Source organism: Staurois parvus, unplaced genomic scaffold (genome assembly GCF_062004578.1).
Source record: "Staurois parvus isolate SC_StPar_1 unplaced genomic scaffold, SC_StPar_1.0 ptg000118l, whole genome shotgun sequence".
Classification (NCBI taxonomy): Eukaryota; Metazoa; Chordata; class Amphibia; order Anura; family Ranidae; genus Staurois; species Staurois parvus.
In genome coordinates this window covers 1,033,665-1,105,753 of record NW_028317914.1, presented here as the reverse complement: position 1 = coordinate 1,105,753, position 72,089 = coordinate 1,033,665, and the positions used below count along the sequence as shown (strand labels likewise).

Here is a 72,089-nt window from a genome sequence, read left to right as displayed (position 1 = left end):
GAAAAAACCTAAATACACCAAATCTAATGCAGCCACTAAGGATTAGTAAACTGCAATATATAAAATTTTTGTTTTGGGGTTTAATACCACTCTAAGTAGTTCATAGAGATAGCTGGAAATAATGGTAACCAATAAGAGTGCAGATCAGGCAGGGAGCACAGGAAGTTCTAAACTCATAATGTTACTGGCAGGATTAACAGTTATTTTTTGCACTAATTGAACTGATTTAAAGGCCAAGTTCACCTTTAGGAACACGTTACATGTTACATTCATTTTAGGGTGTAATATGTAACTTGCCGCTTATTACCCGGATCCAATCCAGTATAAATACTGTATCCAATACTGTATAAAAGTAGTTCATTTTTTGGGTTTGCATACAATGTAATCAGCCTCTTGTTGTGTAGCTTAGAGTACCTAATGACCCAATTCACAGACCATTTCTACAAATGGTGCTTATTGCGTACAAAGCCGTCCACCATACTGTCCTAAACTACATCACCGACCTAATATCCAAGTACCGCCCAGCACGCACACTTCGCTCCTCACAAGACCTCCTTCTCTCTAGTTCCCTGGTCTCTTCCTCCCATGCCCGCCTCCAGGACTTCTCCAGGGTGTCACCCAGCCTCTGGAACTCCCTGCCCCAACCCAGAAGATTATCACCTACTCTCCTCTCCTTTAGGTGCACCCTGAAAACCCATCTCTTCAGGGAAGCCTACCCTACCCCCTGCTAACTTGCCGACCTCCTCCACTCTTCCTACCACTCCATCCCCCACAGCTATCTCCTCCTGTGCCACCATCCCCTCCCTCCTAGATTGTAAGCTCGAAAGAGCAGGGCCCTCAGTCCCCTCATGTTTTGCATTGTATTGTTATTGTTCTGTCACACGTTCTGTCCCCCTTTGTAATGTACAGCGATGAGCAAACTATTGGCGCTTTATAAATACTGTATAATAATAATAATAATAATAATTGCTGGAGCTTAGCTTTTATATCATTGTTAAGAAACAACATGGAATCACACACAAGTAACATATTGTAAATGTTCTGTGTCTTGTAGGTTAAAACCGAACTCCGGGCATACAGTGAAATGCGTAGATGAAATATATATATATAAGGGAACTGCCTTTTCTCTCTTGTTTCATTGGAGAGCACAGCTTCTGCTTTAGATCATAAAATACAAGGTACAGTGCCACCTGCAGGAGTAGGATACTAGGTACAAAAAAAGAAGAAATAAAAGACAGCTTGGGGGTAACCCTAGAAGTTGGACATAACTCCCTCACACTGTAGAATAGCTGTCAGGGCTCCGGGGTATGACCAGAGGTATGTGACTGACGCAGGGAAACGATATAATTTATTAACTAGTTGCTGACCGCAGATAGCCGAATGACGGCTTCACTGCGGCCGGCCAGTTCTGGGGGGACGTCATATGACGTCCCCCCAGAACGCGCTCTCCTGCGCGCCCCAGGGGGCGCGCACCCGGCGATCTCCGTGATCGCTGTGTCCTACGGACACAGCTGATCACGAGATGTGGTAAAAGGCCAATCATACCGGCCTTTTACCACGTGATCAGCGGTGTCCAATGACATGCTGATCACAGGGAAATGCAAGTGCCGGTTCTCGGCTGCACTTTCCTCACGCTGTCAGATCGTGAGGAAAGTACTGCCGAGAACCGGCAGTTGTCAGAGCGAGGATCGGCACCGATCATCAGGGCCACTGATGATCAGTGCCCTGATGATCGGTGCCCAGCAGTGCCACCCACAAGTTCCGCCCACCTGTGCCCAGCAGTGCGCCCACTAGCTCCGCCCACCTGTGCCCAGAAGTGCACCCACCTGTGCCCAGCAGAGCACCCACCTGTGCCCAGCAGTGCACCCACCTGTGCCACTCTGCAGGTGTGTGACCTGTGCCCAGAAGTGCCACCTACCTGTGCCCAGCAGTGCCACCCACCTGTGCCCACCCACCTGTGCCCACCAGTGCCACCCACCTGTGCCCACCAGTGCCACCCACCTGTGCCCACCCACCAGTGCTACCCACCAGTGCAGCCCAGCAGTGCTGCCAGTCAGTGCCACCAGTCAGTGCCCAGCGGTTGTGCCAGTCAGTGCCGCCAGTCAGTGCCCAGCAGTGATGCCAGTCAGTGCCATCTATCAGTACCCATCATCAGTGTCACCTATCAGTGCCGCCTATCAGTGCTGCATATTAGTGCCGCCTATCCGTGACACCTCATTAGTGCTGCCTATCAGTGCCGCCTATCCGTGCCACCTCATTAGTACTGCCTATCAGTGCCCTTTAGTGCTGCCTATCAGTGCCCATCAGTGCTGCCTCATCAACGCACATCAGTGAAGGAGAAAAAATACCTGTTTGAAAAATTTTATAATAGAAACAAAGAAACTTTTTTTTTTTTTTCAAATTTTTTGCACATTTTTAATTTATAGCGCAAAAAGTAAAGTGCCCAGTGGCGATTAAATACCACCAAAAGAAAGCTCTATTTGTGAGAAAAAAATGATCAAAATGTCATATGGGTACAATGTTGCATGACCACGCAATTGTCAATCAAAGTGCGGCAGCGCTGAAAGCTGAAAATTGGCCTGGTAAGGAAGGGGGTATAAGTGCCTGGTAGGCAAGTGGTTAAAGACTAACAATACAAACATAAACGCAGTGCAATACTAAAGCATAACACAGTGCAAATGAACCAAACCAAACCACCCACAGATAACAGTACATACAATGCAAGCGTCGTCAGGCAGGCCGGGTCAATAACAATCGGGCAGGTAGGTACAGGGGGTCAGGCAGAGAATGGTCGGGGTCACAAGCCAGGGATGAAACAGGAGAAGTCAGCAGAGGTCCAGATCAGGCAGGGTCAGCAACGAATCAGTCAGACAGGGACAGGAACAGGAACAGGGATGCAAGTAACAAGATACAGGGCCCAGGAAAAACACACACCAAGGCAGAGACTGCAGGTCTGGCCATCCCTTAAATACACCTGCATGATCAGCTTCAGGTGTTTGGCTGGCTGCAGGGTTGAGTCTCTGATTGCCGGGAGCACCCGCTGGCCAGCCCTGGTACTGCAGCCCACAAGGCAGGTGAGTCCCACCATTACTGGCAAGTTCATTCCTGACAATAGCTCTGATAGAGCTGATTGGAACACTTGAATCCAATGATTTGGAGGGGTGTCCCAATACTTCTGGCAATATAGTGTATGTGGATGATTGGTGGGTGGGCTTTAACACTGAGAGGCTGCATGTATGCAGGGCTGGTGTTTCCACTAGGCAAACTAGGCAGCCACCTAGAGTGCACTGCCACCTAGGGGTGCCTGGGTGCAGCTCAGGCTAGCACTCCCTCTTTGTGGGAAGCCACCACATCATGAATGGTCCTTCAGCTGAGAGGAGGGGAAGCAGAAGCTAGGAAGAAAGGACAAAAGAAGATGCCTGGTGTCTGGGGCCAGTGTAGCAGTGGAGCTGCCGTTCCTTCCAGTGTTCCTCTCAGACTCAGTCCCTTACCGCAAGCCGGCTGGCCACTGCTGATCACTGTGGCATTCCAGCCCTTCTCTTCCCATTCATCAGCAGAGGAGGAAGGTAACGTCCTAACTCTGATGCCTCGTGTCTGTGTTAGGGTGACCTGTTCACCCATCACATGTGCAATGTGTCAGTAAGTAATGACATCATCACGATCCCACAGCCTGCTCTTCTAGTGCCTGCTGGGCCTGCTGATCTGTGTCAGTGTTGGTGGTGGTGTGTTGTGTTGGATCTGTCACTGTGTGGGATCGCTCAGTTCAGCTGCCTGCTGTCACAGCGTTTTATCTCCCCCCATTGCCTGGGGAATTCCTGCCTGGGATCTGTCAGAGTGTGCATCCATCATCCTCCACTCACTGCAACTGTCACCCTGCCACTGCCACAGCCACGACCAGCCACAGACACAGTCTGTCCGCTGGTGACATCTTATGGCACTTATTCTTTCAAATTAAAAGAAATTGATTTATTATTTTCTACTGTTTTTAGAAACTTTTATTTATTTATTTATTTTGGGGGGGGAGTAACTGGTCTTGCCTAGGGCGCAATATAGTCTACGTGTATGTGTGTGAAATTTAAACATTTCTGTGCTGAGAGTCTGCACCCTGCACATTCCCAGCACAGTTACCGGCGGGCGCAAGAAAGCTCCTGATACCTACTTGCTATCGGGAGCTTTCTGGTCATGTGACCGCTGTGACTGCCAATCACATGTTCACCAGACAAATGATTGGAATGCCCACCTCCTGGCACTTAGAACCTCTTAAAGGGCGGTGGTGGGAAGGAGTTAATAAAGGGTGACACCAGCTGCGGTGAGTATTTCCTATGTGTGCCTCCTCTGAATGTAGCAACCATCCATCCCGGGGCAGCCTGCCCCTCCTCTGGCAGAGACTGTGCAAAGTACTGACACCATGTGGAGGACAGCTGATTACTGGATGGGAAGTAAAGCACAGTATGACCTATATGAGATTGATAATTCAGGTGAGCTTCTATATTGCACTGTGCAGGAGCACTGATAACCACGGAGTGAAGTCACTAATGGAAGAAGTTATTCCACTACACTCATCTTGATGGGAACTGAGTCTCTAGCCTAGGGGCGGACTGACCATTTGGGAACTCGGGCACTGCCCGAGGGCCCCGGGTCAGTAGGGGCCCCCATGAGATGCCCCTGGTACCTTTTTCATAGGCTTTTTTGAGTTTGGGCAAGGACACAGGGGCCCATGATCCCCTATTGCCCGGGGGCCCCATGAGTTGTCAGTCCGCCCCTGCTCTAGCCCTATAGCACTGGACTTTGGGTTTATTTTATATCTTATTTTGAGTGGACACGTTTTTATTATGTTGGTTTATGTTTCTATAGTCTTGCAACGCTGGTGTTTGAGAGTAGTACCCAGCAGTAGCAGCGCTACTCATTTTTATGACTTTTGTAGCACTGAACAAGGGAAACAATACCCAGTAGGGTATAGCACTGTTATCATATTTTGTATATATTGGTTTGCAGCACCGAATTCTGGGAGTAATCACCCAGTAGAGCATACCACTTTTTTCCCTGTTTTCTTTTGCAGAGCTGGGTTTCATTTACAATACCCAGTAGGAATTGTAGGGTTGTTTTATTATATATGACTTATGAATGTTCGAAAGCACTGCTTATTTGCATGAAAATCCTGCTGGTGGATGTTTTCATAGCTTTAGATATTGTGGATAGAAATATACACACACAGAGTATATTGAATCTATACTGTTTATTGAAATAAGTGCCAAACTGCCTTACATTATTATGTATTACATGTGGGGACACATAGAGTGTTGGCAGCTATTTCCCTGATAACAACTATGAATTATCTGGTAGCGCATAAGTAGATTGTTTTTTTCATCTTTTTAATTTTGTTCTTTCACTTAAAGTGTTACTAAACCCAGGGCCCTGCATTCACTATATCTGGTCTCCCACAGTACACAGAACATGGAAGTGCAATTATTTTAGTGAATATAAACTGCTAAATACCTTTTCTCATCAGCAGTTAGAGCATTGATAGTTACATAGTTAGTCTGGCTGAAAAAATACAAAAGTCCATCCAGTTCAACCATTAAAAAAAAAAAGTTATAATCCTATACACACAATTGATCCAGAGGAAGACAAAAACCCAGCAAAGCATGATCCAATTTGCTCCTGCAGGGAAAACAAATTCCTTCCTGACCCCCCGAGAGGCAATCGGATATTCCCTGGATCAACAGCAGTCTTGTGACTTCTATCAGTATTCAGCTGAGCACTGGTTAAAGCTTGTAGGAGGACTTTTCTTTCTGCTCTAGGAGGATGCAAAACCCCTGACCTCTGTCTGGACAGTGCTGATTGGCCCTGTGCTGATCACATGCACTCTCCCACAAAAAAAAAACCTCTCTAGCAATATACACTAAACTGAGCATGTGCAGAATTGCAGAATTACAGTTCAGGAGATAAGATGTGGACATTATAACAAGGGGAGGGGGTGTGATCAGATAAATCAGGATCAAATGGCCTGTTTACAAAATGCAGAGGATTAACCCCTTAGGTTCCATAGTGAGTATAACAAGCATGCTTTACTGCATATACAGACTGATTTTACTGTCGTGGGTTTAGTAACACTTTAACTTGATTGCTTTCACAGATAGCTGTGGGAAGGTCACAGGTATTCTTCATATGGACATCAGGGGTATTTTCGACCCCAAAATTTTTCCCTTGCCCTCCAAAGGAGCTAATCAGGTAGAGATCAGAATCAAAATGTTAGTTCTGAAACCCAGAAGTGACAAAATCATTGTTGCTTCCAGCTTCAATTGTAACAGAGGCTCGGTCTTTACCAATCCCGACCATTTACCACAGTCATGGGCTTCCCAGAGGAATGGGAGTGCCTGAGAAGCATTGCTGTAAAAGTGAGTAGGCAGCTGTAGAACTGATCAGAGGCTGTAAAAAATGAAAAAAAGATCATGGCTGCAACTGCAGTCCTAGTCTTAGTATAGCCACTTGCTGACAGTCAATGTATAGTATACCTATGGTGGTCGGTAAGTGGTTAAATAAAGCCTACTCTGCTGTGGGACAAGCAGGGCCGCTGTTAGATATCACGGAGCCCCGTACAGCCCCCCCCCCCCCCCCACCACCACCACCACCAGAGAAAATATCAAAATTATATTAATAGTAAAAATACACTAAAAACTTTATTAATGGACACAATCCCAACCAAATTCCTGTGAAATCTAAATGATAAAACTGTACTGAGTTCATAAATAAAGCTGTGTGTAATTGAGGTCTTGGGGCTCATTCACATGGGTGCTGTGGCCTGTAGAGTGGGGATCAGTGGTTTGTTTTTGCGGCTGTCGCTGTTTGCAGGCAACCTGTGTTACACTGGAAATACTGCAGGTCCTAACTTGACAAGCATATGGGTGCAGGTGTACAGCCCTGAACACAGACAGTGAGCATTCAGGGACACTTCCCCATGTCTGCTCACCTGTCAGATTAAAACCTGTGTTCGTACAGCTGCTGTGTCCCCATAGTGTAACAATTGGCTCCAACCACATGAACAACCCACTTAATCATGCTGTACAGGGCACAGGACCTGTGTGAATGGTGGCATTTTTGAAATATTTTTTCCCTCAGCCCATTAATTTCAATGGGCTGCCTAACATGTGGGAACATGCAAAAATACTGTAGGCATATTATTTTAAATGTGTGTTGCACCTAACCGCACAGTAGTGTGGTGCCATGCGTTTTGGTGGCTGTGAATGCGTCTGTGTCAGGGGCGGACTGACCATTTGGAGAACTCAGGCACTGCCTGAGGGTCCCGGGGTCAGTAGGGGGCCCCATGAGATGCCCCTGGTACCTTTTTCATAGACTTTTTGACTTTGGGCAAGGACACAGGGGCCCCATGATCCCTTATTGCTCAGGGGTCCCATGAGTTGTCAGTCCGCCCCTGGTCTGTGTTTACTAGATGTGTGGAGGTGCAATTAAGTTTTCATCATGGTATCTGCGCACATCTGCAGAGGACATTGCATTGCTTTTCTGTGCAGGAAAATGCATGCTCTTGCATGCATTTCTTCACCACAAATGGTGTGAACAAGTCCTAAGGGTCGGTTCACACTATAGAAACACAGTCTAGATGAGTTCTGAATGCGTTTTGCATCCATGTTTTTGATGTGTTTTTTGCGCATTCCGGTGTGTTTTGATGCGTTTTTGATGCATGCCAGTGCGTTTTTTATGCATTCCAGTTCAATTTTTCCCCTCTTTTTCTCTTCAATTTAATTAGAGACATGTGCATTCCAGTGGGGTTTTTCCCAGTACAGTTCCAGAACAGTTCTGTGCAGAAAAATGCAGCATGTCCTATTTTTTTTCTGCATCTAGATTTGCAGATGGAACAGGTGATGACAGGGGGTGTGTGTGTGCGTGGGGGGGGGGGGGGGGGGGTCAAGTTTTAAAAGGGAGAGAGGTTTGTATCAGTGAACAGAAAGAGATCAGAAGTCTGGAGGAGAGGAGAGAAACAAAGTTGCAATCAAATGTAAAGAGAAGGAAACTTGAAAGTGTCAAAGTTGTGGAGCAGAGCAGGAGCACCTCTAACATTCACAATACTGAGCTGCTGTGTGATAGAATGACAGGAGGCTAACAATGGAATTTAGCTGTTGTAGATGGGCTTGTCTGCTGCCCGGGCCCCCCTCTGCAGCTGATGGGGCTGGGCCCCCTACAGCAGGGGCCGGGGGTACCCCCTTATCAGCGGCCCTGGGGACAAGCATGCATAATGCAGTGAGTGGTCAGGAGTAGGTAACGCACAAGGTTCAGGGTCATTAGTAAGTAACACAAAATTATTTCGCAAGCAATAATGACCCATAGGTAGGGTAGCAGTTTTAACTTCCCTGTCTTGTCAATTGACATTGATGAGAGTTGTGCTACGCATAGAGAAGCCAGCCTGTGTGCATTGTCTGTACAGGCATGGCCCATCAGATACCAAACGACAATAACATCCTCCTTCATGAAATGATAGGAAGGCACAAAATGTACTATTTCCCCTGGCTGACTGCAAAAAAGTTGTACCTACGCCCTCTTAACATCAGGTGGGCCCCGGCCTCCCACTTAGGTGGTCCTGTGGTTGATCCAGCTATGGCTGACAATCCCTTTATCTTGTTAAGACAAATTTTATTTTATTTATTTCAGGTACTTATATAGCGCCGTCAATTTATGCAGCGCTTTACATTTATTGTACATTCACATCAGTCTCTAACCCTCAAGGGGCGTACAATCTAAGGTCCCTAACTTACATTCATACATACACATACTACAATGCATACTGCTGCATTTAAAACAATCGCTTTGTTGAATGTTTTTATAGACATCATCTATTACCTTGTCATGAAAACAGTGTTAAACCCCAAACCAAAAATGTAATATATGGCAGCTTACCAGTCATTAGATGTGGTGGCTGCATTCGTTTTTTTGTTCTTTTTTCCCCTCTGTTTTCACTTGATGATCTAGCCAGTAACACATGGCTTGTATTAGAGTGCCCCCACTCTAGATGAAGGAGCACAGGGGTGCCTTTGGAAAGCAGCAATGTCAGTCCTGGGCGGAGGGGAGTGTTAGATGTACTAGCAGATTTAGATACACTAACAAATTAAAACCAAACTCCAGCTAACACTTTATAAGCAGTTACAGCAACAGTTTTTGTTTTCTATGGGGATAAAAGTTGTAAGCACTGCTGTCATTGTTAAATGGTTTGTCTCAACCCTCCAACTGCTAGATCTGCAGGAGAGCTTGTTCTGTTGAAAAATAACAGACTCGACCAGATCACCAGGTGAAAATAAAGGAAAGAATAACTAAAAAAGAAAACTATTGCAGCCATCACATCTAAGAATTGGCAAGCTACTATATAATAAATGTTTGCTTTTTGGTTTAATATTTATTTTATTTATTTATTACAGAAACTTATATAGCGTCAATTTACACAGCGCTTTACATATATATTGTACATTCACATCAGTCCCTAACCCTCAAGGGGCGTACAATATAAGGTCCCAAATACACATTCATACATACACATACTAGGGCCAACTTAGACAGGATCCAATTAACCTACCAGCATGTCTTTGGAGTGAATATAAATGATATAATAAAATATTGTTTTAATATAAGATATATATATATTTTAAATAAATGTGGATAGTTGGTCCCATTGTCCAATAAAATCTGCAGCGCTGTGCTTTTTTTTTCTCTTTTTACAATTTTTTTTTTACAATTTTGTATTTTGCTATCTTTAGTTCATGAGGATATAGATTGTATTTTATAAGCAGTTGTGGAGGTAGAGACCAGCAGCATGGCCTGACATTCAAAGTTGCTTTAGCAGATGCATTCATGAAAAATTCACAGGAATATTAATGTATGAAAGGGATCCTTATACAATCTTGGTTAGTTACCTTCTATTCCAACAACTTATTGGACAATGCTGACCTAGCCCAGGAGGCAATATGATTTCCAGGGAGCTAATGCGCTCTCTGTTTCATCCACTGCACTCCCTTGTCCTCCTGGGAGAGAGCAACAAACGCTGCGCAATCCAAAATTGATGAGGTATCAGTCCACTGTGACAGCTGGTGGAGGCCCCAGCTGCACTCACTTCAGCAACTTCACAGTCATACTTACACACATTCAAAAAACATTCATCTTGCTGCTGCTGGCATTGACTCATATTGGTTCTATTTATTTGAAAGGATTAAAGGGAAGCTATAGTCGTTTTAATGTTTTAGATGTACTTATAATATTTTCAGTCTGTGTTAGAGTATGGTGCATTTTCACTGAACACATATTTTCAGTTATTATTGCAGTGGTTGTCTTAAAGTGATTCTGTCTTAACAGCTGAAGTTTAGTCAAAAACATTTTTTTATGCTATGTCTGCAGTCACATCACTTACCTGTTATGAAATCTTCTGGGTAGGGGTGCCCTGTCCTCTTCCTGGTGCTGAACCTCTGATGCTGAAGGAAGAATCAAACCTCCTGATAACCATGTGGCACACTTACCTGGCAAGCGATCTCCTACAGAGCACCGTGAGCTGATCACTGGTGCTGCCATCTTCTCCAGGTTCTGACTCTTCGGCCTCTTGGTTGACTAAGCCGCAATAACGTCAATCCCAACCATGCGCATAGGAGTCACATCATCATGGCACAGAGCGACACTGAAATGTACACTTAGCTGGGCATGCAGGGGTCAGTATACATAAATGCTGACAGGCAGGGAGTAGGGTTTATGAATGAAGAGACCAAAACTTGGAGCATTCTGCAAAATGTCAGCACTCTCAGCAATATTATTATTATTATTATTATACAGTATTTACTGTATATAGCGCCAACAGTTTGCTCAGCGCTGTACATTATAATGGGAGACAGTACACGAGACAACACAGTAACAATACAATAATACACAAGGGGTTCGAGGGCCCTGCTCCTTGGAGCTTACAATCTAGGAGGGAGGGGATAGTGGTACAGGAGGAAATAGCTGTGGGGGATGGAGTGGTAGGAATAGTGGAGGAGATCAGCAATTAGGTGAGGGCGGGGTAGGCTTCCCTGAAGAGATGGGTTTTCAGGGTGAGCCTAAAGGTGAGGAGGGTAGGTGACAGTCTGATGAATTGGGGTAGTGAGTTCCAGAGAATGGGGGAAGCCCTGGAGAAGTCCTGGAGATGGGCATGGGAGGAGGAGACCAGGGAACTAGAGAGTAGGAGGTCTTGTGAGGAGCGGAGAGTACGTTTTGGGTGGTAAATGGATACCAGATCGGTGATGTAGTTTGGAGCAGTGTTATGAACAGCTTTGTACGTCAATGTTAGTAATTTGAATTGTATGCGTTGGGCAACCGGAAGCCAGTGGAGGGATTGGCTGAGGGGGGTGGCGGATACGGAGCGGTTAGTAAGGTGGATGATTCTGGCCGCAGAATTCAGGATAGACTGAAGCAGGGATAGTCTCTGATGAGGTAGGCCGGTAGGGAGTTACAGTAGTCAAGTCGTGATATAATAAGGGAGTGAATGAGTTGCTTAGTAGTTTCTGGGGTTAGGAACGGATGTATTTTGGAGATGTTGCGGAGGTGGAGTCTACATGAATTTGTCAGCGATTGGACCTGGGGTTGGAAAGACAGATTGGAGTCTAGAATGACATCTAGTACTCTGGCTTGCAGGGTGGGGCTGATGGTGGCGTTGTTAGTTGTGATGGAGAAGTCGGAAGGGGGGCGCGGGCTGGGAGGAAAACTAGGAGCTCAGTTTTGGAAAGGTTTAATTTGAGGAAGCAGAGTGACATCGTATCTGATATGTCGTTCAGGAGGCTAGTGATTCGGGCGGAGACTGAAGGGGTGAGGCGCGGAGTGGAGAGATAGATTTGCGTGTCATCGGCATAGAGATGGTAGTTAAAGCTGTGGGAGTGTATCAGTTGGCCAAGGGAGGAGGTTTAGATGGAGAAGAGAAGGGGCCCCAGGACAGAACCTTGAGGGACCCCAACAGAGAGGGGGAGTGAGGGGGAGGTGGCAGCGTTATAGGTAACACTGAAGGAGTGCTGTGATAGATAGGAAGAGAGCCAGGAGAGAGCGGAGTCTCCAAGGCCAAGGGAGTATATTTTTTTGAGGAAGAGAGGGTGGTCGACCGTGTCGAAAGCCGCGGAGAGGTCGAGGAGTAGAAGCACTGAGTAGTGGCCATTAGCTTTGGCGGTTAGCAGGTCATTGGTGAGTTTGAATAGGGCGGTTTCGGTGGAGTGTAGGGGATGGAAGCCAGACTGTAGGGGATCAAGGAGGTTGTTGTCGGTGAGGTGGGAACTCAGGTGATTATAGACTAAGCGCTCAAGGAGTTTGGATGCAAATGGCAGCAGGGAGATGGGTCTAAGGTTGTTTAGGTCGGTGGGATCCAGGGAGGGTTTTTTAAGTATGGTAGTGATGTGTGCGTGTTTCAGAGGGGAGGGGAATGTGCCAGTAGAGAGGGAGAGATTAAAGATGTGAGTGAGGAAGCGTAGGATGGAGGATGAGGGTGATTGTAGGAGTTGTGTGGGGACAGGGTCAAGGGGGCAGGTGGTAAGGTGAGCTTCAGAGAAGACCTTGGTGACCTCTTCAGTGGTAGCAGGGTCGAAGGAGTGGAGTGTTGAGGGGGTTTTAGTGTGAGGAATGTTGGGCGGGGTGGAGGTCTGGACAGTGGTGAGGTCAAAGGAGAGGAGTGTTGAGGGGGTTTTCATGTGAGGGATGCTAGGTGGGGCGGAAGTCTGAGCAGTCCAACATTTATATGCTCTGTTGTGATGATGCTGTATCCCTGGCTGCCTCCCCAGATCACAGCATCACCATTGAGTCACTAAGCATACCCAGCGAAAATTGTATTACTGAGGTGATCACGGGCAGGAGTGGACACTTCCAGTGTAATTAAGGACAGGGCCACCCAGAAGGGGGCAGCAGTCTGGGTGGGACCACTTAAAAGGAAGTAGTGATATCTGTGGGCCATGGGCAAGGCTGACAGTGTCATGAGGAATGGAACAAAGACATTGGCAAGTATGCACTCCCTGATAGTACTGAAGCTTGCTTAACCTTTCCTTCTGCCTGCACATTCCTACTGGTTAGTGAGGCAGTTCATTTAAGTGATGGGCCACCAGGAATGGTTGGGGGGATGGAGGTTTGGTTGTGGTATAGCAGCAAGATCTGACAATGCTGGGAAGTGCTGGAGCTTTGCTTCTCAGAACAGCTGGGATTTGAATGTAACAAAAGGGTCTTGAAAGCTACTACAGACACCAGCCTGTTTTTTTTTTTTTGTCTTAGTGACCGAGTCACTTTTATGCATTTTTTAAATTTTTACATGCTTATTCTTCCAATTTTTTTTTGTAGACCAGGTTCACACCTTTCCATTTAAGTTTTGTAGCAGTAGCAGTCTCCTGGCATAGGTTGCTAGGCAATTATAGTTTTTGGCTTCTTCCGTAGTCACAGGAGCAGCGATAATTTGCTTTGGTCATCTCAGGGTTTCACAGGCTAGGAGTTTTACTGCCTCACCCCTGCCCCTGGAATAATCTTCCAAAGCATAGGGAGGGAGATTCGAATGACCAACCTGAATATTTATCATCACCTAGCTAAATATTTATCATGACCTAGCCAATCCCTGTCCAGAAGGTGGCTGGGAAGGTGATAAAAAGTCTGAAGCCCTGATGAGCTTGTTTTTTCCTCATTGGGGAGGGTTCTGAAGCCTCTGAGGCTACTGCTCCCTGAGGAAGGATGTGGACAGTGTAGCTGTTCTTTGAGGTCTTAGCTGTGGCAGAGCTGGAGACCTGAACTGATGTTTCTGAGGAGCTGGCTGTAGGACTTCATCACAAGAGATCAGGTCTGAAGAAGGACTGTCTCCCTCACCGGACCCTGTCTGGAAGGTGAGCAGCTGTCCTGGGGACTTGTGAGTACTGACCCTGAATTGTGATCCCCTTGTGACTGTGTGCTTTTGGGATTTAAGTGCCAGAGGTAACTAAGGACTGAGACAGTTCTCATATGGTCTCAGAATACTGGCCATTCCCCATCCTCTGCAGAATCCTGGAGTGTCCTCTGTTACTGTGCAGTGTTTTGGAGTAACCCATGCCCTAACTCCTATCCTGTTTAAAGTTCTGCAAGCAATACATTTCTGAAAGTCTGAGTTATTGGAATCGGAGTGCATGGACTGGTGCTTGTGGTGGACAGCCTCAGTTTGTGGTGGAACCAACTATTAGCAGTGGCTTTTACGGGAGTAGCGCTACGGTGTATATATATTTTTTAACCTGTTTTGCAATACACGCTCATGTGCAATTTGCACATGCATTGATGTGCATTTTGCACATGCATTGACACGCATTTTGTAATGTGTTTTCATGCGCCATGTGGTTTTCATGTTGGTCAATATAAAAATGTTTAGGCTTAAAAAATTTGTAAAATTTTAATGCACAAATGAACAGGTTCTATCTTTAGCATTGTCTTTGATGATACATCCATTTTAGTGTGTTCCAAAGTGCACATTATTCAAAATAGCTGTAAATTTTCATGTTGTTACGGCACATAGAAGTCAATATAAGGCACAAAAATGTATGTATGATGTGATTTGTATGCATTTTCATCTCCTGGTAACAAGCCTAAATTGTTTTGTACTGGCCAATATGAAAAACACATTACATATGAAATTGCATGAAAATGCTTTACAAATGCTCATTAACACATGTGTGGGGAGGTGCAGCCTAGTGCACAAGCAGTAAACACTCAGAGTACAGTTGCAGGAAACAGAACTTGTAATAAAAGTTCACACTGCACAACAAACCTGGCGAGAAGGCACCCAACTGGGAACACTCATAGAATGTAACAGCGATGTTTAGTAGAGCAGGTCTCAGATGTGCATCTGTCTTGAAGGGCAAATGTAGCCTGGCTGATCTGTATCCAAATGGGGAGGCTTCCAAGAAGGATGGCATGTCCCTACCCTTTCCTTACTCATATGGAGCCTCTCCCTACTGCTCTTTACTGTCCCTGACAAATGGGTGACCCTACACTATCCACATGTGAAGTGTGTGCCAAGCCTGGGAGCCAGGGTCTTAAAAAAACTCTGCCTGGCCCAAGATGGCTGCCAGAGTCACTAGTGACCTAGGAAACCATATAGGAAACATGCTCCTCTTGACTTTCTCTCCCTCTACAATGCTGCAGTAGTTAAGTACCACATGCAGTTGAGAAAGCAGACTGCACCTGTCTACATACAAAAAGGGTGTGAACCATAGACCAGTGTTTCTCAACCTTTTTTCTGACAAGGTACCCTTAACAATTATGGACAATCCCGAGGCACCCTTTAAAATTATGGACAGTTTTGAGGCACCCCATTCCAAAATGGGGTGCCTCAAGACTGTCCATAATTTTAAAAGGGCATGCCATTTTAAATGTGAAAAGTTTTATATAACGCAGCAACATTCACACATGTAGCACACCCAAAATTAGAGGGGATTTATTCTTTCAAGGCAAATACACTTTTGCACACTGGTACTGAGTAGTATTCCAGTGTTTCTCTTATCCCTCAGTTTTTCTCCATCACTGAGCTAATGTGACCCCAGCACTGATGGAGAGGGGCAGGGAAGGGTCAAACTAGGATTCTGGGCAGGCAGCTGACATCCTTCTTATCAACTGATGATGTCATTGGTAGTTAGGATGCTGGCAGCTAGAAGGTTGTAATGATGCACAATGAAAACCTGTGGCTTTGTGTAACTTAAAGGTAGGCTTGTATACACGTTTTTGGTGCAACTTTTAGACATTTTGCCAAGGCACCCCTGAAGAAACCTCAAGGCACCCCAGCGGGCACCCTGGTTGAGAAAGGCTGCTATAGACACTTGTGGAAGTGAACAATCAGTTTGCAATCATGATGCTGTTTTTAAGGGGATCTTTCTAAAACAAAATTGTTAGGGACTTAGAATATCTCATTCACCGTCTGGTTCCTTGAAGTTGTTATTAGTGTACACTTCCTTTTTGTTTTTTTTAGAGTTTTTTTTTTTAAGAAATATTTATTGGGTTTTCATCAATACAAAAAAAGAATAACTGCATAAAAATGCGGACAGCATATACAGACTGCGTTGATCACAGAAAACAGAGAAAATACAACAGAGACAAAATGTCTTGCTCTGAATAAGAGAGCATGTGCCTGGGTATGGCTAGTATACAGCTAGGTTTAAACATCAAATGACCCTTGGCATTGTACGGGGGATAAACCCAGAATGTACACAATTATTCAAGAACATAATGCTAAATAAACTAGAGGAACGTTCATCTAGCCAAAGTAATAAAATAAAGTATAACATGGGGGGTAAAGGGGGGGGGGGTAGGGGGGATGGAAGGGGGGGGGAGTATGGAGAAGTCAGCAGATGATAGATTGACGAAGAGGGGGGGTTAGAGAGGAGGGAAGTTAGGGAGAGAACAGGAAGTAAGGAAGAAAGAAAGATAGAGAAAGAAAGAAAGAAAGAAAGAAAGAAGGAAAGAAAGAAAGGAAGGAAGAAAGAAAGAAAGAAAGAAAGAAAGATAGAGAAAGAAAGAAAGAAAGAAAGAAAGAAAGAAAGAAAGAAAGAAAGAAAGAAAGAAAGAAAGAAAGAAAGAAAGAAAGAAAGAAAATGAGAAAGCTAGTACCTAGGAATACCTGGAAAGATCACCAACACTGAACAAGGAGGGGAGACCAAGTCATATACAGTAGAGCCACAAAAGACCCTGAAGTTGCATGCCGTGTGAGCGGCCAGACGTATGCAAGGGAGAGGGCCATGAGGCAGCTTAATGCCAACTGATAATACAACAGTCATACAATGAGGCTAAGGCTAAGATTTTGGAGAGGTAAATTAATACCATGTCAAGAGCTCAGATTGTTTGGATAGAGGGAAAGCTCTGGTGATATATGTTTTCCATTTACGAATATAGGGTTCCATAGAGCGAGAACTAGAAAGGTGTAATCTAGTTTCGCTCTGTGAAGAAGACTGTCTAACATCCGATGTAGTTGGTGGGATCGATGAAATCCATTTCTTTAGAAAGGCTCTCCTAGCCGTCATGAGGCAGCTTATCAGCCACGGTTTATTCTTTTGGGCGAGTATAGAGTGCAGACTGAATGGCTTAGCAGTGACATGTTCCAGATTTCCAAAGATGAGCTGAAGAGGATTTTTAGATGGCTGAAGGCCAGTAATCGATTCTATAAAGCTTTCCACATGGTCCCAGAAGATAGAAATAGTTGGGCACGACAGAGCCTGTGAAGTAGGGATGGTTGCAGTTTGGACAGCCTTGGCCACCCGTGGGCAATTTTGAGAAGCTATAGGGCATATAGGCACTATGCACTATTTTGAGTTGTTGTTCACGCCAGAACTCATTTGACATAAAAGTACAGGTGGTGTTGAAACCTGTAAGTATTTAATCCACTGTAATCGTGTTTTGAAAATCTTTAACCCAAGAGGCTGTCAACGTGGATTCCAGTACACTGCCTTCAGTGTAAAGCATATGTGCATTTTACAGCACACTTACTTCTTATTGTGCCCCTCCGCCAAAGGTGAAAAATTAGGGCTCCAGCTGTGACTGTGCCCATCCCCATCTCTTTCACATTTCTTTGTGGTCCAACAACCCCCCTGTTTGGCCACTGATGATGTAACTCCTGTAAATGTATTTTGCAGTGTATTTTGGAAAGGAAAAATTACAAGGTGCATGGGCAAAGCTTTTTTTTTGGCAATTGAGACTTTGCATGTCTAAATTCTAGTTCCTTGTAATGTTTTACAGCAGGACGTTAGTTCTGCTTTAGGTATTTATAGGCATTAGATTATAATTCAGCAGGATAGCCAGAAATCGTGAAGCTCATGATTACCTGCATACGCTCCCAGCCAATCATAACATAGAGAGGAGTCAGACAGCTATGTTGAATGTTGTACTCTGAGATAATTAAAAGTAAATAAAGAATGTATGCTAGGATGCAAGGGATATATGCTCTGTGCTTTAAAGTGGAACTCTAGACAAACCAATGCTGTAACCATATAAGTATGTATGTGTGTTTGTTTTTTTTTTATTTCTCATGCTTCTCCTTTAACATTCCATTTTGAAATGAATAAAATTTCCCAAAAGAAAGCCACATATTGTACACAGTTAGAAATTTGTTTGAGAACAATTCTTGGTCCTACTCCTTCAAATTTGTTTGTCACTAAGGTGGAAAACGAACATCGATTTGATCCCACCAATGATTAGAAATAAAAAATAAACATTCTTAAAAACTTTCTAACTAAATTCTACCAGTGTACAGCCAGCTTTGGTTTGTTTGCCGATAGTTTCCTTTTCTTTAGTGGAAACTGATTTGATATTCTCTATAGACAAATAGCATAAGATAAAGAGCACCAGTATGTTTTTTGTAATTGGTGGCTCTGGAGAATACAATTCTCAGATAACTATGATGGGATAATGATAATGTAAACATATGCAGATATAAAGAGTTTATGGGTCATAATGCTTACCCTGATTACATACCAGCTTCGCTAATTAAGAACGGGCAGCACATCTCCAGAGACACTGTAAAAGTAGTTGCTTCACAGTACTGATTTCCAATGAGATCCAATTGACCTTAATTAGTTGTAACAAGTGTAAATACTTAAACTGTTAAAAATAATGCAAAAAAAGCCTGAAAATAAGTTTTTACATAAAGCGTTATGCGTGTTTAAAGAAAGACCCTGCTTTTTCCATGCATGGTAAAACAGGTGAGTTGAATGCCCCCTTTCCGGCAAGATTGGTTTTGGTGATTAGCCCAGCTTCTAAGAGTATTCTGTCCTGTATGGGTACTTGCACACTGTACTGATGTTTGAACTTCTTGCGTTTATTTTGCACATATTTGTGTGTATTTGCACATACATGCTTACACAAGTAAAATACAATCTAGCTCTCAGAATAGAATTTTAGCCTCTTCCAGTGAATAATTTATGCACGTATTTGCTCATATTTACGTATATTTGGGAGCATATGCACTTAAAATACTGACCGGCAACTCAGATTTCTGTATTATTTTTAACTCAGCTATAATGAGCAGATGTGAATGCGCCTGTGTGTACAGGAACATTGAAAACAATGGACTGTAAAAAAAAACACCTGTATGCCTACAAACGCTGAGTTTTTAGGCAGCAGCGTGCAAGAGGCCTATAAGCTCTTATTATGGTTACTTGGAGCTTACACGCTGCTTCTTCAGGACGGAGTGAAGGAAAGGGAAGTACTTGCTGCTGGGGATGGGGGGACTTAAAATGGATCTATGGGCAAAATAAAATATGATATACATAATGCAGTTGATCCTCGTCGGCATGCAACCTATATAGGGTGAGACCGGCCACGCTCCAAGAAAAGATAAGTTGTAAAGAAAGCCGACGATCCCTGCAGGACGGATCGGATTCATCCTGCGGGGATCGTAGGCTTTCTTTACAACTTACCTTTTTGTGGAGCGGGTCCAGTGTCACCCCGTGCGGTCGGTGTTACCCGGTGCGGACCGCACCCCCCGCACCTGCCTCAGGACGCCAATGGCCCACAGTAACTATTAGCTATGGCATTGTCCTCACAGCTGGGATGCCTGTGAATACTTTTACCTGCTTAATCAAATATAGAATCCTCTCTAAGGAAATAATTGTCCACTGGGTCCTTCTGAAAGCACAAGCAGGGATAGAAGCAGAAACAATAAAACTGACAGCCAAGTCCATGCAGCCACTCTTCTTCTACCAGCGCTGTAGACCAGGGCTAGATGAAGATCACTAGTCTGATATGGCTATTAAAGTATAACTGTTGATTTTCCCTGTGTGTGCAGAGCACAGTTTGGTATTTTAAACTTAGCAACTTTTTTATTTCATATATTTTGTGTAACACATTTTCTTCTGTCCCTTCTTTTGCCTTTGTTTCACCTAATGATCCTGCCAGTTCCTCCACTCTCCTGCCCTAAGACAAAGCTTGCTGAGCTGCTCTGTAGGCAGATGCAGCATTGTTGCCAAAGGATGTGCTGCAGACTATAGGTTGTAAGTAAGAAGGAAGGCCTGGAAGGAATATTTAATTGCCTAACCTGAAAAAGGACAGAATAGGTAAAGCATTATTGGCATTGAAATTATCAGAAATATGTGCATTAGTACAAATTAAGGGAATACTTTGATATATATTTATTTATTTCAGGTACTTATATAGCACCGTCAATTTACGCAGCGCTTTACACATATATATATATATTGTACATTCACATCAGTCCCTAACCCTCAAGGGGTGTACAATCTAAGGTCCCTAACTCACATTCATACATACACATATTAGGACCAATTTAGACAAGATCCAATTAACCTACCAGCATGTCTTTGGGGTATATATATATACACTATATTGCCAAAAGTATTGGGACACCCCTTCAAATCATTGCATTCAGGTGTTCCAATCACCTCCATGGCCACAGGCAGGGATGTATTTACCACAAGGCAAACAAGGCATTTGCCTAGGGCAGCATTTTTCAGGGGGGCAGCAGCATTTTTCAGGGAGGCAGCACCACCCCCCAAAAGAAGGAATGGAAAAAGGGGCACATACAGCATGGGGACCAGGTGGGATCTGAGAGAGGCTGCCGGCTGCTTGATGGTGTATGCAGAGCCTGACTCCTGTTCCTGGGGATGTCCGGAGCTTTGAAGGTGAGTTTTTTTTCTCTTGCTGGGGTGGGAGGGGGGTTGCCAGTGTATGGGGGCGGTGGTAGTGGAAGGCTCTCTCGGGTGGGGCTTGGGGGGGGGCTTGGGTGTTTTTGGTCAATGTCAGGCTGTCTTCATGGGGGGGGGGGTTGGTGTTTAGGGTCTCTCCATGGGGGGGGGGATGATTTTTGTGATGCCTAGGGCAGCACAAAACCTAAATACACCACTGGCCACAGGTGTATACAATCAAGAACCTAGGCATGCAGACTGCTTCTACAAACATTTGTGAAAGAATGGGTCACTCTCAGGAGCTCAGTGAATTCAAGCTTGGTACCGTGGTAGGTTACCACCTGTTCACTAAGTCCATCTGTGAAATTTCCTTGCTATTAATTATTCTATGGTCAACTGTTAGTGGTATAATAACAAAGTGGAAGCAACTGGGAACAACAGCAACTCAGCCACAAAGTGGTAGGCCATGTAAAATGACAGAGCGGGGTCAGCGCATGCTGAAGCGCAGTGTGCAAAAGTCAGCAATTGTCTGCAGAGTTAATAGCTAAAGATCTCCAAACTTTATGTGGCCTTCAGTTTAGCACAAAGACAGTGCATAGAGAGCTTCATGGAATGGGTTTCCGTGGCCGAGCAGCTGCATCCAAGCCTTACATCACCAAGTGCAATGCAAAGCGTCGGATGCAGTGGTGTAAAGCACGCCACCACTGGACTCTAGAGCAGCGGAGCCGTGTTATCTGAACTGATGAATTACATTTCTCTGTCTGGCAATCCAATGAATGTGTCTGGGTTTGGCAGTTGCCAGGAGAACGGCACTTGCCTGACTGCATTGTGCCAAGTGTAAAGTTTGGTGGAGGGGGGATTATAGTGTGGGGTTCTTTTGCAGATGATGGGCTTGGGCCCTTAGTTCCATGGACAATTTCATGCTCCCAACTTTGTGGGAATAGTTTGGGGATGGCCCCTTCCTGTTCCAACATGACTGCACACCAGTGCACAAAGCAAGGTCCATAAAGACATGGATCAGCGAGTTTGGGGTGGAGGAACTTGACTGGCCTGCACAGAGTCCTGACATCAACCCAATAGAACACCTTTGGAATGAATTAGAGTGGAGACTGCAAGCCAGGCCTTCTTGTCCGACATCAGTGCCTGACCTGACCAATGCGCTTCTGGAAGAATAGTCAAACCTTCCCATAGACACACTCCTAAACCTTGTGAACGGCCTTCCCAGAAGTGTTGAAGCTGTTATAGCTACAAAGGGCGGGCCAACTGAGTATTGAACCATGTGGATTAAGACTGGGATGCCATTAAAGTTCATGTGCGAGTAAAGGCAGACGTCCCAATACTTTTGGCAATATAGTGTGTATATATATATATATATATATATATATATATATATATATATAAAAATTTGTTTTCTTTTGACACCCATATGTAAATACTTTTGTTTTTTTCTTACATGTACATAGCATGAGGTGACATGATCACCCATCAGTTTAGCCATGTTTTACAAATTTTCTATCAGCTCTAGGTGCCAATGCACTACTATCAGGTGCAGCTCACTTATCCTCTTACAGCCATTGATTGATAGAAGATTCTAAGGTACTACTGGCTGCATGCTTGCTAGCATAATCTATGGCACCCAGTGCATGAACAAGTGGGTGGAAGGGGTGACTGGGAAGTGCATGGCACCTGTGGTTTTAGAAGGTAATTTTTTAACACAGTGATGCACATAAGTATTAGTAGCTTGCATTGTGTGTTTTTTTGGTGGTTGGATTAATTGTGCAGTAATATATACCTTTGTTAGATAATTTCCTTGGCTTTGCCCTTCTGGCCACACCCCTATTTTTTTTTTTTAAAAAACCCTCTTTAGATACATAACCAAACAACAACACAATCTCTTAGCGCCAGCAACTGGAAGTCATTGATATTTAGCTTGAAGCAGCCTCAGGAGAAAAGTATTTTGTAATAAGAAATCAACCTTTCCAGCATCCACTAAAAAACAAAAAATCATTTTTAGAAAAAAAAAATCCTTTAATTTGAAAATGCATAAAAGCACATGTAAAGTCTAAAAGCTGAGATATATTTCAAGCTGAATATAACAAGCAGACTTCTAGTGATCTATGAAAAACACTGATGTCATAGAGCAATGTAGCACTGAATCACTGAAATTCAATCAGACCTTTGCTTAACTTTCAGTCTCTCAACAGAGATCAAGTCATTTGTGGCATTAACTGAATTGTGCTTAAAGGGAAATTTCTCTGTAAGATTCATATAACCACAAAGCCAGATACGCTATACAAAGAAAAAATAAAATTACAGCATGAGAAAATTAGGAAATCTAACCGTGGGTATTATTCATCTCAAAGGAATGTTAACAATAGAACAGTAACCTAATAAATTCTTTATAAGTTCAGGTAGAACATAACCATTATAAATAGATTAAACTTGACAAAAAAGGTAATTCAGTTGAATGGCTCTTGGAATATCATTGAATGGGGGATCGCTGCCTTCTGTGAAGGAGTTTAGGCACACTGGGAACCTGTTCATGAATGACGGAAAGTATGTTGCAATACCGCTCAGCAAATTAGGTCATCAACTTCAGTTTTAACTAAGCAGGGCCATTTTCAGACATCATGCTCTCCAGGCACAACTCAATGATGATGCCCTTTTGCAAAAGTTCTACCCTTTGTGTGATGTTATTTTATTCTATGTTTTGGAGGCTGCATATGGTCTGCTTTATATGCAAAGCTACTTTTCAACTATGCAAACCAGAGGCCATGTTAAGAATGAAGTAAGTGCAGGTCAAATATTTCAGGGCCAGAGCCATTTTAAGAAATAAGTAGGCCTGGGTCAAATATTACTGGATGGACCCCTAGTTCTTCAAACTACAGAATTTCCCCCCCACACCAACTTTCCCAGATCTTAGGAGCACAGCCTACTATTTTATGTAGGTTAAGTAGTACATTTTGGCACAGCAGGAACTTCGATTTTGTTAAGGTGGGCCCCCTTAACTTGCTGGCACTTGGTTACCTGCCCAATTTTATTATTTATTAAGAAGGACCAGGTACAGATCACCAAGCAAGAGAAAAAAGGGGATTAATTCATGTTCCCTAAAGTACAAAGAGCCTTCTGACTTGTTCGTCATTTCCTAACCTCCCTTACCCCTACAGTTCTCTTGCTAAATTTAGAAACAGATGTCCTGAGGTGAACAACAGTCTAAAACTGAAGGAGAAAAGGTTGTCAGATTTTGCACATTTTGAGGATTGGTGTTGTCCACTCTAATGGTAAACAGAGCCCTGATGCAATGTTGGTTCATGGCAGGAAAATCTAAGTGGAGATTTTGCACTGGTCTTATATTATATTGAGCAGTCTATTTCCATATCCTCGCCTATGGGAGTTATGTTTAATGATACATATACCATCCACCAAATGCAAGGTGTAGGCTATTAACTACATATATTCATACCAGTTTCCTGGGGTCATTCTCAATTAAACAGACCAAGAAAGAAAAAAGAGAGAGGAAGCAGGAAAGTATAAATAAAACCCTCTTTTCAAGATGAAATATATAAAAGAATATTAATAATACTTTATTGCAACCATTACAAAGTTCATATGTAGTACAATAAAATTATTGGAAATATAGATTCTGAACAAAAACATCCTAGTCCCGACATTGGTCTAAGCATTTCACGGATGTTCCGCGTCTTCATTACTGTTGATATGTTGGGACATTAATGTGACTGAAGAAAGGTAATCCATCTATATCTAGAGAGCAAAAGCATACATGTCCATATCAATACACTTAATCAATATTATTATCACATCACAAAATATAAATGAAAAACTATAGCCATAAATAGCAACAAAAATGTGCACATTGTAGTGCATTGAATGCATCTAAATTAAACACCACCAGTTTGTATCTTACAAAAGTGGAGCTAATTAAGTTCAACTCTCTTTTGGCATACACAGAGAAACTGAGAAACTGGTACAGACAAATTTTCAGAAAGTGTCTCATGAGTATTCTAAAATTGGCGCACCATGCGTCAACTTCAAGTACAAAGGTCTGGACAGGTACATGAATTTAGTGCATGATTCACCACTTTAATAAGAACACATGAGAAACACTTTTGCAAAATCTGTCTGTGACAGTCTTTATGAATTCCAGGGAATGTGTGCTCACACGCCCGCTCCTCCCCTCTGCTGTTCATTCACAGAAGCCTTTGTAATCTGTAAATGAGTTCACTTAATACAATGTGCTCTGTGATTAGAGCAGCAGCTAGCTACACGTGACTCTGCAGACTCAGAAGCTGAGACCAGAGAGTCCAGCGTCGGAGTGATGGAAGTATAGCAATAGTTATGGTCCTGGCACTCATGAAGAAATGTAAACTGTACATCAGATATGTACGTTTCGTTTCGAGTTGTTTTTCAGACAAACATTTCATTTTTGGAGTTTCGGATGTATTAAAATCTCCGAATGTACGTAGTAATGAATGTCAACAAATCTGAAAAGAAAAAGTTGCAATGAAATTAATGAATGCATTAATCTAATTCGGATGACGTCAAATGATGGGGTAGTCTTTCGGGTCCATGGGGAAATTACCTCACTTTTCTAACTTTTTTGATAATTCGGATAACGAATGGATCGGGATTTCGTTTCATTTATTTAAGTCGAATGCACATGGCACCAGTCAAATCCATTCAATCAGCTTATGCCATTTCTCTTGGTGGGTTGGACTAGGGTCCGAAAATATCGAATCTGTCTGATTCTAACCTGATTGATAAGATATTATATCAAGTATATAGCAATCTTCAGGAAAAACTGCAAGATTTTTCGAATCCACCTGGACCAACGAATGTACAAAATGAATGTCGTAGATACAAAACAAATTCCGAAACAGGATCAGGACAACATAATGAATACGATGAAACAAACTTCTTCAATGAACTAATGCATCCGAAATGAAATGAAAATTTCTGGCATGCATATGTCTATTGTACGTTAGAGAAATATGTCCATGAGTTGCCCTGAACCTTGTTGAGTGTAACCCCTACTAATCCAGTACATTGGATGAAATTGCTGAATTCCTGGGGTTCAACTATAAATATCAGTTGGAGTATTAAACTTTTTTTATAGGTCTGTATTGCCATATGTTATGATCTTTTTTCAGAAATAATTTAAAGTGTGTAAAGTCAAAAAATTTTTTTTTTGTTTTGTTTTGGAGAAGGGTTAGATTTTTTTTTCTTGCTCCTTGTGTCACTTCAAGAAAGATTTACCTTGTCCTGGGCCTTCTGACCATTGTCTCTGACACAAAAAGAAATGTAAAATCCAAGATTTTGAGCTGTCACAGGAAAAAGAGGTGAGAGGAAATCTTCCAATGAGTAAATCTGTTCTGTGACCAATGTCTGAGAGTATATACCCCTTGTTTTGAAGAGTGTTGTAATACAATGTTCATGTATTTTTCTGCAACGACTACATACAGTACATATTCAGTAGAGATAGATTCTTCAACCAGTAGATGGCAGTGTTTTTAAGTTTGTAGCTGCATCTTTGGTTAAGCTTTATGTCTTTTCTCTATAATAAAGTTCCTGTTTCCTGTTTGCGGAGAAGCAGCAGAAAAAAATGTTTGGACTGTGCACTGCCTGTTTTGTAGGGCTATATACAGAATCTGTAAGAGGTTATGGGCCCAGTGATAGCCAGCTAAAGCAATGAAATGCAAGATACAGCAGCAGAAAGAAGACTGCAACAGAATAAAATAAAATGGTCAGTAACAAAGTTGCAACAAAGCTTTAATTTGCAAATCTGACAAACCAGAACTGCCAGTCTTGGAAATTCAGGATGAAAATGCTGCCAAAAGGGGAAGGTATATGGAAATGTATAAATTAAGTCAGGCCAGAACAGCCTTCAAATGAGTGGATAGAGAAAGATCAGAAAGCTCAGCGCATAAACTCTCTTAGCATAGAAGATGATCAAATCATACATATATGTAAGTGTGAAACTGATAAACAAATTTGGGAAGGATTACAAAAAGGCGCATTAAAGAGCTAAGCTCAGAAATAAACTGTGTTTGATTAGAAGCTATACCAGACCAAGCTGATGAAAGGCCAGGATATGCAGGTTTACATAAGGCACACCTTGGAAATGGTTGAACGCCTGAGAGGTATAGGAGAAGAAATAAAAGATTTTCATGTCACAGCACTATTACTTAGTGGTTTACCAGAAAGTTATGAAAGCACTTGATGCACATCCAGATGATGAACTGACATTGGAATATATAAGAAAACAACAGCAGTGAGCGCTAATCCTGATAGCGGCTGAGCACTCTAAGCAACCAATAAAACTTAAAAACAATAACATAAAAATAGTGCAGCGCTGAAATAGTGACAATATGACAGAAAAATAGTCCACTAAAAGTCTTGTTCATAAGAACGTATCCAGTGTCAGATGTGAATTCAGAATTGGTGATCCGTGTGGAAATGGCTGGAAAACGCACTCACCAGAAGTAAGACACATAAACGCAGTGTGTATTTAAAGCTCATGGGTCATCAATCCAGAGGGTAGTAAAGCTGGTCCGGTTACAGGAATGGTGGGTCCCTCCTCCGTAAATGCAGCAACAGATCTTCCTTCTCACGATTAGAAGTAGAATTCCAAGATCCAGGTTCTGCAAGCAAAAGCTCCTCAAGGGAGTTTTAGGGAAGGACACCCATAGTGAAGTAGGTCATAAAAGGCAGCTTTATTCAAAATAGTGATATCCAATTCAAAGCAGGCAGGTATCATACAGATGTGTCAGCAAGACAACTAACCCTGGCACTTCGAATAGTGGCCGCCGGGCCTCCACGTGGCTCCGGCGGCGTAGCGTCTCGACGTCCAGGCTCCTCCTTACGCGTTACGTGCGCACGCACATCTTCAGAGGTATGGAACCATTATTCGAAGTGCCAGGGTTAGTTGTCTTGCTGACACATCTGTATGATACCTGCCTGCTTTGAATTGGATATCACTATTTTGAATAAAGCTGCCTTTTATGACCTACTTCACTATGGGTGTCCTTCCCTAAAACTCCCTTGAGGAGCTTTTGCTTGCAGAACCTGGATCTTGGAATTCTACTTCTAATCGTGAGAAGGAAGATCTGTTGCTGCATTTACGGAGGAGGGACCCACCATTCCTGTAACCGGACCAGCTTTACTACCCTCTGGATTGATGACCCATGAGCTTTAAATACACACTGCGTTTATGTGTCTTACTTCTGGTGAGTGCGTTTTCCAGCCATTTCCACACGGATCACCAATTCTGAATTCACATCTGACACTGGATACGTTCTTATGAACAAGACTTTTAGTGGACTATTTTTCTGTCATATTGTCACTATTTCAGCGCTGCACTATTTTTATGTTATTTTTTATGTTATTGACATTGGAATATGTTAAGGGCAAGCTTATGGATGAATATAAGCATAAAACAGAGAGCATTATTAGTGACGGAGATTCTATCACAGAGTCTGCTTTAAAGTCGAAAAATAGGGCTAAAAACAGTAACATGCAACAAGAAACACGAGAATGTTCTATGTGCAAGAAACAATGCCATTTAAAAGCAGATTGCAGAATCTGGAAAGCTAATATGCAAAAACAAGCTAAACTACAAAAGACCAAAAGTGTGAAGGAAGAAACTGATTTTTCTTCAGATAATGAATATGTTTTTCAATCCCAAAGTTGCACCTCATATTTGCAGGCATGGCGTGTTGATTCAGGATATGTGAGTCACATGACTAATGACAGAAATGTCTTTATTCACCTTGACCAGAGGAAAACAGAAAAAAAATCACCACAGCTAATGGGCAAATAATGGAATCAGAAGGAATAGGAGACAATTTTCTTTACTGTCCTATTTCCCAGAGTGTCACCAGAAAGATACCTGTGAAAAATGTCCTGTATGTCCCCGTTCTTGAAACTAATCTTTTGTCAGTGAAGAAGCTCACAAAACAAGGCAATGTAGACAGACCTTTTTTTAATTGCAGCGGAATCTAATCTATTCTGATAAATCAACCATATTTCCTGTTGTGAATTTCTTTTATAGCTGCCTTTGAGAGACTTCACAGTGGGGAGTAACGTTTGTAAAGCAGGAAAAGAGGTGTATAATCCGGCTGCTCAAAACTGCAAAATTATAAATCTGTTATCAGTAAAAAAAGAAAAAAAAGCACAATTATCTTTCATTTGTACAAGAATGAATGATTTACATTTTTATGCTTATTCAGTAAAACAGTGCTAAGAGCAATGATTATATGCCTAGCAACAAATTGGTGTTTTTAGAAGTTTTTAACATGGCTTTTAAACAGATGAAAACATATGGCAAAATTCACTTGTTTCTATGGTGATGCACTCCCTTCTTCCCAGCGTTTAATGTCATACCTTTGTACCTGCACTTTTTTAACTTACTGTAGCATGTACCTTGCTTAAATTAACTCATGCAAGTCCATGAACACATAAACTACATTAGCAAGTGAATATACTGTAATTACAAAGCACAAGTCAATAATATTTTACAGAAATACTCGTATGTATGAGCCATTAGAAATGATTTCTGCTCTTTGGCTTCAAAGAATAAGACTTGTAAAGTAGATTATCCAGTGGCTCAGAGGCCACATATGCCTCCCTTTAATGTGGCTCTCAGCCAGCCACCTCTCACAAGACTGCTTGCTCATATCTACATGCTTCCTCCATTAGCATACAAAAAGTATTTTCCAATGTGTAGACCAGTTGCAGGCATTTGTCATATGTGACTGAAAGGTGACAAGGGTTGGAGTTCACAGGTTAATTTTAATAATTTAAAGTCATCCTAAATACATTTTTTAAAATAACAAACATTTTTCTACTTATCTGCACTGTGCAATGGTTTTGCACAAGCAGACCCAATTCTCCTCTTCTGACTTCTCCCCCCTGCAGATTGCCCCCATATCAAGCTGCTATGGGGCACTTGTGTGTCCTTGGTCCCAAGCTGGCTCTGTGTGTCCATTGACACACAGAGCATGGCTTGGTCCCACCCTTACTCCCTCACTGGCTGTGATTGACAGCAGCAGGAGCCAATGGCTCCCACTGCTGCCGCCATATATAGTGAGGAGAGAGAACCTAGAGAGCCACTGCTCTTGTGCACATCACTGGATTGAGATCAGGCTCAGGTAAGCATTTTGTGAGAGCTGAATTCAGAAAGCTTTTTACTTTAATGCATAGAATACATTATGGTAAAAAAAGTTTCCTTTTTTAAACCATTTTAAAGTATGTCTAAACTTATGTACAAAAATATCATTTATTGGAGCTTACCAGTCTTTAAATGTAATGGCTGTTTTAGTCAGTTTTTTCAGGGCAAGTACAATTTAACCTCTTGGCGCCGGCGCCTCCCGGCCCTATAAGAGTTTCAGAAGCTGAGAGGAGGGGCGGGGTTTTAGGGTCATGTGACCGCCGTGATTCGCCATCACGGCGGTCACATGATCGGAAAAGGTCCCGATCGAAAGGGGAGATTGGGACCTTTCTGGGAGTAGCTGATATATGTGCTGGGAGCACACAGGGCGCATGCTCTCAGCACATATGTATTTTTTCATTGCATGCAAATATGCAGCCGCTCGGCGTCAAGGCCCAGACGGCGAGAGACCGCATATTTCAGTGCGAACGGCATCAAGGGGTTAATACCTCAAAAATACCAGTTGATCCTGCCAGAAATTGTATCTTTATAACATACTTTGCACTGAATTTAAATAGTGTTTTACTAGTTCTCTCTGTGAACTACAGAACATCGCCCCTATGTTATGGTGATGAGAAAAAGGTAAAGTACTAGTAATCCAAATCAGGAGAGCAGTTTAGGGTTCCAACACTTTGCAACCCTGGGACAAGAAATTTGTTACTGTCTGCATCACCATGTGAAAATAAGGGTAAAGAAAAAAAAAAACCCATAAAAAACAATGCAGCCACCACATTAAAGGTCTGGTAAGGTACAAAATACAACATTTTTGTTTTTGAGTTCAGATTAACTTTAATAGCTTCAATACATCTTTCAAGCCAAACAAAGGGGTTGTTTAGGAATGATGCACAACAGACTCATGCAAGTTCACAATAGAAAATGGTTCTTTGATTTATAAAAGATCTTATATATTCTAACAACCAGATAAAACTTCACAGCATTAATAATTTACAACAAAACAGTGACGTAAGTCAAAATGCTTCATCTTAAATTGCTCTGCATTGCCTTTTGGAATATTATATGTCTATCTATATATGCTGTATCTACGTTGAGAAAGCATGTGGCATAATATATATTTGTCAGGGAATGTATACTTATCATCTTTTGATTAAAACTAACTGCACAATTAACTTTATTAGTTTCACCTCTCCCAAAGCTATGTCCAATTTCTGTAAAAATTAGCAGATGGCAATATAATTACATGGATACTTTGCCAAAATGCAATGATATTGAAGCAAAGGCAATAATATTACGTGGGAGAGGCTCACTTGGGACTTGCTGAGCTTATGAAAATTCTGCAGTTTGAGTATAATTTCCTAGTTAAATTTAGGATCTTTAGCTTCATGAATTTCTATGCATCTTTCCTGCACCATGAAGGACAGAAAAAGGGAAAGACACAACATAAGACCTGTCTAACCTTGTGAGGAAGATTTAGCAATGATTTTACTTACCTTATTAACTCTGAGGTACTATAGTCTGTTTTTAATGTTTTAAGATATAAATATGTAAAAGCGATCAGCTGTCGTGTGTTAATGTTTGAACACTTCTCCTTCTATGTTTAATTTGAATTTGTATATGTACAATGAGGGCAAGCATATTTGCTCTTTACAAATTCATGCTGAGAATCCTACTAAGTGGCAGCCAGCTATAATGCCTTGTTGATCCTTTTATCTACCTACAAGTTGAAAGCTTCCAGTGCCGGATTACCTAATAGAAAGAGTAGACACCAGCCTACGGGCCCAACACCACTTAAAGGCCCTGCAACAATGGATCACAATAATATTGATTTGATCTTGAAAGAAAATTACAATGAATCTTTCTTAAATTGTTTACAAAAGAAAAAATGAATCAACTCAAAGAAACGAAAATTGTACATTACTCTATAGAGAAATTTCTGCATTAATAATGTAAAGTACCCAATTACCACTTACAGTACATAAACCATAGACATCAGATTTACATTACAGTTTGTCTCTTAAAATCTCATCTTCTTAGTTGTCAATTTGTAAAGAAATGTTAGTGCAACCTACCTACGTGTAAAGTACCGTAGTGATGGTCATCTCTATCTAGTGACCGTCGTGCACACTACTTAGTTCAATGTTATCCCACTATAGCACATGCATGAGATAACTCCAGAAACCTACGATGGGGGACCCAAAGTTTCGACTGCCTAGGGGCCTCCACAAAGCTTAATCTGGCACTGAAACCTGCCCACACACATATAGGTTAACCCAACAGATTCCTCCATGCAGGCTAACAGCTTGCATGGATGAATCTCCCTGGCTGGCTGGCAGAATACTTGAACAGTGCCTACGACTAATTAGCGACTGTTTGGGTGACAGTTTTCCTGACGGACTCCTTTGAAAATCTTTTGTTCAATGAAGGGGTGCCGGTATGGCCATAAATTGCTAGAATTTCAGCTAAGCAAGTAGAATTTGGCCGAAATTCAAGCAGCATATGGTCAGCTTAACAAAGAATGTCTAAAAATAGATTCTCTTCAGTCTTTAATGTCCTGTAACATCCACACTTCTCCTGTGAGCCAAATACTGTGTGACCTTTGCTTAGATTTAGGTCACAAGATAGACCAAGGACAGATTTTTATTTATTCATGGTGAGACATACTGTAGGTACAATTTTTTTCCCCAAAACAATACTGTGGCCTTTCAATGTTGAACTGTGGCCCTGATAAAATTGATGTGTGCTGGTCAGCAGGTTATCACACTGTTTCAGAAGGTCTGGTCACACTTCTGTACTGATTGATCTGAGGTCTGCCCATTGAGGACCAATAAACCACAAATGTAAGAATTGTTTTTGTTACTATAAAAGTCTATATACACTCACCGGCCACTTTATTGGGAACACCTGTTCAATTGCTTGGTAACACAAATTGCTAATCAGCCAATCACACGGCAGCAACTCAATGTATTTTGGCATCTAGATGTGGTGAAGACGACTTGCTAAAGTTCAAACCAAGCATGAGAATGGGGAATAAAAGGGATTTAAGTGACATGGATGTGGCATGGTTGTTGGTTCTAGACAAGCTGGTCTGAGTGTTTCAAAAACTGCTGATCTACTGGAATTTTCACACACAATCATCCCTAGGGTTTACAGAGAATGGTCCAAAAAAGAGAAAATATTCACTGAGCGGCAGTTGTGTGGACAAAAATGCCTTGTTGATGTTAGAGGTCAGAGGAGAATGGGCAGACTGGTTTGAGATGACAGAAAGGCAACAGTAACTCATATCAATATGGTCCAAAATCTCTGAGGAATGTTTCCAACATCTTGTTGAATCTATGCCATGAAGAATTAAGAAAGTTCTGAAGGCAAAAGGGGGTCCAACCCAATACTAGCAAGGTGTACCTAATAAAGTGTCCGGTAAGTATATGCTGAAAGGATAGCAGCTTTGCATTCACTGTCCCTGTGGATAGATGGCCTCAAATAGGGTTTTTAAACAGGACAGTTCAGGTTTAAAGTGGGTTACAACCAACTTTTTAACTTTTCCAGCGCAAAGTAAGCATAGTCTGTCCTCATCAGTCTATCACTCTATTCCATGTTCTAATCCGTCTAAAAAAACTTAGGGTTCCCCAAACAATATTTGGCCCAAAGGCCACAACTAGTCATGATGTCTTTGTTATTGATAACATGTCCAATTTTTGCAGGTCATTTGGCAACCCTTGCCCCAACAAGTATGAACCTGGAAAAGCAGCATGTCACCTGAGTCATGCCATAATACTCCCCAAAATGAACTTTATAAACATATTTTATTCCCAAATGGTGACCCAAAAACACAAAGCAGACATAGAAAATAGCTATCCACTTTGCATTTTTTCAGAAATATAGCAGTATAGCATTTTAAAGTAGAATTCCAGGCTAAACGTAACTCATCTTAAAAATGCTTCCTCCAAACTAACACTTAAGCTGACTAACATATGTAAGAAAGATGTATATACTTAGCTATTTCCAGGCAGCTCTATTCCGGTCACATGATCTGAGTCCCCTGTGTCAGGTAGCGACAGCTGCAGAAAAGAGGAGGGAGCGCTGACAACATATGGGCCATAGGAGCCTATAAGTGACATCACTACTCTCAGCTCCCAGGAATTCTAATCATTGTCTCTCCTCTTCCCTGTGCTGCAGCTGGCTGACACAGGGGAGATCACATGACTGGACCAAAGAGGGTTGAAAATAGGTAAGTATATACATCTTTATTATACAGGTTAATCAACATAGGTGTTAAGGTCTTTGGAGGGGCATTTTTAAGATTAGCTAGGTTTAGCCTGGAATTCCATTTTAAGCTTAATGTGCCTAATCTACAACTATCCATAACCCCTGGTTCACATCTGTGCGGGTGGTGCCGCTGCAGATCAACACAAAAATCCGTGCAGCTGCACCACCTGCACAGAGGAATGCGGACCCACGGGCGGGTGCCATTATTTCTAATGGCACACCGCCCACACTGGAAATTGCAGTCATACTGGGAACCGAGGTTCCTGTGAGAGCTGCTTTTTCCAAAGAAGTGCAGGGACTTCTTCCCTGCGTGTCCCGGGGCATGGGAGTTCATTCAAATGAATGGGCTCTTGTGTCCACGGAAAACGCGGCCCGCAAGAACGCAGAGATGTGAACCTAGCCTTAAGGATTTTTAACTATTGTTTAACTCAGCTAAAGGTTGTTCCACTTTAAGGCTGTTCTTTGTTTTGAGTAATAAAATTAGTTGTAAATTCTCCTGGAATTTTGAGTTCATACAATATTAAATCAAAAAAATATGTACTTAACAAATGTATGTGAATGTATAACAAATACATATTGATTCATGATAATCAAATCGGACATAAATTATATCCTGAAGTAGTATTCTGTTACACTATAAATCATTCACACAGCTATAAATATCAAATTCAGAGTCTTGCAGCATCTATAAATTTCACTGCTACCATACTGCAGACATGCTGAAACAGAACACAAAGTTATGAAGAAAATATAATAAAGCAACAAAGAAAACTTTGCTCTATTTCTCAATAAATACTTCCCAGGATAACATATACTACATACTGTATACAGTTGCAAGAAAAAGTATGTGAACCCCTTGGGATTACGTGGAGTTTTGCATGAATTGGGCATAAAATGTGCTCTGAACGTCATCTAAGTCACAACAATAGAAGAACACAGTCTGCCGAACATAATACTACACAAACTTAAGATGTTGCCATGGTTTAATTGCACATAACATGTAAACATTCACAGTTCAGGGAGGAAAAAGTATGTGAACCTTTGGACTTAATAACTGGTTGACCCTCCTTTGGCAGCAATAACCTCAACCAAACGTTTCCTGTAGTTGCAGATCAGACCTGCACAACGATCTGGAGTAATTTTGGACCACTCTTCACAAAACTGTTTCAGTGTAGCAATATTCTTGGGATGTCTGGTGTGAATTCGCTCTCTTAAGGTCATGCCACAGCATTTCAATGGGGTTGAGGTCAGGACTCTGACTGGGCCACTCCAGAAAGCGTATTCTGTGCTGTTGCAGCCATTGTTTTGTTGAATTACTTGTATGGTTTGGGTCATTGTCCTGTTGCATCACCCATCCTCTGCGGAGCTTCAGTTGGTGGACAGATGGTCATACGTTTTCCTGCAAAATGTCTTGATAAACTCTGGAATTCATTTTCCCATCAATGACAACAATCCGTCCAGGCCCTGAGGCAGCAAAGCCGCCCCAAACCATGATGCTCCTTCCGCCATGTTTTACAGTGGGGATGAGGTTTTGATGTTGGTGTACTGTGCTTTTTTTTTCTCCACACATAGTGTTGTGTGTTCTTCCCAAACAACTCAATCTTGGTTTCATCTGTCCACAGTATATTTTGCCAGTAGTGCTGTGGAACATCCAGGTGTTCTTTTGCAAACTTCAAACGTGCTGCAATATTCTTTTTGGACAGCAATGGCTTCCTCCGTGGTGTCCTCCCATGTACTCCATTCTTGTTTAATGTTTTCCTTATCATAGATGTGTCAACAAAAATGTTAGCATGTACCAGAGATTTCTGTAGGTGTTTAGCTGATACTCTGGGATTCTTCTTTACCTCATGCAGCATTCTGCACTGTGCTCTTGCAGTCATTTTTACAGGATGACCACGCCTAGGGAAAGTAGCAACAGTGCTAAACTTTCTCCATTTGTAGACAGTCTGTCTTACCATGGACACATGAACATCAAGGCTTTTGGAGATACTTTTGTAACCCTTTCCAGCTTCATGCAAGTCAACAATTCTTGATCGTAGGTCTTCTGAGAGCTCTTTTCTGCGAGGCATGGTTCACATCAGACAGTGCTTCTTGAAACCAGTAAACCCAAAACAGGTGTGTGTTTTTTAAGGGCAGGACAGCTGTCAGCAACACATCCAATATCATCACACTGATTGAAGTCAAGGTTGGCTCACTCCTGGCTCCAATTAGCTCTGGGAGAAGTCATTAAGCTAGGGCCTCACATACTTTTTCCTCCCTGCACTGTGAATGTTTACATGTTATGTGCAATTAAACCATGGCAACATCTAATGTTTGTGTAGTATTATGTTCAGCAGACTGTGTTCTTCTATTGTTGTGACTTAGATGACGTTCAGAGCACATTTTATACCCAATTCATGCAAAACTCCACGTAATCCCAAGGGGTTCACATACTTTTTCTTGCAAGTGTATATACAGGGCACATTAACGCTTTTGCTCACAGAAAGCCAATCTGACTTGCCACCTAACCAAAAAATACCATTTACATTTGTAACCACTGTGCCATCAACTATGGGGTTGAAACTCTAGCCTGCTACTTTCTAGCAGGGTATTTACAATCTGTAAGTGTACAGTGGAGAAGAAAATGTCTTCATGCATGTTCTGGATGCTTAAAACAAATCAGAACAATAAACTCCCCAGATCTTGTCCTACTCTGTCCAAGGCTCTCTGTAATGCCTATACCTTCTGTACCGCCACTCAGATCCTTGCTACCCACTACCCTTGCAAAGTCACTCTTGATGATGAATTGCCCATTTCATGGCCCATAGGACTGGCACCTGACTTTTGGCTGCTCATGCTCTAAACAAGGCATTTTAAGGTTACAACCTAGGAGAATTATGCCATATTACCTTTTTCAGGTGATTCCCTCCTCTTCAGTCCTCATAGCACTTTCCCCTCTTCACTATTCATTAGAATAAGGAAAAAACACATTTATGAAGGACACGCGAGTACTTTAAAAATGTGCTGAAGGTGTTTGTAATAGAAAAAATAGCATTATTTAAATAGTTACTGTAGGTCATATTACTACTTTATAATTGGGCCCTTATCTGTCTCCTAGAACTAAAAATCTCAGCCTGTCCTACAGGCAGAGCTTCCTGTTTGTAGATACTTTAGATTCCTAATACTGTACGCTATATAATTTTAATTTATACTGTTATACCAAGCAACCAGTTTTCACTTTGCAAGCAGAATTAGGAAAGCTTGTTAATTAAATTTTTATATCTGAGAGTAAATCACCTAATGAGTAAACTGTAAACTCAACTGAAATCACCAATATATTGCCTATAATACTAATAGCTTCATTTTCCAGTTTAGTAATGTAGTGTGAAATGGTAGCATTATCACTGTCAATTTTATTTATGAGATAATAAAGACTCACATTTTGTCTTTTGTTTCAATTTAGGAATTCATACTTGCTTTTAAAATGTTACACTTGCCTATACCTGCCTGTAGATGACTATCTCAGGGTTTGTATAATAACTGTACAAGTGATTGAGAAGAAGGAGAAGGAAATAGGGACTATGATGGGGGTGCTGTATCTGGTTATGATTTACTAAAGCTGGTGTACTCACAGTCTGGTGCAGATGTGCATGGTAGCCAATTAGCTGCTAACTTCAGCTTGTTCAGTTAAGCTCTGGCAATTATAGCGGTTATAACCGCTAGGGACAGTGTCATGTTCAACAGTTCAGGCAAATCTACCTCTGTTGAATTATGTAAACTGATTGCACATTGATGAAGATTGATGTATCTGATGTATCTGTGCTTTTCAAGTGCCTCGGTAAAGGAGTTTTGATTCACCCAAGAAGTGTCGGTGTCTTTACTCAGGATAAATGTAACCTTGGTGTATCTGAAGAATCTGATATTAGGAAACAAAGCCATTTAACCCTCTGGATTATGTAGCCTTGAGCTGCAACAGGACAGTTGTACAGATTTAACCCTTCTAAAGTACAACTACATAAGTGTACACTTCAAGGTTGGGACACTACTCAAGTGACGGTGGCCAGTCTGAGAAGGAAGAGGGGGACAGTGGGGGATGACAGTGACCCTGATTGGACAGATGCACTTAGTATCCCTTACCTTGTGGTGTGGTATTTATACTGTGGTGCATGGTTAACCTAGGCCCCAGACCTTGGTGATCATGGGAACAAGGCCTTGTATCAGTACCAAGTAGTGGCTTCCTGCAAATTGTGTCCTCTTGTAAATGGAGTTCTGAAGAAGCGGGTCAAGGTTTTAAGTTTCCTGGGAAGACACGAGGGACTGGTAGGGCATAGGATATGCTACGTGTCCCCCAATTGTGTTTTACTTGAGGAAAGAGAGAGAGAGGAGATACAGGGAGTTGAGTTACTGGAGTGTGCAAAATCTGGTGCAACTCTGCACAGAAACCAATCAGCTTCCAGGTTTTATAGCTAAAGCTTTATTGAATGAGCCTAGGTTAGAAGCTGATTGGCTATCATGCACAGCTGCACTAGACTGTAAGTACACCAGTTTTAGTAAATCTGCCCCACAGTGTTTGTTGGTTTCAGGTCAGCAATGAGAAACTGAGGTGTGAAGCATTACTAAATGGCTTGTGGTTTCTAATCTGCCCTCTAGGGGGTGAACACCCTGTCTCAAACCAAGCACCACCCCAAAACCTCTTTCCTGTAAGCATGTTTGTAGTGTTAGACTGACAGCACTGGACAAAGCCTCAGGAAACAGACCCTTCTTTTCCAAGCTGCTGCTCTGCTGAAGATTACAAAATCTTAACACAAAAACAAACTAAAGTACTTCCACCAATTGTATAATATAAAGCATAAAGGACACGTTCACACCTTTCTAATTAACAATCCCCTCCCCCTAAAAAAATGCTAATTTACATGTGTGCTGTAATGATACGCATGGCTAAAAAAGTGCTGGTCTATTTTTTAGTGCATTAATGCATGTGATGTAGGCTGTATAGATGACAATGCATGTAACACAAGTTTTTACATATTTCCAGTGCATAGTAATCAGCCCCTCCTATAACAAATTCACTGAACCTTTCATTAGCTTACAAAACCCAACATAGTAGTTTAGAACACATGAAAATGTGCATTAACACACATAAAAATGCATAATAACACAAATGAAGAGAGGTAAACTCAGCCTTAATGGTTTGATAATGAATATATAAATGAATTAATTGGTGCTTTTTATACCAGCAATCTTTACCTTCATAGAAAATGTAGAGGAGCAAAAGAATAAGAAAATCATATATGTAACAGAAAAAAATGCAGCTGAGTTAAAAGTGACACATTGAAACAATCAGATTGAACTTGCAGTTTATGGAATAACCCTTGAAACCTAGTGTACATTTTCCTGCCATGCAATACCTTCCATGTTAGATGGATTTTAAAGTTGAAAGATTAAAAAGATTTATATGTAGGCAATGTCTGGAGGGTTTCACTTGTTACCAGTTTCTTTGATGCTTTTTCTAGTAACATAACACTGCCAGCTCTGAGAATACATTTCATGGCCTGTTCTATACTTACCCCCCAACTCCTCTTTTCTTTCTTTTATTTAAGAGGTGAATTTTTGTTAAGATTAATTCCCGTGGTTCTTTTGGCGGCGAGCTATGAATCCAAACTATGCAATGTTTTCCATATTTCTGTGAATTGATTAATCGAAACCAGCAAATCCGCTCTCAATTATTTTTTAGTGTTTGATACCGCCACCCATCTACTGAGAGTTCCCGGTGGAGAATCTTTTGGTTCTGGAAGGTTTCTGCTCAAAAACACGCAGAGACATTAACACAAACATTCATGTTATATCAGATCTTCACATGGTCTATAAATCAGCCAGAGTCCGTTTATATCACTCTCTGTGCAGAGGAAAAGCAGATTTCTGACACTTTCATGTTAAAAAGAGAATTGGGTTATTTATTTAGACATATGAAACTTGACAGATGAATTTATCTAAATTTATAAAAGTGAAGTTATAAAAAGAGTATTGGTATGGTTTCTTTAAAGTGAAACTCCAATCAAACTTCTTGATAGGGATCGGTCATTTGTACGGATTGTGGAAACTCTGTCCCTAATATATCATATAGAGTTATAGAAAAATCATCATTGGAGACACAAGGCTCAACTCACAAAGGTAAAACATCAGGGTTAAAATGCTTATTTTCTGCAAAAATTGACAGTTATTTTTAGCAAATGAGTCCAATGATATTTGAAAATTTTGGTCAAATGGTTAAAGATAAAGATATTCATCCTTGTGAAAAGCTTTGTGAACTGAGCCCATAGACAGCAATCAATGCATAATAAACTTTACAAACTCTAGCCAAAAAAAAAAAAGTTTTGCTTAAATACTTCATTCCTGAGTGCTGCAGATGTTATTTCCCATTGCCATTTTAAAATGACATTGGCGCCATAGAAGCGCTTGTAACAAACCATTGTAAACACTACGATGGGATAGTTTACCATACACTGAAGCAGACAGAATTTGGAACAGCTGTGGATGGTAACCAGTCAGATTCTATCTTCAGCTTTTTTAGTTAAGCTTTGAAAATGAAAGATAGAAGGTGATTGGTTACCATGCACAGCAGCTCCAGATTCTGGCTACTCCAGTTTGATAAATTCCCTCAATGTGTTGATAGGATGGATTCACCAACCCATCAAGAATTTCTGCCCTGGATCAGTTTATTTTTGAGTTTTGTTAAGTTGGGTGTTACCGACAGGGCCACCCATGGCTCACGTTTCAGGTGATTAAGCAGGAAATGGGTGATATTCAATCTGTTTATGGCTAGCTTGACTGTCTTGTAGCAAAAGTCACAAAAAAAAGCTGGCAGATATAGTCAGTTCCAATAAAAGTTGTAATGGTATCAGCCACCAGAGTCAAACCTGACTTGGAAGTTCTAATATGATTGGTGATGCATGAAGCAGAGTGAGAAGTTAAACAGCACAAGCTTCAGTGACCCTTTGATGGATTACTAAAAACCTATCCATTGGGGATTGCAGGAAATTCAGATTAGGCACCTTCTAATTTTAACACAACTGCAGTATTGCTGGATGTTTGCTGGATAGCATTAGTTGCTCCATGATTCATCTGACTTGCTATCTCAACTACTTTTACAGGTCCCTACTTTGTGCTAAATGCAATGCCAGAAAGTATTAAGACCTGTGAGACTTGCAGAGCACCTCACACTATGTGGGAACTCCAATGAGTACACTTTCAATTGTGTGTCATGTTTAGACGTCATAAAAAAATATTTGTGACTTGCTACCTATTCAGAGTTCTGAGAATTACACAGCTCTGCCACACAACACAGCCCTGTCTGACAGGGCAGGAGTAGCTATGGACATATGAACTCATCAATCTATCACTTGGCTCTTTCCTCCTATCAGTATATTTCTTGCCCTGCTGATTGGCTCTTTGTGCTGATTCCACCTTTCCTAGTCTGAGCTTTGCTGTACAGTGGACTGCAAGTACTGCTTGTATTTTAAAAATAATTTAATGATGTAATAGCAAATACAGGGTTGCATTATTTTTGCATTTTATATCTGCCTGGAGCCTGACTTTCATGTATCTGCACTTGCCTATAAAAGCTTCAATCGCTTAATTTTTAAAATCTGTATTAAATCCCCCAGAGTGCCAAGGGCATGTAGAACATGGTTCTTTCCTAATTTGTTTTGCAGTTGCTGAGCAGTATTGCTGAACAGCCCCCCCCCACTTCCCCCCAGTGATTGGTGGAATGCTTAACCACTTACCCTCCAGAAGATTTACCCCCCTTCCTTACCACACCATTTTTTGCAATACGGCACTGCGTTATTTTAACTGACAAATGCACGATCATGTAACACTGCACATAAATTATATTTATGTCATTTGTTTTCCCACAAATAGAGCATTCTTTTTGTGGTATTTGATCACCTCTGCATTATTTATTTTTTGCTTTATAAACAAAAAAAGACTGTCAATTTAAAAAAAAAAAAACAATATTTTTGACTTTTTGCTATAAAACATATTCAATTACAAAAACATTTTCATAAATTTAGGCCAAATGTATTCTGCTAGATGTCTTTGATGAAACCCCAACATGTGTATATTAATTGGTTTACGTGACATCTACAAATGACAGTTTATTCTCTGGAATTTTTAATTAAGTTTTTTTTTATACTAGTAATGACGATGATCAGCAACTTATAGCTGGACTGCAGGACTGTGGCAAGCATTCTGACACTGGGTGGGAACTGACTAACTGCCACTGACATCTCCACTGAAACTAATACAGTGATCAGTGCTAATAAAAAGTACTGACATTTTACTAATGACACTGGGCAGGAAGGGGTTACCATCTGCGGCGAGCAAAGGGTTAGCTGTGTGTCAGGGAGTGTATAGATTGTGTAATGTGTTATGTTTATCTAAGGAGACCTGCTGCTTTCTATCTCTTTGCTATGCAGAGAGATAGAAAGCAGCATATCCATGCTGACAGGAGAGAGACCTGTATTGTTTACACAGCTATACCAGTATATCTGCTATGGGGTGGCAGGAAAGCTGTTAATGAAGACTGGTTGACAGAACTTGACTAGTAGCAAGCGATTACTGGAGATGAGTGCTGCCATTCAGAAAATTAGCTCCATTCACAACAAAAGCAAAAGATCATTCAGAACAGTGTGATTTATCTGCCAGTGTGGTTTATGTTTACTAGCAGCCGGAAGATCTATCACACAACACCACAGCACTGACTGATCATTTAATATTGAATCCATGAATGAATGAATGTTCAGCACTGCAGGGCTGTGTGACAGATCTGCAGGTGCCTTGTATGTTTACTAGTAACTGCAGATCTATGAAACACAGCCCCACAGTACTGAGTGATCCATTACTATTGAATCTGTAAATGAACATTCAGCGCTGTGGGAATGTGTGATAGATCTGAAGCTACTAGTAAACATACACTACACTGACACACAGCCCTGCAGTGCTGATCATCCGTTCATTCACCAATTCAAAAGTAAAAGATCAGTCAGTGCTGTGAGGTTGTGTGATAGATCTGCCTATGCTATATATGTTTATTACCAGCCGCAGATCTATCACACAGCCCTGCTAGTACTGACAATTCATTCACAATAGTAAATAATCATTCAGTGATAGATCTGTCGCTGCTAGTAAACTTTCACCACAACAGCAGATCTATCATACAGGCCTGCTATTACTGACCAGGGGTTGACTGACCATTCGAGCACTCGGGCACTGCCCGAGGGTCCAGGGTCAGTAGTGGGCCTCATGAAATGCCCCTGGTAACTTTTTATAGGCTTTTTTGGGTGTGCTTTGAGTGTGGGCAAGGATACAGGGGCCCCATGATCTCCTATTGCCCAGGGGCCCCATGAGTTGTCAGTACGCCCCTAGTACTGACTGTTCATTCACAATAGCAAATAATTAGTCATTGTTCACCAGAACAGCAGGTCTGCAGCACTAACAAATTTTTTACTATTGAATTTGTGCGTGGCTATTCACAGTGGAAAACTTAAAGAGGTGATGGGGGCTCAGTGCTGGCAGTAGCTTCCTCCCATAGGAATGGCCCCAAATTGAGCTTCAGAATGGGGTGGAGCTATAACCAGCACAAACAAAAGTATAAATGTGTTTTAAATGTACAAAACTGCTAAGGATCGGAACTGGACAAAGTGCTATGTACACATGGCCCCCTAGGAGGTATAATACACATTTTAAAAATTAAATGATACTTCTTTAAATTTTTTAACATAGAAATGAAAATTGACACTAAGCTGTCGGCTTCATATACTAAACTACAACAGGACAACTTTTTACAACTGGAAGAGCTGGGGGACAATGAAACACAAACAGTCTCATGACTTCTCTCCGAAGCAACTGCACCCCCTCCCCTTTCAATCTCATTGCTGAACTTATCCACATGATTAAAAAACAAGTAAGAGACAAAAAGGGTAATGTCTCTGTTGTGTGGGTTGTTAAGCCAATTCTTGCACCGAGGCCTACAGTAAAATTTTCATGATGGGTCTTAGACCCCAATAACTGTCCCTCCTCTTTACTATATTTTCAGGTTCCACACTCCATTCATCCCCAGGTCCATGTTGGGAATAATATGCTTATACATTTAGGAGAGGCCTTTCCTTGATCAACAGTTCCAGGACTAGACTGTGGAGGCGGTCTTACTGAACAACCAAAGCCCATGAGACATAGGGGATTCATTCCTGATGAAAACTAGTTGTAAAATCCATACTTCCCAGGTATTGGCTGCATTGTTAACATCTCAGAAATAACTGGAAAATAGTCTAGTTTTCTCATATGCAGAACAGAACGTTTACTTTTACTTTGCATAGAAAGTTTATGTTCTTCCATACATTATCACAGTAGGGCATTTTACAGAACATCTTAACAGTGTAGAGCACATCAGTTCTCACCACAGTTCATAACTTCTCATGTAGTTCAGCTCTAATCAGGATAGCTTTTACAAGGGCACCAGGAACCAGGAGGAGAGATACAGCACCCACAAATTACTTAATCCTTAATGCATATGTTGGTAGAAATCACATAACTTCCCTTCCCTTCCTTTCCCATTTAAGAGCAGTCCTCCACTTTCCAACAAGACAAAAGTATTACACCTCATCACTACATTGCAGTTTTAGAGATGAACATCCTCCCCAGAAAAATAGGTCCAGTACCCATACTCTGGTCTTTATTACTTGCTGCTCTACTGGATACTCTCCTTTACTTTGTTCCTTGTCTATGTATCTCTATCTCTCTGGCATTCAAGATGATGAACAGAAGGGCCCCCAGCAACCCATAGGTGGGACTACTTAATCCATAAATAAATACATCTGGTTATATCTCTTCTAAGTAAAAATTCTGTGTGAAATTTTAATGTTGCTATTTTAGCTTTTTCACAGTCTGCATGTTGGGCTGTGTTGATATTTAGACTTGGCTGACTCTCTGTGAAACTCAATAGTGAAATCTCGCAGTTGGAATCCCTGTTGTATTTAGCTTACCAGAGATTATTTGCAAAGCTGAGGACGTCCAGAGTAAATCAATGCATTAATTCTTGTGTAAATAATCTGACACACTCAAAACCTGGACTTTCCAATTTTTTAATATTATTTAGCAATATTGCATTTGCACATTCGATTCATTGACATTTTCTTTGTTTACAAACCCAAATAAAAAGGGAATTATAACCACTCTTGTTGGTTTTCAGTTGCTTTCTGACTTTTAAAGTGATTTGCATCCAGAACTAATGTACAGTCATATAATTGAATAGAAATCAATGGCCTATCCGATATTTGCTGTTTGCAAAGTCCTTATTGCAGAATCCTGCAAATGGACCTTTGCTGGAAGCACAAATATTCAGAAACACAACTTGATTAGCATCCTTGGCAAGATAGCCTAAAATGTTCTTTTCTTGACATATAATGCAAATTGAAGAATTGTTGGGGTTATTAGTAAATTCAGAAGGTAGAAAAATAAGGTGTAATACTTACCTTAGTCCTCATTCTGGCATGCTCCTCTGCTCCAGTTTGTGCGTGGTTCCTTGCTAGCTTCACATACAATACAGACCTCTTTCTTAAGGAGGCCTGCCAAATCAAGGCCACCCTGAGTACTAAGTGGGTCTCCCCCAAAGGGAGACCCCATGAGAGGAGAAGACCTTGACCAAAAGGCCACATGCCCCCCCCCCCCCCAAGACTTTCAGGGCAGGCCTACACCCTACCATTCAGGGAAAGTGAAAGTGTGTACAGTACTGTGCAAAAAGTGCAAGTGACAAACAACATAAAAAAAGGGAAGGGGAAGTGGATAAGTACATTTAGTGCCATAGTGTAGAACTATGACCTGATGTTCAGCCAGGAATACAAAATTCCTCTGGTCCTGGCTGAAAGACCCAGACCTAGAGGCGGGTACAAAAAAAAAGCATGACTGGTGTAGTGACCAAAGTGCCTAAAACCCAAAGTGAGCTCCCTCACCGTGAGAATTTTGGCACCCCTGGACTGCCATCCCAGGGGCACATACACCTCAGGCTTCTTTCTCAGCCCAGCCCTCGGACAGACCAGTGCAGCCACATCCCTACCAGAAAGGCATCAGAACTTAGAACGCTTAGTGAAAGCCTTGCCTACAAACTGGGACAAGCCTGGTGCACCAGGCCAGAATCAACCGGGGACGAAAAGGCTCCCCCACCACTCTCACCATTCCCACCTAATTACATCTGGGATAACTGACTCCCCAACTGGCGAAGGGAGCCAGGGTTCTATCCCAGACAACTGATAAGAACAGATACTACACTTGATCTTAGCGAAAAGGCCGAGAAGGGCTGTTGGTCCTGTTCTTTTTTTTTTTTTTTTGAAAAATATAATTTATTTTTTACGTATGTATAAAAAAAACAAGATACTTAATCGGGGGACACTTTCCATCCTGTACTGTGACACAACACATAGATACACCACATAACAATTCAGTTCCAATCATACAATAAATACATTCACTCGGCTGTATGATGCCTAACATTGTGTGCGGAGCAAAATGTATCCCGAACCATCACGTCATGCATGACGCAGCTTACCCCAAGACTGTTTATGGTCCTCTAAGGTTCCACCAGAGTACCTAGACAGTGCAATGTCAGATGTGCAGTGCCTGAGTTAAACCTCTGTTCCACACATCATACATGGCACCACAACATAAACCGTAGCATGCAAAACATTACCGACTGTACAAAAACATGTCAAATAAGCATAAGATGTGATGGAAGGAGGGCAGAGGGAGGGGAAACAGAATTCACAGGCCCGAAGTTTTATTGAAAGGAAAAAGACACACAAGGGAGAGTAGGGGGGAAGGGGAGATCTTCAGACTTCCTCCTCCTACTACTTAAAGTCCATCAAGTTATAGTCTCTGAGCAGACTGTGGACCAGTCTGCAACAGTCCTCAATGGACATGCTCTCCCGCTGGTGGATGAGGTGCTTCTTGGTGCACCAAAGTGTCCTTGAAATAACACAGTACCTGCCAGGTGCCATCAATGTGCTCCAGGGTAAAAGTCCCACAGAAAAGTCCGTTCAGCAAACCAAAGTGTGTGATGGCTGACTGTGGCACAAAGTCCTTGAGTTCTGGTTCCAAGGCCCTCAACAGATCTTGAGCAAAAGAGCACTCCCAGAAAACGTGCTTAGCAGTTTCCTCCTGGATGATGCAAAAAGGGCAGTGCCTGTATCTGCTCAGGTTCCTGTCATGCATGAATGCCCTGAGTGGCAACCACCCTTGGATCACCATCCATGCCAGGTCCTTGTACCTGTTGGTGAGTCTCTTTGAAGAAACATTCCTCCAGACCACCTTGCAAGTGGCTGAAGGCAGGCCTGGAACCGACTCCAAAATGTCCTTTGCTCTGATCAGCTTGGCTGTTGGTCCTGTATTGTACTTGATGATGTTGTTGCGCTACTGGTGCCCAGACTGCCTTATAGAATAAACTTCAGAGGACCAATCATACAGACAGAGGGAGCCTAAGGGAGACTGGAATAGGTTTTACACCTTATTCCTCATCCAGTAGGGAGAACAAGCTCTTAAAGCTCATCTACATCCAGAAACAAAATTTCACGGTGTTTGCAGTTTACTGGTCCTTGGATGTGTTGGCTGTGTTCGTTTTATTTTTACACTGCTTTGTTCTTGATTATAATCTGGTAATTCTAACATACTTCCTATTTTAGGATGACAACTGTACCAAGTAGTGTTGTCACCCTAGGACAGGGAGTGTGTTACAACTACACAATACTGTGCTATCTTCTCCATAACAAAAGGGAGGTTTAGTCCAAAGAGATAGCATGGAACAATGCTAAATGATAACAGTCCAGAGGCAAAGAGTACAGGATGTTATCAGTGTACAAGATTTCTGGAAAAGTTAGATTTTCTGGATTAACTACCTTCTTTTTTTCACTTGTTGATCATATATAATAAGACACTTTCCAGGGATCAAATAAGAGGCATATTTTGTTACAGTTTACATACACTTTGATCCTTGAACCCTCGCAGTGTGATTCCTCATGTTGGGCTTTAATTTACCACTTAAATATAAAAAAATAGTAACAAAATACTTTATTTTCTTATCAAGGTGTCACTAGAGTGAGAAGGAAGGTTTCATAGTTACATATAGTTAGTCTGGTTGACAAAAAGTCCTAGTGTGACCAATAAAAAAGGAAAGAAAATACATTCCCATATACACAATCCTATACCCACAGTTGATCCAGAGGAAGGCAACTCCAACCCGCATAGACAAAGCATGATCCAATTTGCTCCAGCAGGGGAAAAAAATCTTTCCTGATCCCCCATGAGACAATCAGACATTCCCTGCATCAACTTTACCTATAAATGTTAGTATCCAGTTAGAATACTAAAATAGTAACACAGTCGTGCCCTGGAGCAACTATTGCGCAAAACCAGATCCCAACCAGCCTTCACCCGCTATAAATCTGCCTTCCACACCTGCACCTCCTCCCTCCACGCCGCCAAACAAGCCTACTTCCTGACCCTCATCAAGGCCCTCTCCTCCAATCCTTGCCGACTCTTCTCCACCTTTAACTCTCTACTCTCTCCGCCTCCACCTCCACCCAGCACCTCACTCACCGCCCCTGAGATTGCCAATCACTTCAAGAACAAGATTGACACAATTCGCAGGGACATCACCGCAGCTCACACTCCCTCCAGACCCGCCCCCACTCACACAGATACCACCTCATCACCCCTCTCCCTCGACACTTTGACTTTGTCACTGCTCAAACTCCCTCCAACCCTGTCCCATCCCACACAGCTACCCCCTCATCACCCCACTCCCACAGCCCCACCACTGCTCTGACCTCCACCCCACCCAACATTCCTCACACTGAAGCCCCCTCAACACTCCTCACTTTCGACCTTACTACCACTGAGGAGGTCTCCAAGGTCTTCTCTGATGCCTGCCTCACCACCTGCCCCCTCGACCTATCCCCTCACAACTCCTACGACCTCCCTCCCCCTCCATCATACGCTCCCTCACCCACATCTTTAATCTCTCCCTCTCTTCCAGCACATTCCCCTCCCCTCTGAAGCATGCACACATCACCCCCATACTTAAAAAGCCCTCTCTGGACCCCAATGACCCGAACAAGCTCAGACCCATCTCCCTGCTTTCATTCACATCCAAACTCCTCGAGCGCCTGGTCTACACTCGCCTAAACTCTCACCTCAACGACAACAACCTCCTTGATCCCCTACAGTCCGGCTTCCGTCCCCTACATTCCACGGAAACCGCCTTACTCAAACTCTCCAATGACCTTCTAACCACCAAGGCTAATGGCCACTACTCAGTGCTCCTATTCCTTGACCTCTCCGCAGCCTTCAACACAGTCAACCACCCCCTCCTCCTCAAAAAACTACACTCCCTCGGCCTCCGAGGCTCCGCTCTCTCCTGGCTCTCATCCTACCTGTCACAACGCTCTTTCAGCGTTACCTACAATGCTACCACCTCCCCCTCACTCCCCCTCTCTGTTGGGGTCCCTCAAGGCTCTGTCCTCGGGCCCCTTCTCTTCTCCATCTACACCTCCTCCCTTGGCCAACTCATACACTCTCACGGCTTCAACTATCACCTCTATGCCGACGACACACAAATCTATCTCTCGACCCCTCACCTCACCCCCTTAGTCTCCACCCGAATCACAAACCTACTGAACGACATATCAGACTGGATGTCGCTCCACTTCCTTAAACTCCTAGTATTCCCCCCAGCCCGCACACCATCCCCCACTGACTTCTCCATCACGTCCAACAATGCCACTATCAGGCCCACCCCGCAGGCCAGAGTACTTGGTGTCATTCTGGACTCCAACCTATCCTTCCAGCCCCAAGTCCAATCTTTAACAAACTCACGCAGACTCCACCTCCACAACATCGCCAAAATCCGCACGTTCCTAACCACCAGAAACCACTAAACAGCTCATCCACTCCCTCATCATATCACGACTCGATTACTGCAACTCCCTCCTCACTGGCTTGCTCTCCCCACTTCAGTCAATCCTGAACACTGCTGCCAGACTCATTCACCTTACCAACCGCTCCGTTTCCGCCACCCCACTCTGCCAATCCCTCCACTGGCTTCCGATTGCACAACGGATCAAATTCAAAATCCTAACACTGACGTACAAGGCTGTCCACCATACTGCCCCAAGTTACATCACCGACCTGGTATCCAGGTACCACCCAACACGCGCACTCCGCTCCTCACAAGACCTCCTTCTCTCTAGTTCCCTGGTCTCTTCCTCCCATGCCCGCCTCCAGGATTTCTCCAGGGTGTCTCCTATCCTCTGGAACTCCCTACCCCAACCCATCAGACTATCACCTACTCTCCTTTCCTTTAGGCACACCCTGAAAACCCACCTTTTAAGGGAAGCCTACCCCACCCCCTGCTAATTTCAGACCTCCTCCACTCTTCCTACCACTCCATCCCCCACAGCTATCTCCTCCTGTGCCACTATCCTCTCCCACCAAGATTGTAAGCTCAAAAGAGCAGGGCCCTCGCACCCCTCGTGTATCGAATTGTATTGTCATTGTACTGTCGCATGTATTGTCTCCCATTGTAATGTTGAGCGAACTGTTGGCGCTTTATAAATACTGTATTATAATAATAGTAACTATTAGTAAAAGTCTGCAAAATAGTGCAAAACTTGAAAAATATAACAGTAGAACATATCCATACCATAATAATCCTATGGCTACTGTACAGGAATGGTTAACTACTGGCAAAGACATCAAAAGGCATTCTAAACAGAAGCACATAGGATAAATAACAACTTCATGCTCATTGCGCTGGCCAATAAGTTATGCTGTTACATGCATACGATGTTTATAGCCAGTTATATAAAGAAACTTGTGGCTTTGTATGGAAAACAATTAATGGAAAGGATTTCCAGATAAGTAAACTTTAGATAAATTTCAACAAAATATATTCACTGTGGAGTCTTGATGTCATCTCAACCAAATGCCAACCATGGAGATTATAGAGTCAGAGCTGAGTATCATGCTGTTTTGTCCCACCTATATGTATTTTTTCTGTTGTAATAAAATATTGTTCTGACATCAGTTGGTGGTTTAGCGGCACTACAGCTTGTTTACTTATGTGATTTGGTATCTCACTCTGTTCTTCCCTCCTGTTAATGCTATTTAGTTCTATCTAGACCATATTTTTTGTTTCCATGTTCCCTCAGTCAGTGATAGTTCTTCACAGTGACTGGGCTTAGGAAAGTCATGGTCTTCTTACACTTCAGAAGGCATCCTCTATACTTCAGCTGTAATAAGTAAAATTGTGTTGGGTCTAACCTCTGTATTTTATTGAAGAGGTAAACTGCCTGTGGATTGTGCCAAATCAGCAGGCAACCATACTGTCCAGACAAACTGGGTCTATGTCAATGCATTAAGTTATATTTGAAACAGATCAAATTAAATAGGATACAGCTACTCCCCAAGTATAAATAGCCATCCAGGTATGTACAAAACTTTCAAGTCTCCCTCTCAAAAGCATAGTAATATTTTTATTATTATTATACAGGATTTATATAGCACCAACAGTTTCCGTAGCTGGGGGCAGAGTTGTAGATGGCTTTGTAAGTTGTTGCTAGTACTTTGAATTTTATTTGTTAGGCGAGTGAAAGCCAGTGAAGGGATTGGCAGAGAGGGGTAGCAGACACTGAACAGTTGGTAAGGTGAATGAGCCTGGCAGCAGCATTCATGATGGACTGGAGGGGGGATAACCTATGTAAAGGTAAGCCAATGAGGAGGGAGTTGCAGTAGTCGAGGCGAGAGATAACCAGGGAGTGAGTTAGGAGCTTTGTGGTATCATTGTTTAAAAAGATTTTGAACATATCCCAAATTCACCACCAGGTAAATGGCCGGCAAAAAATAAGCACATGCAGATATAGATTGCAGTCTCTATGAATGTCTCTTCTAATTGTATTCTCTATATACTGGACAATGGCTGAAGTTGAAACATTGCAGTCCCTATGCAGTGTAGATGACTCTCAGTGAAATCCAATAGTATAATCTCTCGTTTAGAATCCCTGTTGTATTTAGTTTACAGGAGATTATTTGAAAAGCTGACAACATCCGTAGCAAATCAATGCATTAATGCTTGTGTAAATAATCTGAAACATTCAAAACCTGCACTTTTATTATGATTTAAGACTACTTACAAACAATACATTTGTGCATTTGATTCATTGGCTTTTTCACTGTTTACAAATCTACCTAAACAGGGAATCTTAGCTGGCCTTGTTGCGCTTTCAGTTGCTTTCTGAGGTGAATTGCCTCCAAAATTAATGTAGGCTCATATAATTGGATGGAAATTAATGGTTTACCTTGGGCCTGCTCTTGCGTACTATCTTCCTGTTGAATATTGTGTTTGTGCCTTTCCTCCAAGAATCCATTTTCAGAAATGCAACATGATCAGCAGCCTACAACCTTCTAAAATGTTATATTATATACCATCATGGAAGAATTGTTGGACTAATTAATAAATCCAAACAAATTAAATAGTAATTATTGGTCTAATTTCTAAAGGAAGAATGGGAAGGACACATACAGCTGCAGGTATGAAGTTAGGTTACCTTCAGAAATGCCTCTCAAATTATCCTGTCCTAGCACAATGGCAGTAAAGGCTCTGACACCGGTACTGTCAGAGACTGCTGTTTAACCCCGCCCCTACATATTCCTATTGGCCCATCGCTATAATGGACAGCCTCAATTAAAAATAGGAATGTGCAGGTGCAATGAAGGTGCTGGAAAGCATTGCTGAAGCTTTGTTTTTTTGTAACAGCTGGAGATTCAGCAATGACACAAAGGTTTGGAAGGTTGCAGCAATTTGCCCAACTGTACCCCCAGGCCTCATTTATACCTGCAGCAGTCTCTACCTCCCCTGAAAAACAATAAGTGATGGATCACTTTTCAGAAGGTGGTAGAGTAGCATCTTCACGTTGTTCAAGAGGAGATACTGCCACCCAATAAATGCCATTTTTGGATTGTTTTTTTTTCTCAGCCAAAGGGGGATTTTGCAGTAAAATATACAGTGCCACAATTGTGTGGCAAGTATTTAGTTTGTGGTTGCATCAGAAATAAGTTACTGTATGTCAGTTATCAAATCCAAATACTGGCACTTTACACATATACACACGGGCATCACAGTGGCTAAATGGTTAGCACTTCCGCCTGGCAGTACTAGGGTCGTCGGTTTGAATCCCAACCACAGCACCACCTGCCTAAAGTTGTATGTTCTCCCTGTGCCTGCATGGTTTACTCCAGTTTCCTCCCATACTCCAAAGACATGCTGGTAGGATAATTGGTTCCTGTCTAAGATGGCCCTAGTATGTGTATGTATGAATGTGAGTTAGAGACCTTAGACTGTACGCTCCTTGAGGTATAGGGACTAATATGAGTGTATTATATACAGCATACAATCTAAGGTTTATATATATATATATATATATACACATGTAAAATTGTGTGTAAAATTGACAGCGCTATATAAGTACCTATAATAATATACTATATATAACCCATTAGGTGCTAAAGGGGTTTAGCCACATGAATACCAATATATTTGAATACACACTGCTTTAAACCCCTACACAATTCTAGCAAACTTTGCATAAAAACAAAGATTCTTCACATATGTTGCAAAACATGTTTAGGATATTCAGCTGCGTCAAAGTAATCCCTCTCTGGCCAGTCCTTACTCTACTCCACGAAATGCAAATTAATTACTTGATAATCCATTTTATGACTGCTTGCCAGCATTGAACTGCAGATGGGTGGCCGCTGTAGACAAAGTTACATATGGGTATGTTGCTGCCTACTTTCGTGTTTCATGGCTTGCATGTGCCTCCCCCTCCAGCACCCACTATGATTGTACACAGCGGGTGTCTGTCAACAAGTCCTGCCCAATGATTCATGGCCAGGCCCTGTTGATCGGCTATATACAATCACAGCCCATAGCTCTGTGTTGACATTCAACACATATCTCTGTACACAGGGGGCGATCGGTCAGTTTCTCATCCCTATGCAGGGATGAGAAATTGTTAGATCTATTAGTAAAAGCAGCACCCTTTACACACATTACACATAGTTGGGCACACCTTTAAACCCCTTAATTGCCCTAGATGTTAACTTCTTCTAGCCAGCCAGTGTCATTAATACAGTGTATAGTATTATCACTGATCACTGTAATAATGTCACTGGTGATGTCAACGGCAGTTAGGCAGTGTCATTAAGTGTCAGATTGCCTGCCACACTTCCGAGGCCCCATTTGCTGACTGCTGCCATTAGTAATATATTTTAAAGCAATCCAGTATATATCCAATAGTTTGTAGCCGCTATAAGTTTCACGCAAACCAATCAATATACATTTACTGGAATTTTTTTTTTATCAAAGACATGTAGCAGAATACATTCTTGCCAAAATTTATGAAGAACTTAGATTTTTTAAATGTTTTTATTGGATATGTTTTATAGCAGAAAGTAAAAAATATATGTTTTTTTTTAAATTGTTGGTCTTTATTGTTTATCACAAAAAATTTAAAATTCAAAAGAAATCTCTATTTGTGCGAAAAAAATTATATAAATTTCATTGGGTACAGCATTGCATGATCACACAATTACCATTTAAAGTAATGCAGTGATGAATAGCAAACAAATGGCCTGGTCATGAAGGGGAGAAATCTTCCAGAGCTGAAATGGTTATAGCATACTTCAGTGGATATAGTGCCAATGAGGCAAAGAAGACACAGTTATAGGACAGCTACAGACTCAGGCCTGGTCACTGACCTGCACTATGCAACAGAAAGAAGATATATATATATATATATATATATATATATAAAACCCATCAGGTGCTAAAGGTACTCCACATTGGCACCATATCCAGTGAAGTATGGTAGTAAGCAAAGCATTTTGCAGAGTAGAACAGGGAATAGCCAGAGAGTAATTTCTTTGACGCAGTTCGTCAGGGCTTGGAAGGAGACACCCTCTGCCGTTCCAGGGGTCTCCTGTTCCTCCCCCTCTTCTGTGACAAATTAATGAGAATTTTGCTCTTAAGGTTTCAGTTTACTGGCTGTTACTGGCCAGTGAAGCGGCCTGTGAAACCAATCTAAGTTTGGTCTGCTGCTTTGAAGGTCCGGGGAGGAATCAGGGGTCAGTCACATACTGCTGGAAGGAGAAGCAGCATGAGAAGCCAATCAGTAATGCAGTAGTGCTTGTGTGATAACAAGGGACACAATGATAGGATAAGCAGAGTGATGGAAAGATGAACTGATCAGTCTACAAATTCTCCTTTCACTGTCCAGGCACATGTTGGTGAATGGACAAGGTTTTTAAATGTTACTTAAAGCTGAAGTACAGGCAGATATAAAAAAAATAAATGAACGCAGCTCTGCATTCATTAATACACCATTAAATGTATTTTTGGAAAATGCAAGCAGTGTTATTCCCTGATTATGACTTAATATCAGTCATTTGCAATCTACTGTACATTCTGTACAACAGAGCTCAGATAAGGGGAAGGAGAAGCAACACAGGGATCTAATCAGGTGTGCTGCAGTGCAAGGAGCATGCTGATAGGAAGAGAAATACAACACAAAAATATACTATCATATCAGAAGCTGGATGGAAAGTTTCAGCAAATGCCTTCCAGCTGCAAATCAACCCAATCGAGGATGAATCTTAAACCTTGTACATTACTTTGTTTATTTTAATTTGCAATATATTTAAAGAAAAGAACCTCACTGAAAAAACTAACAGCATTTCTCTGGGGCATTTTGTAGAGAGTGCCATTTACTAACACCATTAGGGGGCAGCAGTGCTCAAGTAAGCCACTTTCTGATAACCGCTACTACACTGTACCTGATTTACTGTAATTGTAGATAATATAAAAAGCAGAATGGCCCATATTTGTCATTTACAACCCAATATTCACATATGAGTAATTATCAGTATCGACTGCACTTACATTTTAAAAAACTACTGTATGACCAAGTGTCAGCATTTCCTCCATATTAATAAGTTCATGGTGTATCTCACACAGGATATGTGTAGCATAATATTTAAGTATGCCATGCATTCTTACATTACATTTTATAGCTACCAAACCTGTGACTCTTACAGCTGGATTAAACAAGTCATGAATTTCATCAGGGGAAGCTGCACCCAGCGCACTTCCAGAGGTTTAAATTCAATTTTCAGCCATGTTTTTATGTTTTTAAGCAGATGCGTGTGATGCTTCAGTTTAAAATATAGTGTGCCTTTACGGCAACCCTTGAAATAGCCAGTGCCGCTCTTGATTCATTTTATACGCAATGTCATTTTATCTTGCCATGAGTACAAAACTAACTGGAACTGTAGTTTAATGTGAAAAAGAGTTCTGCTCAAACACTTTGAAATTGATATACATTAGAAATTGATATAATGCATGCAACTGCTGCACAAGCTATTTCTACAATGTAATCATGTTAAAAAAAAAATCACCTTTCTATCTTCACTCTGAAGCAATCCATGATCTTGTATATGCTGTGCAGGCAGGATTTTCTCAGATGCCTTATTCTGTAACAGACTGAATGCTTTCCCTCAAAGTCTATACAGATCTTGGAGTGACATTGCAGCTAGTCTATTGCATGGAATATGGCAGCCCTGCCACATTCAAAAAGAAGCCAAAAGTGTTAAGTTACACCCGGGCTAATTATGTAATTAAAGGAAAGCCAGACTTTCCCACTTCGCACTTTAAAGTGAATGTGCGGGGATAAAAATACGGAAGCTGCCATTGCTGATGTGTTTTTAAAGGCTGAAGGTTTTTTACCTTAATGCATTCTATTCATTACGGTGAAAATCCTTCTGGGTGCAGCTCCCCCCAAACCCTCGTATACTTACCTAAGCCCCATCTAGATCCAGTGCTGTGCATGAGAGCAATGGCTTTTCCAAGTGTCTCTCTCCTCATTGGCTCCTGCTGATGTCAATCGCAGCCAGTGAGCCAATGAGGAGAGAGTGGGGGCAGAGCCTAGCCATGCTCTGTGTGTGAAAGGACAATGTCAATTCACAGGAACTTAGCTCGGGAGCAAGCCTACTGGAGTGGGTGGGTGGGGGAAGGGAGCCAGGACCACTGGAGGAGGACCCAAAAAGAAGAGGATCAGGGCTGCTCAGTGGAAAACCATTGCACAGAGCAGGTATGACGTGTTTGTTATTTTGTTTTTAATTACAACCTTTAGAATCACTTTAAATGTGCAGACCAGCCTTTCTGATCCAGGGTTCTGTGGAGCTCTAGGGTTCTCCTAGACGCTCCTAGGAGTTCTTTGAGCAATGGGCAACTTCTGCCTCCCAGATGAGTAACCACTGACAACAAGCTTAGCTATTTGTCACAGGGGATTATTCCCAATGACCACAAGAGTAAGGAACCTTCTATGCAGACTGTAGAAAGTATGCTGGCAAATCGTTTGATGTAAAAAAAAAAGATGCAGGTAAGGGTCTGTAAATCTTTTCTATAATTCTCAACAGCAAAGCATACCTGGCAGGATAAGCTCAGAACCTGATGTTGTAGTTATCCTCAAATTAGCTGGACAATCTAGAAAGTACCACTTTGCCAATACAGTCGGTATCTTCTTAGAACTGCTATTTGCAGTATCTTAGGCCAGCTTCCTATGTGTCAATACAAGGGATGGCTGATAGGTAGCTCACGCACAAGACAGTGTACTGTGTAATGGCATTGAAATAAGTAGGAAATTAACTGAAGACTCATACTGGCACAGAAGAGATGAGCTATATGCTGATAACTTATTGTTTGTTTTATAGTAAGAAACTAACACCAGAGTAATGTTGTCATGTACTTGGTGGAGGTCAAGCCGAAGAGGTGCCCTCTTTTGTACTTCTTATTCAACACCTCTAGTGGTGGTGACAGGAGATGTGAGAATACAGAGTGCCATGAGGGCTGATGTTGCAGTCAGCACCAGCTGTTGGGTATGAGGCACAGATGATTGTGAACCACAGGGTAAGATCCAGAGGCAGATGCACGGTGGCAGCTGATCAGTAGAGAGGAAGGAAGCCAAGACACAAGTCGAAGGTCATTAACAGATAGGCAGTGAAGTTCTAAATCAGAAGACAGGGACAGTATCAGGATACAGGCTAAGGTCAGCAACATCTGGACAAAGAGTTAGAGGAACATGAGGCAAAAAACATTGTCAGTATACAGGTCAAGGTCAGTTAACAGCTTGGCAGAGATGTACCCATTCGTAAGTCCAAAACACAGGCCAAGGTCACAACAGGCAGACAGGAATCCAGAGACAGGTCAAAGGCAATTCAGGTGGCACATTGAAAAGGTAACATAACAGGTCAGGTCAAAGGTAAATTGGGAAGACCACTCATATCTCTGTTCCTGTCACATCCCAGCTTAAATAGGCCTTTTTGTCATCAATTCCAGTGCTGAGCATGCATTTGTGTGTCCACTAATACATCTGTGTATGTGTGTAACACACATCTAGCAGTAATGTAATGCTTACTACTAGATGTGCTCTGCTTTCATATTAGAACACACTGGACTTTCCTTACAAATGTAGCCAAACTTACCATTCACTTTTTTGTTAAATTATTAGGTGTATAATAAATGAATACACTTTAGGTACAACTTGGTCGTAGAAGTGCATTTATTGGCTTTTTTAGTATTTAGAAGAGTAGTGAAGGGATAAAAAGGGTGAAAAACCTGTCAAGGCATTTTTGATTTCTGTGTCCTACGAGGTAAATTTTCCTTCACTTTCTTGAAGATGCAACAGAAAGTGAGGGAAATTTTCTTTATAGACAGTTGTCACCAGAACATTTTTGTCTGTTGCAGACTTACCCTCACCCCTTGTTCTGGGAAAAATTATAAAATGTTTCTGGTGACATTGATAAATTTCTGGTAACATTGGTCATCATCAGGCCTAATAGAAAAAGTTGGATTAACATACTGTAAACTACAGTAAAACCTTAGCAGATGGTCTAACCCAGGCCTTGAAATTTCCACTCACCTGCTCGAATTGGCGAGTGGAAATTATGCTGGAGGCGAGTGTGTCCCCAGGGCCGTCTTGCTGAGCAGGCTCAGAACTCAGGGCCGGATCTGTCACTCGCACTGGAAGCCGTCAGACTGCTCAATAGCTGAGCAAAGTGAAAGCAAAGGAAGGAGTGTGTGCTGTGCTCTCTGCCTCCCCCTAGAGTGAAGGTAACAAACTACTGCAACTTTTTATAGGGCTGTGTCCATGTGTGTGTGTGTGTGTATGTACATGTTTCTGTGTGTATCTGTACATTTGTCTGCGTTTATGTACAGGTGTCTCTGTGTGTGTGTATGTACATATGTCTGTATATAAACCTACATGTATGGGTGGTTTGGACAGGTTCAGGATTATGTGGTTATTATGGGTGGTAGAGTATGGGACATTGAGGTACTGCTGGATTGGATAGTAGGTAGGATATACTTGGTAGAGTTATGGTTTTGTGAGTGAAAGATTATGGGGGGTTATGGTTGTATGTGGTGCATAGTCTAAGTATGATGGAGTGTTTAGGGGGACATTGGAGGCCCTGATGTAATGTGGGGGGGACACTGGGGACACTGATGTAATGTGGGGGGACTCTGAGGACCCTGATGTAATGTGGGTAACATTTAACAGTGTCATTTCATGAAATAATTTACGAGGGTGTGTTTAGGGGCAGAATTAGGGGCGACGCAGGGTAAGGGTTGGGTGGGGCAACTGGTGGCAAGTAACTCTTAAGGCCTGGCTAGTAGCTCAGGACTTGAAATTTTAAGCCCTGGTCTAACCCTTTCACGCTCTATTACATTTTGCCTTTACATACACGTTATTGTCCTGGTGTTCTATCAAATATGGACTTGGCACCATAACAAGAGTGGTGATTGTTAAAGATGGCTATGTATTCAGAAAATTACTTAAATCAAAGATGGAATATATTTGGAAAAAATCACTCATCTAATCCTTTCTGGTGTCATTAAAAAATGTACATCACTTGTAACTGCAAACATTGAACTTGTCAAATATTCCGATTTGTTTAAATGCTTGTTAGGATCTCTGGAATAAAATATGTTTTTGTTTAAGAGAACGCTTTCAGTTCCATCTGCAATGTACGTGATTGTGGAGTGTTTATAAATCCTTGTGTTAACCATTTGTTTAATAATAGAATCCATTAATTTACAATATGTGAGATGTAATGCAATTTAATATAATTTGTTTCTTAATGAGAGCATTTTAATATAGTGCATGAATGACTAGTAAGTTCATGTTTCTCTGTTCATGCTTAAAGGATATAGGATTAAGCCAGATAGCTTAGTAAATGTATGATTTTATAAAGCCAACCTACATCTGCAGATGTAAGTGTAACCTTTCTCTAGGGCAGGGGTCTCCAAACGTTCTAAACAAAGGGCTAGTGTACCGTTCTTCGAATTTTAGGGGGGCCAGACTTTGGTCAGTGGGAGTAAACAATTCTCCATCTTTGGTATTTGGGGGAGTAATAGTACCCCATCATTGGTATTAGGGGGACTAATAGTGCCCCATCATTGGTATTACTGGGAGAAATAAGTCCCCATCATTGGTATCAATGGGAGAAATTGTGCACCATTATTGGTATCAATGGGAGAAATTGTACACAATCATCAGTATTAATGGGAGGAATAGTGCCCCATCATTGGTATCAATGAGAGAAATAGTGCCCCATCATTAGTATCAATTGGAGAAATAGTGCACAATCATTAGTATTAATAGGAGAAATAGTGCCCCATCATTGGTATCAATGGGAGAAATAGTGCCCCATCGTTAATATCAATGGGACGAATAGTGCCCCACTGTTAATATCAATGGGAGAAATAGTGCCCCATAGTTAGTACCAATGAAAGGAATAGTGCCCCATCATTGGTTTCAATGGGAGGAATAGTGCCTCATCATTGGTATCAATGGGAGAAATAGTGCACCATCATTAGTAGCAATGGGAGGAATAATACCCTATTGTTGGTTTCAATAGGAGGAATAGTGTTCCATCATTGGTGTCAATAGGAAGAATAGTGCCCCATTTTCTATGTCAGTGGGGGAACCCATGCCATGCTGTTGTTTGCAATGGGAGGAATAATACCTCGAGGGACAGAAAAAAGCAAGCAAAGGGCCGCATCTGGCCCACCGGCCACAGTTTGGAGACCACTGGTCTAGGGGAATATACCAACCAATTGCACTGCTCAAAAAATTAAAGGAACACTTTTTAATCAGAGTATAGCATCAAGTAAATTAAACTCCTGGGATATTGATCTGGTCAGTTAAGTAGCAGAGGTGGTTGTTAATCAGTTTCAGCTGCTTTAGTGTTAATGAAATTAACAACAGGTGCACTAAATGGGCAACAATGAGAGGACCCCCAAAACAGGAATGGTTTCACAGGTGGAGGCCATTGACATTTTTGTCCCTACTCATATTTTCTGACTGTTTTGCACTAGTTTTCCATTTGGCTAGTCTAGTGTCACTACTGGTAGCATACCTGGACCCTGTAGAGGTTGCACAGGCAGTCTAACTCCTTCAGGATGGCACATCAATACGTGCCATTGCCAGAAGGTTTGCTGTGTCTCCCAGCACAGCCTCAAAAGCATGGAGGAGATTCCAGGAGACAGGTAAATACTCTAGGAAAGCTGGACAGGCCCATAGAAGGTCCTTAACCCTTCAGCAGGAATGGTATCTGCTCCTTTGTGCAAGGAGGAACAGGATGAGCACTGCCAGAGCCCTACAAAATTACCTCCAACAGGCCACTGGTGTGAATGTCTCTGACCAAACAATCAGAAACAGACTTTATGAGGGTGGCCTGAGGGAACAACATTCTCTAGTGGGCCCTGTGCTCACTGCCCAGCACCATAGAGCTCGATTGGCATTTGCCAACACAAGAATTGACAGGTCTGCCACTGGTGTCCTATGCTTTTCACAGATGAGAGCAGGTATACCCTGAGCACATGTGACAAACGTGAAAGGGTCTGGAGAAGCCATGAAGAACATTATGCTGCCTGTAACATCATTCAGCGTGACCGTTTTGGTGGTGGGTCGGTGACGGTGTGGGGAGGGATATCCATGGAGGGACACACAGACCTCTACAGGCTAGACAATGGCATCCTTACTGCCATTAGGTATCGGGATGAAATCCTTGGACCCATTATCAGACCCTACGCTGGTGCAGTGGGTCCTGGGTCCTGGGCACGACTATGCCCGGCCTCATGAGGCGAGAGTATGAAGGCAGTTCCTGGAAGAGGAAATAATTGATATCATTGAATGGCCCCCACGCTTACCTGACCTAAATCCAATAGTTTAGGTCCATCCGATGCTGCTAGGTTGTACCTCAGAATGTCCAGGAGCTCAGTGATACCCTGGTCCAGATCTGGGAGGAAATACGCCAGGACAGCATCCGTCGTCTTGTTAGGAGCATACCCTGATGTTTTCAGGCATGCATAAAAGCACGTGGGGCCAAACAAACTACTGAGTACCATTTTGAGTTGCTGCAATGAAATTTCAGCAAAATGGATTAGCCTGCTGCATTATTTTTGTACTTTGATTTTTGGGGGGAGGTCTTTGAATTCAGTCCTCTGTAGGTTAATAATTTTCACATCCATCAAATGACGGGGCATCCTTACGTTCCTAACACATTACCCAGTCCATATCAGTATAGATATCCAGCATGATATTTTTCCCCTTTGAGATCTGATGTGTTTTCAAAGTGTTCCTTTAATTTTTTTTAACAGTGTATACACTTTCTGTGCAAATTAGGAACTTACTAACCATTTTTTATTTCTAAGATGGCCATATAACAGAACCCCATAATAATTTTAGAAAAAAGGTAAAGTATGCTAAAATTTGAAAATAAATAAATAAGTAAATAAAAAATATTTTAGCAACTTCTGACTGTGATAGTGATAAGGCCAAAACCAGTAGACACTTGAACTCTTTGCTCATAATGACACCAAATCTCTCTTTGCTCTTCTGCAGAAGATGTACTATCAGTCATTGAGGAGAAAGACTAGATATATAAGATTGAGAGCTTTAATTTCCTCATAAGTTTGGTGAAAATTGGAAGATTTTAGGAAATTTTTAAAATTTGGTGAAATGAATTGCAGGTAATAAGGATTGTTTTTAAGGGTGCAATTAACTTTAAAGGAAAGCTCCTTTCAACTATACCAGACTTGTTCTTGTTCCAAAACATTGGTCTGTTATTAATTTAATCATTTTATGTATTAAGAACTAAAAACAGACTGTAAAAATAAAAAGCAAGATTTAAAAAAAATTAAAGTGATAGTAAAATAGTAATAATCAAATACAGAGAGGAAAAACCACACATTTAATAATTTAAAAACTACATTAAATACCTTAAAAAATATATAAATAGTATAAAAATAGATAATTTTGAAGCCAATATGCTGCTGACTGAGCCAAATTTTGCAGCAAAATCAATTTTTCCAAAATTACTTATTCATCCTTAACCTCTGTCTTTGTATTTGAGAAAATATAGTGCAAGGAAAGCAGGTTAAAATGTTACCTAATTATATTTAGTAATTTTTGCATCTCCTCATATTAAAACATGTTAGACTTATGATTTTTGCTAAAGCACAATGTGAGTGTACATTTTTTTCTTTGATCTCAATGTTGAGCTTGCAGTTATTTCTGCAAATATTAATTTGACAGCAAGCATTGTAGATCATAATGTCTTCCAGCATTTTTACCTGTAAAGCTTTAACATAAATAGAATGTAAAAGGATGGCATTGATTGCTGCCCAGATCATACTGTGTAGTGAGATTTGCTCTTACTTTGTAGTTACTTAAAGGGGCAAGTCATCTCAGATGTTAACTAAAGGGGCAGAGAAAAACAATTGTAGATTTTTTTGTTTTTATTTTGCTTTTTTAAAAAATAAATACTTGAACTTTCGCAGATGATGTATATAACCTTTGTTTAATGAATGAAGACAAAAAAATAAATCAAGGTAAATTTGCTTCTGCATAATTTGAAATTATCTCTTGGAAAAACAGGTGCAAAAAACTCTCTTGCATACATTCATCAACAATTATTAGTCTCTATCATTTGGCTGGGCTGAATTTATTTTTGGTTGGTTGTCAGATGCCTACCACAAAGTTCCTTCTATAGGCTAGGATGAATAAGGCTCTTTAGTGAGAGGTTGGTAGCTTTCAGTCTCAAATCCTTATCTTCACCATCCCTCGTTTGATGATCAGCACAGGTACTTCAAATGCCATCAACACTTATATGTGATTTAATTTCACCTTTCTGTGCTGCTGGGGCTGCTGAAGTCAGTAACAATAGTTCAGAAGACAGGATTGGGCACCTACAGCCTATTTGCTTTACAGAAACTGACCAGCCAGCTGTTTCCCCATCAATTTCCAGCTCAGATTTAACAAAGCTACTCCAAACAAGTTTTCCAGAATACTACAAATTTAAACCTCTTTACATTTCCTCAGTTTCGATCAATCAATCTGTTAGTCACACTAAAATATTATTAATATTTTAAACAGTTTTCTATCACTCTATCAATAAGCTCAAAATGTCTCCATGGGTGAAGAAAAAATACTAAGGTGTTCCCAGTATCATAAGTCTATCAGGTGAGAAGGGCCTCCTTACATCGATGATCACTGGAAGAATGCTCCTCCTTACATTTATGATCACTGGAAAAAATGATTCTTTGATGCAGATAAAAGGATCATTAGTGTCCTTGGTTACTTACCTATGAAACCAGTGAGAGAGCTTAGTAGAGACTCTTTCTGTTGCCCTTACCAATTGGCTCTTCTAAGGTACATTGATGCTGAAACAATTTGGCAGGAGATCAATCAGCACTAATAGGTCATCATTGAGGGCTTTCTCTGGTGGAACCCCTGGGGACAGAAACCTAGCTACTAAAAATTATATGGTATCCAAAAGAAAACTGTTCATCTAGCTCATATCTACTATTTTGTTCCTTTTTTTATTTTTCATCACTATAACATTAGAGAGGCAAGTAGGAAAGCTTCAATATTTAAGTTGCAGACCCATAAAAAGTACCCAGAATAGGAGTTTTTCTTTATGAATATTAAAGCCAGAGTTAGACATTTTAACATTTGGATATTTTTACATAGTAACATTGGTCCAGCTCGGAATGATGTAACTGTGCATAAACAATACCCGAGGGATCTCCTCGGAAGCAGAAAATCACTCTAATAGACATATCTGGGGTACCTCCAAAGACAAGGAGAAAAAAGGCAAAAAGAGACAGAGGCCACAGGAGAGTTCTTTATGGTGTAATAGTTTGATGGATAATTAAATGAAATAGACGATGAAAAGGTAAATTCAAATGCTGTACTCACATCTGTGAGATTGCTGAGCTCCCTAATGGGAGATCAGACAACCTGGAGTGAAAGCCTGCAGGCAATATGTCTGTCCCTGTGCAGAGTAAGGTTGCTCTTGATGCTCGGTGGGCTGATCCAGACAATCCTCTGTGGTCTTAGGATTCCATTGTGTTCATGATAAGAGGTTTATGAACCTCAAAAGGTGAGAAACTGGTGTCAGCAGAGGCGCCCAAATATGAAGGAGAAGCTAAGAACTGAATTCTTCATTGATTCAATATTTATTGTTTACAGAATATTATAAAACACTGTCAGCGCCTTTCGTGGTACTACCCGGCCACTTCCTCAGGATGGTGCACAAAACACTCTAGTACTTTGGTCCCTTGGTTTAGGGTTCCTGTCTTTTTTGGGGTACAAGACAAGATACAGGAGCTCAGCAAAATAGAGTCTCAATCATCAAACAACCTACACTTTCTTGCAGCTGAGGACTACTCCATTTCACCTCTAATAGGCACTGCCTAGAGGCTGCCTTGCTGCTTACTGGACACAGGGGTTCAGCCGAGTCACAGTCTTCACCTTGTTGAATCAGAGAATGCTTTACATTCATTGGAAAGTGTTCTTGGAATGGCACCCTTGCTTATCGAGTGACCTCCTGTGTTTAGTGAGCAGCAGGGTAGCAGCTCCGCAGGAGACACGGAAGATTGTGGAGATTGCTGTAGTAGCAGTGCCTATTACAGTGATTTCCTGCTTCCAGGGGGATTCTACAGGTATAGTATAAGGCATGCATAGTTACATTAGTCCAAGCTAGACCATGTATTATATTAGATTGTTCCAAGCTAGACTACTAGGTTGTATCAAAATGTTTTGAGACTAGTTTTGTAACACACCAACAGATGGCAGTGCAAGGCTGCATGCACAGTCACAGGGAGCACCAAACTTCATAAGTCAGTCTGCCAAAAGACATTATCCTGTGTACATCGGGAGCTGTGCAACTGGTGCTATTCTGACCACCTGCGTTACCACTTCTGCTATTTCATCATGGACAGCAAGTTAGAACAAACATGAAATTTTGCATGAAACTGGGCAAATTGGCCACAGAAATGTCTGACATGATTCGTCAAGTTTACAGAGATGCTTCAGTTGGTGGTTTGAGGTGTTTTGAGTGGCATGCACGCTTCAAAAGTGCAAGAACATCACTGAAAGATGAGGAGAGATCAGGTAGACCTTCAATGGGCTCAACTCCCGAAAATGTCGAAACGATTCAGCAACTTGTGTATGACGATTGTCGGAGAACAATCCATAACATTGCTGTGATTGTCGGTGTGTCATATGGAACAGTTCATGCAATCTTCACGTGTGATTTGAACATGCACCACGTTGCTGCTAAGTTCGTACCCAGGCTGCTGTCTCAGGAGCAGAAGGAGCACCACGCCGTAGTCTGCCAAGAACTCTGTCAGAGTGCCATGGATGACCTATCCTTCATATCGAGGATCATTATTGGTGACGAAACTTGGGTGTATGGGTTTCGTGAAGAATGTCACATCTACTCTTCGTTCTAACTTGCTTGCTGTCTATGATGAAATAGCAGACGTGGTAATGCACATGATCAGAATAGCACCAGTTGCACAGCTCCTGATGTACACAGGGCAATGTCTTTTGGCACACTGACTTATGAAGGTCAGTGTTCCCTGTGACTGTCTGTGCAGCCTTGTGCTGCCATCTGTTGGCGTGTTACAAAACTAGACTTCAAACTTTTTGACACTACCTTGTATTTATTATGTAAACATATCCATATCTAGAATTCAGCTTTAGGGCACTTTATAAGGCATATGTTTAGGAGACAGATATAGATGATGTCTTACATTTATCTTCATTTGGACATTGTTGAGGCATCTAGCTCTACAGCTGAATTTAGCTGGGATGGCTAGACCAACCTGGAGCAGGTGTTGTATCATGTATCCATATATGAGCTACTAGTTGTAAGATTATATTTAATAGTATTAGATTTTTCTACATTATTAAAGTCTACACCACATTCAATGAAAGTAATTAGGATTCAAGTAAAATGATACTTATAAGGAGTAACTATTCCTTTTTATATAGAATGCTTTGAAATTATAATTTACTGCAGCTATTTGATGAAATGACATTACTTCCCCTTTTTTTAATTATACTGTAACATCAAATGCTCACACTCCCTGTAAAAAGCTACCACAATTATTATATTAGTTAGGTTTAATTACTGAATTCAAAAGATGTATGAAGATAGGGCAGAGACCAATTATGTGCATCTGTAAAAAAAAAAAAAATTAATTAGTTAGAAATGTCATGTATAGGATTTAGTAATGTCTTATTTATTGTGATATTGGTTCCATTTCTGCTATGCTTCTTTTAGCTTACCCTTTAAGTTAAAGAATATGTAAACCCAACATATTCCTGATATGTGCAACAGGTATTATGTACTTGTATGAAAAAGTATCCTGTTCTCTTTGTATTTTTTCCTTTGTGTGAAATCCTTGGTTTTCCTGCCAACCCCCTGCTTTCCTATGAAAAAATGGCCCCACTAAGCCAGAGGTCCCACTGTGGTCAGTTTTCTAGGTATGCTGGGAGCTCTTCTCCAATGATCAGGCTTGTCCCGACATGACCTTGCTGTAACTACAGTTGCAAGAAAAAGTATGTGAACCCCTTGGGATTACGTGGTGTTTTGCATGAATTGGGCATAAAATGTGCTCTGAACGTCATCTAAGTCACAACAATAGAAGAACACAGTCTGCTGAACATAATACTACACAAACATTAGATGTTGCCATGGTTTAATTGCACATAACATGTAAACATTCACAGTGCAGGGAGGAAAAAGTATGTGAGGCCCTAGCTTAATGACTTCTCCCAGAGCTAATTGGAGCCAGGAGTGAGCCAACCTTGACTCCAATCAGTGTGATAATATTGGATGTGTTGCTGACAGCTGTCCTGCCCTTAAAAAACAACAAACAAGAGATCCCTGTGCTCAAATCCCAACAGCTAGTGCGTGCATTTATCCATCAGGTGCTAAAGGGGTGTAACCACATATTAATACTAGAAATTCTGAAGGACCCTCTGCACACTGATATATACCCTTTCAAGCAGACTATGCAATAAATAGGGATATACATAAATATCCCTATTTATTGCATAGTCTGCTTGAAAGGGTATATATCAGTGTGCAGAGGGTCCTCCAGAATTTCTGCCCTTAAAAAACACACACCTGTTTTGGGTTTACTGGTTTCAAGAAGCACTGTCTGATGTGAAGCATGCCTCGCAGAAAAGAGCTCTCAGAAGACCTATGATCAAGAATTGTTGACTTGCATGAAGCTGGAGAGGGTTACAAAAGTATCTCCGAAAGCCTTGATGTTCATGTGTCCACGGTAAGACAGACTGTCTACAAATAGATGAAGTTTAGCACTGTTGCTACTCTCCCTAGGCGTGGTCATCCTGTAAAAATGACTGCAAAGCACGGCGCAGAATGCTGCATGAGGTAAAGAAGAATCCCAGAGTGTCAGCTAAAGACCTACAGAAATCTCTGGCACATGCTAACATTTTTGTTGACACATCTGCAATAAGGAAAACATTAAACATGCATGATATGCTGGTGTATCAATCTCCAACTCCTCCTGCACCTCTAATCTCCAAAGTGCACCACTTAGGAATTGACCCAAACCATCTGGTCAAAAACACACCTTTCCCTTTAACCCAGGTGGGTATGTTGGTATATAATATTTCCAATTCCTCCTGCACATCCAAACTCCAAAACGCACCACAGACAAATGGAAAAAATGCTCCAAATGGTGAAGTATATCAAACAAGTATAAACTTTATTAAAACACTTAAAATCTTCCACTCACATTTATTTGTGTCCACCTGGGACACTACAGGATCAAGGACTCTTTGTATATTACTTTTTGTGAATGAAACTGCATTGGATCCCCTATCCAAGATGGCGGTACGTACACTTCCGGTTATGGCTTGACGTCATCGGCCTACACAGTCATTTTCTTCCTCCAGAGTTATGCAGATCCTTAATGCTCCTGTAAGTCCAGGGCACACTCTTGAGCAAAAGGTGTGGTGGACATCTGCGACAGCAATTTTCAATAGGATTGTGGCGGTACTTTAGAGAGAAGTATTGTGCCTGCTATTCAGTGCAGCAAACAGTATAACAGGATGAATAAAGACACAAAATTGTTTTATGGTTTGCAATACGCTTTTCAGCTTTGTGGGCACAAACTTTTACCATAGATTACAATTGTGTCTATATGTAGGAGGGTTCATACTGTGTGTCTTCAAGGCATAAAAAGGTAATAAATTGCTTTGAGTACTTTTGAGATGCCTTGTGTTTTTATTGCATATGGATTGTTTTAAAATAAAGAACAGATTGACTGGTATCTGAAAGGCTTAAGATAAAATAAGTCTGCGCTCACCAGATGTGAACAATGAACTTTAGTTACATCCCCTGTTTCAAGTTTCAGCTCCTGTCAATTACATTATAGATCATACTGCATCCTCAGCCCCACTCTAATGCACTGTATGAAAACATTAAAGAATGAAAGAAGCCAGAGTTAACAGAATTGCAAAGCTGGATGATAAAAGCTGCTTTCTCTGTTACCATTTTCACGCTTGCCTTGAAGCATGTCTTATTCCAAGATACGCAACTGAAACTCTCTTCAACCAATTGTTGTGATGGAAACAGTTGGAAACATTCTTAAAAGCAAACAGGTACTTTTGGTAAAGTTTAAAGAATAAGTGTAGCTAAAAAAATATTTTGGCTTTAGTCCCGATACATACCAGTAAAGATGGTTGCCCCACATCATGCAGGCACTTGGATCTTGGAGAAACATTCACTGCAGGGATGCCAATGCTCTTCCTGGTTCTTAACATGCAGTGCAAGAGGTAATATTTTCAGAATGATCTGCTGTGAAAAAGTTCTTGAAGAGGACCTGCTAAATCCTCCTTTCTCCTTCTATTGCTTTCACTGAATGGAACATGATCTGTGAATTGGGGAGAGAATCCTGTGCCTCATCAGACTCTCTCCCATTCATAGATCATGTTGCAGGAACTGAAAGCAATGAACTGTTTTCAATGCAGAAGAAGGATTCTCATCAGGAACTCTTTAGTAAGTCATGGGTCTTCATGCAGAACATTTTCTACTGAATTCAGCCCAGAGGCTGATCTATTAACCTCCTGTAAGCCAGAAGGTCAGAGCCAGGAAGAGGACCATCATCCCTGCACATAAGGTTGCTACAGGATCCAGCAGCCTGCACAGCGTGTATCATAGTTCATTACTAGTAAGCTATGGCACTTGTAGGGCTAAAAATAAATGTAGCTAAACTTCAGCTTTAACTTTTCTACAACAGGGAACAGAATTTGATGTGATTTTCACAACAGTACATGTTTTCAGTTCTATAGTGTTCACAAATAATGACAAATGTTGATTGCATTGTTGGTCATGTTGTTGTTTTGCAAAGAATCTTGTTCCACTTGCATATACAGAGGCTTCTTGGTTTATGTCATGGTTGCATTCTTGGATGTGTTCTCATAAATAAAATTTCATAAAATTTTAAACACATTTTTGGTTTGCTATGTAGTACAAAGAAAGATTAAAATATATGTAAACCTCAAGAATGAACTTCGTGTGTTTGCTTCCTGTAGGTCGATTAAATATACCATTTTAAGAATTTGGTTATATCTGGTTAAAAGTAAAAAAAAGTTGATTCCACCAGAAAACTTTGTGAACTGGTAACTTCCTGTGCTTCCTGCCTGTAATGCATGTTATTAGTAACATTTTTTCCAGCTATCTCTAAGGACTACAGTGTTGGTTATGTGTTAAAATGAGGCACTGAGAACTTGAGTCATGTAGAATTCAGCTTTACTTGCATTGTAAAATCCATACCAGACCTGAAGGGCTTGGTATGGTTGGAGAAGCAGACCCCATGCTGTTTTTTTATAATTTTTTTATTTGCCGACAATTCTTTCTCTTACATTCAGCTGTCAGTGGGGAACCTCACTGACAGCTGAAACATTAATGCATGGTTTTCTCTACTTAAATACTGCATGACTTGATAAAATAACTAATGCGGTATTTTAGTAGCGTTTTTTAGTGAATTAAAACTTTTTTTTAAAAATGCCATGAGGTATCTTACCGCATACTCGGATGTGGTAAGATACTGCTTAGAGAATTGTGCCCAATAAGTAGGTATTATCACCCTAGGACAAGAGGTGTGTTACTGGTATTATCATCAGCTGTAAATAAGGAAAAAAGGCTAAAAATTAAAAAAAATTTACTTAAGGACCAAAATAAAGCATTTTAATGTTCTTCAGTTATGGTGACTCCAATCTATTCTTAGACAAATACAATCCAGTTGCATATCTTAGTGGGTGCCTCTGCCCTTCGTTTACTATTGGGATTTTTGACCTCTTCCAAAACAAGTATATCACCCCTCTGAAAGCCCATGAGGAGCCAGGATCAGGATCACCAAGGCATTGAGAGCAATCAACTCTGTCCTGTGTAGAGACAAGGGTATGCTCCACTTGGGCCTGTGGAAGGTTGCATGTTTCATCCAATAGGGTAACGTATGTACTCTCCAGCACCTCAGGATATGC

The 72,089-nt window shown here is 41.5% G+C and overlaps 1 protein-coding gene and 1 pseudogene across 1 annotated transcript; one reads left to right on the top strand and one right to left on the bottom strand.

The window, feature by feature from the left end:
- Positions 1 to 46,303: 46,303 nt before the first annotated feature.
- On the bottom strand, positions 46,304 to 46,410 carry LOC149467203 (U2 spliceosomal RNA; annotated as a pseudogene).
- A 20,107-nt stretch (positions 46,411 to 66,517) lies between these two features.
- Positions 66,518 to 67,015, top strand: LOC149467202 (protein GVQW3-like). Its single transcript, XM_089672070.1, has one exon. It carries the CDS (start codon positions 66,518 to 66,520, stop codon positions 67,013 to 67,015), a length of 498 nt encoding a protein of 165 aa, XP_089528196.1.
- The last annotated feature ends 5,074 nt before the right edge of the window (positions 67,016 to 72,089 follow it).

Excerpts from the sequence above, each read along its gene's own strand:
- LOC149467202 (XM_089672070.1), top strand. The coding sequence starts at position 66,518 with ATGAAATTTTGCATGAAACTGGGCAAATTGGCCACAGAAATGTCTGAC.